This window comes from Achroia grisella, unplaced genomic scaffold (genome assembly GCF_030625045.1).
Source record: "Achroia grisella isolate CSIRO2021 unplaced genomic scaffold, CSIRO_AGI_Agris_v1 utg642, whole genome shotgun sequence".
Lineage (NCBI taxonomy): Eukaryota > Metazoa > Arthropoda > Insecta > Lepidoptera > Pyralidae > Achroia > Achroia grisella.
The window spans coordinates 3,808,432-3,880,520 of NW_026712979.1; the positions used below are offsets into that span (position 1 = coordinate 3,808,432).

The window sequence follows — 72,089 nt, forward strand, 5'->3', positions numbered from 1 at the left end:
GTCAGTTTAATGAAATTCATAATGAAATAGAAATTTATAAAATGATTTTAAGTATTAACAAATAAAATAACCCACTACAACTCATATATGCCAATTCACTAATGCACTAAACAAATAGAAAATATATAAATAAGAATATACCTTGTTGATATGTAATACTATGTAAACATCTTCGTTAATGAAATAAAATTATTATTATTATTATGATAAACACATTTTTTCTTTGTAAATAGAAAACAACTTGAACAATACAAACAATCATACTTATGATTGCAAATATATATATCATGAGAAGAATCGAATCTACGACAATTAGAATAAAGGTAAAAGTAAACTCTAAACCAAAGAGGGCGTCAAATAACTATAATACAGATACGGAACTCTACTTATATGTTGTACATGCCCTTATCTAGTATATATTGTATACGGACGTGACGTATCTATACGTATATAGTATAATCGTAAGCAGTACTAGAGTGTATAGAATACTATTACAAAAGATACTATGTTATACTACTATTATGTACTATTAGGCTACTTGTATGTTACGCATGATATAGAATTTTAATGTATTTTAAAATCAGTGTCTGATATTTATTTGGGCACCCTAGATGCAATGGTAGGTTTGTTATTCAGTGCGAATGAAGCTTAAAGATTAATTTCAAGGTCAACTGAGCCAAGGCCCTTTTTAAGTCATTATTTACTTATTTAGTGTATACACACTTCTAATAATTTGTTGTATGTACGAGTACATGTATATGACGAATATGTCTATCATTAGACTGATAAATAAAATATTATAGATGAACAATTGATATTATCATAGTCATAGTGTTATATTGGTTACCATAGTCCTACAACAATTTGGCCTGCATAATTATGTATTTTAGAACTATTTAAGAGAAGAATTCTAGCATAGATTTTTTAACTTTAACGTTTTATGCAGCACATGGCAAGATAGCTCTCACATTGAAGAATTTTTCACAACCTACACGTATTATTATACTGGCTGTGCCTTTCACCCGCATGAAATTACAGCCTATATATTATTCTGATAATCTGTTCAGTAGTTTTTGCGTGAAAGAGTAACAAACATCTATCCATACCCACAAACTTTCTCGTTAATAATATACGATAAGAATTTACCTATTTTATATAATAGTATATATACTTTTTAGCCCATGTTTTATTGTTATGTATAAGATACATTTAAAAAACTTTCGCTTTTAAAATATTAGTAGGATGTAATATTGAAGAACACCACTTTATCAAAAGTATTTCAATACCGCATACGTATAGGACTTTATAAGTACGAGTATATTAATAACGTATAAGTATTTTAAGATCATGGGATACGGCACCTTAATACTGCGATTTTCAGCGGTTCCGAGTTCCCACAACCTATTTATATTTGACTGTTTCTTTTCTACGCAGTCTATGTATTGTATGGTCTATGTATAAACCTATGTTATTATACATAAAAGTATAAAGCCTAAATATGACTGTCTCAAGACTGGATGCATGTATGAGGCAAGTTCAAATTATGAATATGGTAAAAATTGCGTGTAAGGACACATACTCGTCAAGAATCATGTAGCATACACGTTTCTTGAAGAATCTGGCATGAAGATAGTTAAATAGTACCTAAGTAGATAAGCACTACACGATTGGGAGCTAGATGGCGCTCTATGTAATGTCCAAAGGTACATATTGCGTTATCATCTAAAAAAAGCAACAACTAATCTCCATAATACTCAATAATTCCATAAATAAAAACCAATAGATTATAAAAAAGTACAAATTGTTAACAATCTTAGGAAAAAAATGTTACGATAGACATTCCAGTTCCAAAATAAAAATACATTCAATGACTGAATGGATGAATGAAACACTACATTGTTTCTCTCACAGAAAATACAGGTACATATACAATTATGTATAAAATTATAAAAAAAACACAATAAATAAGACATAGGTGACAAGGGGCGGCCTTATCGCTAAAAAGATGTCAGATAAAAAAAATAACCATTGAATTAATAGTTAAAACATTAATTAGAAAACATTCAATATGTCATATTGAATGTTTTTGGCAATTGGTTAATGGCAATAATCCCTTTTCATTTTATTATGTACTGTTTTTCACTAAATGGTTTTCTTACTATATTTTTAATATCGTTTTAATCAGATTATATTATTACATTTTTTTTAATGATTTCAAAGTTTCTTCAAGACGGCAGGAGGTAATGGGAGAAGAGGACAGTATTCACATACACCGTCTAAAGCTTAAAATATTCAATAATTATCATGATTAATTTATTTTATTTTATCAACTTCCACCCAACACGCCGATAAGGTATACGAATAAACAATTTTATTGTACAAGACGTCTACTTGGTTACTAACCATTTATATTTAATATAAATTTATATATTATTTCGTATCATAACATTACCATTTTGAAAATTTTTCATTATGATTTCAAAATTGATGTTAAATACCAATTAGCAGACTATCATATTGCTTGTCTCCATCCAATGATTTCCCGGTAGAGATCGCTTTTAGCGATAAGGATTTACATGCCCTCATTTCGTATGTAAAGCCTTATCGCAAGAAGTATGCATTCAGTTTTTTTTTAATACAACAAAACGAGGAGCGAACCTACCACCGTCATTTGGATAATTTGGTGATTTGTCATGAACATTTTCGTCGTCTAAGATTTAGTTATAAATATAACACACAAAGTCATTTCGTGTCGGCGAGATTTGAACTTATGTTGTCGACTTCTGTGTAAACTAGTATGGAATTATACGTATAATTAGTAAAAAATCACGGGATCTTACCACGCTTTATTTCTATTGAGTGCCCGATATTTATAAATGATATATAAAAAATTACCGAGTCAAATTTAAAACAGTATGACATTATCGTTATTTCAATATATTTAAATTTGAATGGGTAGATATTTAATATTATATATTGCACAAACTGGCAGTCTATCAATTTTCTTGTCTCTATCCAAAGGTTGACAGAGAGATCACTAAAAGTGATAAGACCACTCGCTTATACGGATTATCCTTTAGGCTTTTATAATATGTAAATGTATTATTAATAATATGTATTGTTACCATCATAATAAATATTTTGTACAGTATTATTACGATGGTAACAATACATATTATTAATAATACATTTACATATTATTAAAATACTATGATTTTCATATAATTCCATGTATCAAATATTACAAAACATGTATTACATTATAAATATATTATTGATGCTCATATTTTATAATTTTATTTTGTAAATACAATCTTTATAAAATAATTTTAAGTTGCAAAACAAATAATATCAATATTTTATTTAATGACAATAAAGTAGTTTAATTTTATATACGATATAAATTTTTATATAATTCAATGTATCAAATATTTATCAATATATTATCGTATTACATTATAAATATATTATTGATGCTCATACTTATTAAATGAAATTTTATTTTATTAAATACAATCTTTATACAATATAAGTGGCTGTATTATGTATAGTTGCAAAACCAAATAATATCAATATTTTATTTAATGAAATGTTTAGTGCAAATAAAGTAGTTTAATTTCTATAAAACGATATAAATGGAATACAAAATTAAATAGTTTTTGTTCCAGTAAATAGGAATTATATCAAATATATTATTATTATCGTATCTCAAAGTGCAAATATAGACTTGATAGACGGTATAAAAAACAACAAAACTGTATCACTTGGGTGTATTATAATTTATCATATCATAAAACAAAGATTTAATTATCACTTATCATAGCAAGTTACACAATAACAACGCCGCAACGAAACTAGTTAGTGCCCCCTCTGAAGCAAATTGATAAACGAAGAGAAACATACTAAAGTTCACGACCAACAGGGCATTGCATGACTATACCATGACTAGATAATAGATAAACGCTATTTAACTTTGGGACCAGAATGAAGATGTTTAGGAGCGAAAAAATCAAAGAATTCATTCGTTATTGTTTTGTGTTCTCTCAATATGACTATAAACCGGTTTGATAGTTGGACTTGCGGAATTAAGGTGGTTTATCGTGATGAAATTGGTTTATTATTTTTTGCCATTTACACCAACTGTCTTGCCTTCTGGACAAAATTGATGCTGAGGGTTTTCATCAGAAGAACATTTGTGATAGTACGTTGTTTCAAGCGAATCTGGATGGCGTCGAATTGCTAATCCGTAGAATTTTGTCATTCTTGGATAACTTTATCAGTAGTTTACCTGCTCCTTTTCCTCCTATTCCTTTATTGGTTTTATCCTTTTTAAGTCTGTAGAAACGTATCTAAACTTGTATAAACAAATATATTAATAAAAGGGAGGCCAGGTATAAAGCCGACGGTACACAATAGGCCCGGTCTCTAACTGCCAACTCACCGCTCCGAACCGCTCTTTCTTTTACCTGCTGTATCTTTAAAACGACGAATTTTCTAAAATGCTTTACTACCGTATTCTAGACATGTTAAGGGAAAGATGAAAAAAAAAATCGATTTTTTCAACCCATCACATTTAAAAAATAGATCAAGTTTCTCAATTTGACTATAGTTTATTGTGTTACCTAAGAAGTTTTTAATTTTTGAACCGATTTTGTTGACTTCTTTTTTTAAAGGTAATGTTTTAAATGTTATGTGTCATTCCTAATAATGCATTTCATATGCATTATTAGGAATGACTGATAACAGTATTTCCTGGCTTCGACAAGTTCTCTTTAAAATAGAGAGTACATTTATGTCAATGCTTTACCTATCTACCTAGGCCTAGCCTGACTCGAGATATTCTACGAACTTTGAAGTATTTCAGTTGTCAACCCACTAGCTTCATAAGCTGTATTTTGTCTAATGGGTGAGATATGGTAGTGAAATAAGAGAGACATAACACTTTATCTATGTCTCAGTTCAAGTATATAATTACCACTTTCAATAGATCATATATTAGATAATATATGATCTCACTGTTTTCTGCAAATAAAATACATATCATTTCATAAAAATATTCTCTTACTCAAAAAACCTATTAACATATCTAGGTTTCGTTAACATTCACTTTATATGAATGTCAATAAAGTATAAATAAACAAGACAAAAGCAAAAATCGCTCTAGGAAAGGTTTAGGATGCATTCTTGCGTGTGTTACAGCCCAAAATTAATTTAGGATGTAGTAATTTTCGAAAGTATCCCCTAAGGTGAGGCAATGGCAACCGGTATTTAAGCAATGCCATGATGACCACTGCTACCAGACGAATTTTAAGAGCAAAGAGTAGATGCACATCGAGGAGGCATATGTGTATATTTGACAGAATTTAATGAATAACATTTTTGCAGACTATATTTTTTTTTACTAATCTTCTGTATGAATTTGCTTCTTATTGTCTTTTATTAACCATACTTCTTTGGGTTTTTTAAGTGAATATATATATATAATATTCTATTCGCATTTTATTGAAGTAGTAAGGTTTAGTGTGTTGTTATAATCTGGAATAAGAAATAATAATCATCTTAAGATTTTCTTAACTATATATATATATTATATTTTTTAAGCTTTTTAATTTTAGCTTCTTAGTTGTAAAATTAAGTTATGTAAAGTAATATGTCCAAAATTGTATTTGGAATAATGAATTGGTAATATGTTGTATTTCAATATGAAAAATATTTTATATATCGAACTAAATATATATATTACTTAATTGAAAAATAATGTATGTAACTGTAAAGAAATAAAACAAAAATAATTTTTAAACATTTATATAGAGAATAGATTTGATATAAAATTGTATGTCAAATATATAACAAAAGCTGGATAGATTAAATACACTTATATGAACAGATTAAAAATTTATTATAATGTCTTTACTAGACATAAATAACAAAATATTTTTTATTATTATTTTACTTATTTTGTTATGAAATTTAAACAATGGAAGCCATTAACTATTTGCTGAAAATAAAATGTATCACATAAAATTATATTAAGCAGCAATAATATGTTAACGTCATTTAAAATAAATTCGTGGACATAAAATTATTTCAAGGACATACTGTGATTTTTCAATAATCTAAAGGTCTACATATTACCTAATTGTTAATCCATACGTACTGAGTATAATCTTATCTGAATATCTATGTACATTAATATTACAAAGAGGTTTGTTAGTATGGTTGTTCAGAGTAATCTATGTATATGACTACTAATTCGGTAATGAAAATAATTTTAGCATTGGATAGTGTATTTATATTATTAAGGAAAGCTATAGACTATATAACATCACGCTCTAGAATGGATCTATAATGAAAAATATTGCACAAATTAGGATAATATAAAGCAGTAGAAGTTGCTTGGTGCGTAAGTATAAAAATCTAAATGATATGTAATGTTATGTTGTATAGTTTTTATATAACAGTTAACTATTAGATTAACTATTTATTATATAACAATAATATTGATAATAACAATATTAATAAAAGTAAATCTGAATAATGATTAAAAATTACTCATAGTAGCATTAAACTGACGTCAAACGATAATATTGTTACTTATGATAAACTAACACGTACATTATCAAGATTTTATAATTTGATAAGAAAAATATCTGAAATGAAATCTAAAACCAATGCAGTATTAATATATACACATGTATAATAAAGACATGAAATATCTTTTTTCAAGTTTAATGATTTTTGTTTAAATATTTTGTACATGAAAACCCGGATGTAGGTACTTCAGATTTTTCGTGATTGAAAATTCAATACAATTTAAGACTCGGTTTAAAATGTTGCGTTGAAATATTACATATATTTTGTTTTATTACATTGTTTGTAATATACGACAAAAGTGAATAATTTTAACGAATATTCTTAACTGAAGCTGGTAAACAATAAAAAGTCAAAAGAGTGAATATATAAGTTTGAGGTGGATATTCGAATATACAAGGAAGTAACTCCAATTGTATTTTAAGTATTATAATTGGCCAAAACTTACTCAACTCATGACAAATATAAACTATATAATTATACCAACACCAACTCTACTTTATTCATCTCCGTGTTAAATGCAATCAGAATGAAAACGAAGAATTTCACATGCAAATTAAGTTGAATTGTGAATTAACAGTGTTTACGAAATCCAATTGTGGAAAGGGTAGTGATTTAGCTGTTTGTTAATGTGTTTCGATCGGCCAATCTGTTTTATAGGCCGATTCTAAGAAATTATTTAGATTTTTGATCTAACACTCTATGCTTATAATATCGGTCTTTGGTCTTTTATAGGAATTTTATTCGAAATGTAATTCGCTTATGTTGAGTTTTACTTTTATGATACTAAATATTTATTATATTTATGTGAAATATGGTTGGTTTGCATTGATAGTGGTTAGGAAGTTAAATGAAAAAAATGTGATTAAAATTATTAACTTTTATGCTCATCGCCCATTGCATGCTTATTGTACTTAGTTATTACCGTATAAAATAATTTCGAAATTTCTCAATTGACAGGGGTCATATGATGACCTAATTTAAAAGTCTTGTCTTAAGTTCTCCTTCTATTGCTCTGATATATTTTTATTTTGCTCCTCCAGTTTTCTCTTCGATATTCCTGAGATATCCTAATATCTCAGGAATCTCAAGTAAGGATTATAATTTAAAGACTTTCTATATTTGACAAACATTTATCAAAGTTTTTCTTATCATTTCCAGTTTAACGTAATATTTATTTAAAAATGTTACTACAGTACATTCGCTTCACAAATATGTGTTTTAAGTTTCTTATTCATAAACACAAATATTATAAAGAGAGTGTACGAAATTATATTGGTTTTAATAATTTAAATAATTTTTTTAGAGAGTCTTAAGTCTTGTGCTTGTGTACTTCTGTATTTGAAATTTCTGTAATCTATTTTCTAATAAATAAAGTTCTGTAATAATTTTACTATCACATCTCTTCAACAATACTTACAAAAGAAGTTGCTTCATTTGTAAGTATTGTTGAAGATATGTAATAATAAAATTATAGAAGAACTATGTAGTCAGATCTTAGTTCTCGGGAATGGTAATATATTTAGTTACTTTAATACCATTGCATAAGGATTAATTAGTATGGACTGGTATTTAATCAGGAGACGACATATCCGTGGTTGTTATTCACATTTAAGTCGACAGTTGCCATTTTTAATAATATTGTTGATTGTTATTGTAGTGGAATTATTTGAGCTGTAATGTTATTGACGAAAAATTCCACAAAAAAACATACACAATTATAATACTTGTGAGATATGAATGGAGGTTCTGTTATTAGTCAGTATAATTTTTGTATTATCGTTATTAGAAGTTTGTCACGTAAAACTGATTAAATTAATAATTATGTACAAGCACCTTTATCATACAGAATCTACAAATATGATTATAAATTTATTCATCTACATTATATGAATATCTTATACAGGGTTACATTTCTCAATATAAACTCTAGGTTTTTTTCATTAGTATATTAATGAAAAAAAAACTAGAGTTTATATTGAGAAACGAAATAAATAAAAGAAAAAATCCTAGGGGAAAACAAGGTTTAAAATTTTTTTTCTACTTCCTGATTGGTGAAAATTGTTATATTTTAGGAATAATGAGTGGTTTGCATACTATACCTCTGTCTGTTGTGTTACCTCATAATTTTATGTTTAATATTTAAATAGTTTTTATAACAATCACAATTATTTTTAGTCTGTCACTAAAAAGTCGTCCATTTTATCACTATTTGTTAAATGTGGATAGTATACACTTAATTATATAACTACATCGTATACAAAACTGAAGCACTCTGGTTTGAGACATTGAGCGAGAAGGACATCTTAGTAAAGCGAGTTACGTAATTATATGAAGTCGAATATTTGATATTGTTTTTAATATATTTTGTTAACTTTCTTGTGACGTCTACAGATATCTATCAGTAATTAATTGTTATAACTGATTAGAATTAGTCAATTTACAGTGACTAGAGTATATTAAAAGATAATTGTGCTAATTTATCAACTAGATTGATTTCATTGCAAGCCATATCTTCGTTAATTGCTTACTGTATTTTAAAGGAAGGTGTGCCCGATGTACCTGGGGAACCGAGTTCGTACTTTATTCCAATAATTTTTTTATTAAAAATTATTATTATCAAAATCAAAGTAGTGATAATTCACTACTTGAAATCTTATAGAATAACATAAATACATTTATGTTATAATATGAAATACTGAAAATATTAATAAGAATAAAATCTCACTTTTGAAATCAGGATAAACTTAAACATGAAATGAGAATTTTATGTTTTTTTAAGGTTTACTTACTTAATTACGACTGACATACAACAATACTTTGTAGATAGTTATTCAGAAAGATATACAAATATCGAATGATATTAAAAAAATACTAATAATATTTTACTATCAAAATTTCGGCATAAATTTTATAAGTATTTTATGGTCTATCGAATCTATGAGTATAAGCTTATGAATATACTATATAACTAATACTCCAATTGAATAACCATTCTGCCATGGGCATTTATTGAATGTTTCTGAATAAAATATTGACATAGGTACTTTCCGAAAGTATAGGAAGGTTGTAATATTAATCAGCAATATATTATATAAAATAGTACACTAATAATATTGTACTAAAACTAAAACTTTGTAACTTATTGTTAGAACACGTCACGCGGCTGGTAATATTATAAAAGTAGTAATAAATCAACTGAAATATAACATCACTAGGACAAACATTTGCAATTCACGTGTGCCATTCACACCAATATATTTAATATAATGGCGATTTAAGTCATTTTAATTTATAGATATCTACATTAGTATTATAAGTTTTTACACGTTTTTTTTACTGTAGTTATCAGTTATATTATCTATTATGAATAAATACATACTATATTTTCTACGTATATGATAGCTATATATACATTCCTAAATAGTTGCTTATTTTTTAATGAATGTATTCTTCACTTCAATAGCTTCCTATAATAATTCACAAATTAAATCCAATTTCAGTAATTCGCAGTAAATTTCGCAATCCTTAGGGTACGTACGAGTAGTTCAGCTACATATAAATGTGGTTGTTACGATTGGAAAATACTTATGTACCGGTGATAGGTATGTCTTAATGTCTTGTACTTCTACGGTCTTATTTCTAACGAAGGCCAATCAAGTAACTTCCAAATGCAGACAACATTAATTGGTCAAGTTATTTGCTAAAGAAAATGTCGCATTTTTGTTGTTTTTTTATTATCTGAATGATAACATTTTAATATTTTATGTTCAATTGGACTCATATACATAATTCCACAATTATTTTTAGTTTTTATTATTATAATAATAACAGATATGTAAAATAAATTAGTCATATGTAATCCGAATTATTGTTATCGGTATTAAAAGCTTATAAGTAAGGCCTCCTATCAAGACCCAATATACAATGTATAGAAGGTACTAGCCAAAATGAACAGAAAAACACTGTAAATATATATAAGTTTCTTATAATGATATTGTTTAATCTATATGGATAAAACAGATTTTGTTCTTTATTTCAGTTAACCAGTTTTAAATATCTATGGTATTATCAGATGTTTACATAAATATGGAATATATTCATAGTCTGGCCACAAACAGTGTTACAATTAAAAATAAACAATATATGTACAACTAAGAACCTAAAATTAAAAAGCTTAAAAAATATAATATAATAACTAAAATATACTGAATATTTTTTGTGACCTTTAGAAAATAAAGAAAAATTACAAAAAAATATGTACTTCTGTAAAATAAAATTCAACAAAATTGTTAAAAAAATAAAAACAATATGTTAACAAAACAAAATATATCAATTTATAAAGTATTGTGTTCTTGTATTTTCTTTAGGTATTATTAAGTAAATACATAAAGCCTTATTGCGTATTAGGTATTTGCAACAATGGATTGATGACTCACTGTCCAATGAACCTTTGCATCGTTATTTGCAATATAGATAAATATTTGTATTTGATAACAATGGTGTTGTAATAAAGAACGGATTCGTTTATCTTCGTCATAAATACACATAGAATTATAGTCATATTTTTAATTCTTAGGGAACAAGTAAAATTTATTACCTACGGTTAATGTGCCCGTGATTATATTTGTTTTGAAATATTTATTGATCATAATTAAAATATATTATAAAATATACCTACAGGCGGAAAGAATATTTGATGTAAATGAAAACAATAGTGATACTGATACCGTAACAGCATTAATACATTGTATTATATATGAAGTCAAAACATTGGAATTGATCTATGTTATGAGATGAACTAAGAAAGCGAATGAAGCTAAAGATGTACTTGTTGTGCATGTAAATATGTAATGATACTCATTACAAGAACCCTTGATTTTCTCGGTCTTTCTCGTAAGTGATGAAAATATATAAATATAATAGATTATTATTTATAGTAAATTAAGTTCATGTAAACTAAATATATTTATTACAATAAAGTAAGATATTATTTATAGTATAATTTGACTAATTCAACCTATTCGTTCAAAATAAAATTTAAAAAATCTGTTGTTTATTTTACATTGCATTATTTATTTACTTACATTCATTTATAGTTCGTCAAGGCATACAAAGAAGAAATTATTATATGTAGGGGTTTAATACGCACTTTCAATAAATATAGTGAAATACGAAAGTAAAATATGGATAATTGGTAAACTTACGTAAACTACACTACTACTTTTTGAACAATAAAAAACACCGAATATATAAATATCTTTCTAAATATAAAATTCTAGTTGCAATGTCTTCTACCTGGCCAGATATAAATTTAATAACAAAAGTTCCAATATTATTCATATATTATTACAATACATGTATTCAACAAGTCATTTAAATGTGGATTCTATAATCATATTTTATTGACAAACTATAAAGTATGTTTTTTCCGTTTAATATAATACATTTAAATGACTTGTTGAATACATCCATATATTTTCAAAGCCGATGAAAGCAATTACTGGATTATTCAAGCAATTGCAGAGATTACCGACAAAGTCTAAATACACTGTACTGTGCCTTATTAGTATATTTTATTATGATCATATGTTTTTTTTAATGGATGATAAGAGAATGGTGAATCCGCTTCCGCTAGCAGTATCTGGTGGTGAAGTATATGGACCTTGATAAGATGAACACGAGGTCAAATCAGTTAGTTCATTGTGACACATCAAATTAACCAGGAATTTACCACGATGATTTCCAGGAGACCACGTGGAAATTGAACTAGCAATATACCCTGTTTTGTTTAAAGATAGTTACTGAATAAAAAATATATAACATAAAAATATATTAGTTGAGTTTCTCGCTAGTTGAACTGTATGATAGTGATAAAATATTAAGACTTGCATATGTGGTCGAAAGTGTTCAATATATTTAAATCATTCCGTATCAAAATTTGAAAAAATAAATTAATTATATCCAAACAAAATATATCTCTTTTATAATTGCTAGGAAATCTCTGAATTCATTATTATTAATATGTTTGATGCATTTTCTTACGTTTCTTGCCTTAATAGATACTAAAGTAACATGAAACCGTAACGAAAATAAAATAATCTATTATAAACAAATATTTTACACTATAAAGATTATTGGTTACATATGGCTTCTCTATTGATATTTACTAGAAAATCACTACAGTGTTTACTAATTGCAGACTAAACATTCCTAAGAATGCCATTCACATACCGATTGATGCAGATTAATTATATGTATATATACAAGGTTGTAGGAAAAGATATTAATAATATAATTTAGAATAGATTGGTATAACAATCTATTCTAAATTATATTTTGTTTATATACAGATATTATTAACTGACTTAAAAAAAAATAGTAGTTCTATTTTTGATCGCTATGTATGCTCATTTATGTACATTCATTTATATCTTGATCAATTGTGGAGTGATTTACATTTTTTTTTATTCAAGGGTAGGTATTCTTATAAGTTGGTTCGATTGTCACAAGTAATGTCCGGTAAAGAGAAGCTAGGTCAATTAAGGGAAATTCTCATATATTATGGACGGATATTGTGGGTTGAATATTTTTAAGATTTTTAGGTCTTAGATCTTTGCATCTGAGAATTATTACTTGTCGATATAATTTGTAACAATTTGTTATATATATATATATATATATATAATTATTTATTACATATTGCTTTAATAAAATGCGGATATAAACTTATAACGATTGTCTTATAATCTTATTATCAACAGATCTGTATCTATTCCGAATTAGATATCTTGTATCATATGTACATATAAAGTATTGGTCATAGAAATGGTTTATTAGATAAATCATGATTATCAAAGTAATTTGATTATGACGCTTTTGTTGCTAATGCATTTATAATGTCTACAAAAAAAATATGTAAATTGAATGGTCACACTCTGACGTGCTACTTGATGATATGTGGTTACCGTCACCTATATACATGAAAAGCCTCACGGTCATCACGTTGTCACGTGACGCCTATGGTACCACTCATACGCCGCCATTGGGGTGAAATATCATCAACATAACAACATCTCTAACGGTAACATCTCTTTCACTTTTCTACAGTTTACAAAGTTAGCTACTTGGCAGCTGAATTTGGTGATAGACGGATGACCACATAAATTTCAGAGAAATTGTTAGTCTTATTATCCTGATCTTAACTAACTTCATAAACCTAAAAGTGAATTTTATATACATTCATATAAGGTCTTAATCTATCGTTATAAAATTAACAATGCACGTTGTATTTTAGATTGAGAATCATGTGTTAAATCTAAATTTACACAAGTAATGGCCAAAAAAAATATAGAAGTTAGTTCATACTAATTATATATATAATAGTCTTCTTTCATCCTTTGAATCCATTTTACTTATGGAACTCCGACTCAGGATATAAACTCATTCAATTATGGACTTAATTTCATGATAGAATTGCTCTTTAATAATGTTATAATTTCAGCAACTATGCTCTATTTTTTCATCGGTTTAACCAAATGTTAAAATATCTATTTCAGCAATATGGTATATTATATACCATTATGGTATAATATAATAATACATATTCAAATCATGGGAGAACTCAGGATGCTCTCGGCTTTTTGTGACTTATAAGGCGTTTGATTCGGCTAAAGAGTAATGAGATAATACAGTAACATTACAGGAAAAAAGTACAACATATTAGTGCTATGATAATGTGATATATTGTAATGTTCTTCAAATATATATATAGGCGATAGTTAACTCTGACCATCAGGAGGGCCTAACGACGGCCCTTCTGATGCCATTCCGAAAGTAGAAAAAAAATACTAACAAATAATTTTGTATAATATTTTGACAAAGTTTTTTCTTTACTGAACTGAAAATGCTTCAAAGTCTACCGACTAAAAATCAGCCATCGAATAGTCATCTTTAAAAGGCCCGGGCTGGCTACCTCTCTCGAGATAAGGCAGACAGTCCCAAAGAGATCCGCCTCAGATATATCTTGGCTAACAATTAACAATGAGACATTATACTCAGGAGTAATGCTGCCGATAATTACCTACAAAGTCGATTTGTTTGGTAAGCTTAAATTATGGCGTCCCGTTGTATAACATGTTTTAATTGACCATGCATACGAAAGTAGTTGTGTTCAATTATTATTAAAAGATTTCGCTACCAGTCGCTATCTAGAATTACATTATTACTATTTTTATTATATTCTTAAATAGATCCTATATCCTAGACTATTCGAGTCATATCCAGGTCTAGTTCCCTAACCGTTTAGCTCCCGAAAATCAAGCACAATATTTAAAAATAATAAATAAATGTAAATATTGAAAATAATATTTAAAAAAATAGAGCTATGTAAAAATTGACGTTACTATTTTGCAAATATTATTACTAATACTGCTGTAATAAATTTTTAATGATCATGTTTGTTTCAAAAAGTACTAAACTATTTCGAATTAAATTCGGTAGTTAGATACAATACAGATTAGTATATATTAATCACAGATTAATAATACTGCTTTATGATTTGGACATATTTTTATTGGAAGTAGAATTCCGTAATTATGTTAGAGTTTAAAAAATTCATAGCAGTTCAATTATACACTATGCCAGTAGTACATATATGCATATAAATTGAAATTTATAGGTAAACAAAAATAAGTAAAATTATGAAAAACTATATAGATACGATAAATATTTGTACTTACATGTAAACAAAAGTAGGCATACTACTGCATCAGACAATAAAGAGACAAAACAAACAAGATATCTAAAACAAAAACAAGACTTGGGTAGACTAATTTTCGTAGCGGTTCTTATACTGTTATTGACCGTCTCGAAATTATTGCACCTGTTTTGCTTAATCCCATACTATCCAAATATAAGAGTCCACTTGTAAGATACCAATTTCATATCAATAAATCCACATATTTAAACAACAACGTCATAAAAATTAAATCAATTAACGATTAGATTAGCAACATTACATTCATATCAAAATAAAGATTGTGTTTATGGCGATACCTGGATTTTGTTTACATTAATATTAAATAACTCGGCGATAGTACGTGTACTGAGGAGTTTGATTCAGTCACAAATGTATTAAAAATTGTGTAAATTGTTTCAAAATGGAATTTAAATTAGTTTTTATTATTATCTCAGTTTTTATTTTTAATGTTTACGGCTATGTTAACATGGTGTACGATCGCAACAAAATGTTTGATCCCCAAATGTACGAAGATGTGTTGGATCGTGAATTATGCAGTCAACAGATTAGACATATCTTGAGAAGAGATGTTACACTATTGGTGCGATGTAAGTTTTAATGAATATTTACTATTTATCTATGCAGTCTTTTATCTATATATAGATATATTTTTAAAACATCTCTTCATTTTGCACTAATATAATTAGGTATATTTAATGATTTTTCCATGTTCCATGCCCTCCCGATAATTATTTAGACTTCTTGTGTTGTGACGAAGGCGCCATGTTTAGTTTAAAAAAAATTACTTATGAACTCTAAACAATTACGTCTGAACAAATATGACATACGGATACCTATATAGTTCGATATCACCATTATTATATTTACATATACATTTTTATTATACAAAAATACTTATTAGGACGTACAGCGTGTAGCACTGTATTAAATTTCGATGGTTATTTCGATTTCTGGACAATAAAATTATATCAAACTGCTAGCGTGTATAACTGTATATTTATATCAAATTACTTATTTTCTATGTAATACATAAAAATAAACAAATTTTAATATACTCCTTAGTTGTCTAGTATTCATGTAATGTTTTGATTATGAAATAGTGAATACCTAAGATAAGGGTATTGTATTATGATATATGTGCTATCGGGGTACTAGTGGATGATGGTGAAGCCTGCTCTATCACCATCATTATTGATAGTGTGAGAGCAGGCTTCATTTCCAATTAAGCAGAGTCAATTTCACTAACAAGCATTATCTCCTATGTTCACAACTTAAAGCTGTATTTATTTGATTTTTACCATACTATATGGTATCTAATCTGTGAACACCATTGTCATTGATGTTGTCATATTTTTTGCTGCAATATGATTCTTGCTATATTACTATAATTAAAATTTTTATATAAAAGAACAAGTTATTACCAGACCCCATCACGATAGTTGTTTCATAATACTGTGTGGGCTTAAATGATAACTTCCACTTCGTCCATCATGTGAATCAGCTTCTTAGCCACTCTTATTACATAACTTTATTGCTTTTTGAAACAATATCATTTTTAATTGAACGTTAAGGTACATTACAATTATTTTTAATTTATCTCAAAGGCGTGATAATTCTACTGGTACTTATCAAAACCAAGAAGGAAGCATGATATATTACCTCCTACTTGATAAAAATTTAGTGCTATCAGTCAATATCTCCAACTCACTTAAGCAGAGATAGGATGTCTATTACAGAATTTATCAATAGATATCTAATCTCAATAATGAATGACAAAATTATTATAATTATACAATAAAACCTACAGAACATATTATAATATAATTAATTAATCCCACGCTTTCCCAATCCCACTTTTTCTGCTGCATATCAAAAATTTGTTAACCACATTCATTCATGCGGATGACAGTACTGGGGATGCATACTACACGGGCCATGTTAATATCCCTGTTTTCATTATGGAAACTTGTAAACGCTTGTATCTGTAATCGAAAGTGCTCTTACCAAAGTCTCCGATTGGGGTTGACCTGCCAAGACACAAGCCTGCACGTTCATCCCTAAGGTTCACCGCTGAATCAATCACACCAAAACTTCTTTTACGGATATTCGAATTATATTTTAATTCGAATTATTGATTCAAAATGTATGTATGCGACCTACATATCTTAATACTTTAATATAATTTGTGATCATGCATGTTGGGTTTACAATAACATAGTACATAGAAAATGTAAAATAATTATAAGTTTCCTAATTGTGAACCTGTTTTTGATACTAAATAAGTAAGTAAAAAAAAAATAATACAAATTTCTGAAACTAGACCTGGAAGTTGATTGAGTGATTAACTGTAGATTTTCTAAAATTTGTAATTTTTGAATTTATGTATATATTAATCTATACCATACAATTTGCAACCTATGTAAGTTTACAAAATATTTTCAATTGAACTTTCATCTAATTTACATATGTGACGAGATTTCAGAAAGAAATAATGTTTTAACTACACTAAAAATAGTATATAGATTGCAAAAAGATACTCAAGTTCATATAACTTTCTCCAATATATTATATATATATTTACATATCCAACACATAGATTTATCGAAACAAAAAGTAAACAATATTGTATACTCTCATACTATTAAACATTTTTACAATATAAGACAAGCCAATTAGTTAACAGTCTATCTTTGTTATTCCAAGCTATAATTAACTGTTATATTTATAACTAGCTACTCGCCCCGGCTTCGCACGGATATACATTTATTATATATATAAACCTTCCTCTTGAATCACACTATCTATTAAAAAAAAGTCGCTTCAAATCCGTTGCGTAGTTTTAATGATTTAAATATATATAAGGACGGACAGACAGCGATAGCGACTTTGTCTTATACTATGTAATGATGTATATAACATTCTTATATACTATCTATGTAAATGAATCTTAAAATATTTGTATTATATAGTTAAGTAAATAACATTTTGGGCTATAATCTGAGATCTCGTAACATATGTATTGCTAAAGTAATATTCAAAAACATGTAGACAAAAAGCCTAGAGCTATAGTCAATGGAAACCCACCTTCTTTACAAAATAGGCAATAGATAATAACATATTTATATTAGCTTAGATTAGATATCTATTGTTGAACTATCTACAATAGACATCATATCTCAGTTTAGTTAAGTTGGATATATTAACTGATAGCATTTATTTTTTATTGATTATCACTAGTCTACATGGTTTTTTACCCAAACATGAAACTAATGTGAATCGTTAGGCTAATAGACCCTATGTTAGATACTGAAGTGGAAAAAAAATAGGAAGTCAAGTTTTTTAAATATATATTTAAAATTTAAATATATATAATTTTCTATGTGTGACCTACAAAAAAATAAAAAATGATACAGATTACTTCTACTTTTATATTAATTAGTATCAGTTTTACTTAATATAGACCAGCAGTTATTACCAAGCATATTTTTTACCAAAAACCTTGATACCTCTCTTCATAAATCTTAAAATCTTGATGAAAACATTTACCATGTTCATTGCTTACGTTTCTCGGGCTCTCAGAGAAAGAATACAGGCGCGAATATAAAAAATGAATTTTTAATGACATATTCACCCCATCTTAAGATAATTCTTCAAATTAGAAACAAATTCTTCATAATCTTCTGAGTTATGGTTGGCCAAGAAATTACCAATCACTCGGGTATCATGATAAATTCCACTGCTGCAGTCGTGAATCAAGCAATTCAGATTTACTTTTTGAAAGCTACAAGTCTCTTATAAGATCATTCGATTCACTGTGAAAATAAATGTGGTTTACTATCTTAAGATTCTAATTCGGAAAGATCATCTGAATGATGGGCGTGGCTTAATGTAGACTCAACCATTTCAGTCTCCATGAACTCTGATTCATTTTTCTTACTTGAAGTACTGGGCAATGATGAGAAAGGCACTCCTTCAGAATTCAATGTAGGTTGTGTGACTGATGAAATGTCAGGGTATTTTAAATACTTCTTCTTGTTATTGTTTAAACCAGAAGTTTTGGTATGGCAAAAGTAACAGTCAGTAGCGTGATTTGTTCGTTCCCTCCACAACATTGGGACAACAAACTACAAATATTTTATTTTTCCTGCAGTCCAGATCAATAATATACTTAACTGTTATCATAACTATTACCATAACATACTTCGACAATTTTCACATACCACTCGAGGAATCCAATTTTTATCAAGACTTGTCACCTAGATTTGGAAATATTGGAAATAGGCTTCAGTAATATATCTCTTGTTTTTTGATGATATAATTTGACCACAAACAGCAAATCTTATCTGGATTTAATTTACACAGTCTTGAGGCCATTTTATAACCAATCATAATGTTTAATTCTAAGATTAACACAATAAAAGCGAATATTAACTCAGCACCAGTAACAAGTTAGTGAAATAACATAATGAGGATGTATTAAAAAAAACTTGACGTGATAAAAATATAAGACGACGTACTTATATTTTTGTAATAAGGGAGTAGGTAGAAATCACATTAAGTAATAACTGTGTTTAAGTAAAAGAAAAAAAAAATTGTAAAGTAGTGATTATATAATGCTTCTTCCTTAATACTGACGAGCACTATAATAACTCTATTCACTAATAAAAAGTTAACCGGAGTAGAATGGCAATAAAAATTATAATTGGTTCTTTTTTAATATAGTATTAAACAATGAATAATACAAAACAGAAAGTACAATGTTATGATTTTAATAAAAAAAAACGCAGCGCTCCTAATTACTAGGATAGACCTGTCCCTGAATACTTGGTCACAAATAGAGAAAATATAGGGGTGTAGGTTTAATTACTACTATTCCATCATAAATTATCTTATTATTCATAAAAATGCTAAATATGCGTCAACACTATAGTAGCTGAAAAGGTTTAGTTTTACTATAAATAAATAAGTCAACATATATATGACACATCAAACATAAACTATTAATATGAGTTGAGTGCAACTGTATATTCATGCAAAATCGTGTACACCTGTGGAAATTTCGGACTGACTGACTGAATATTTTATATGTATTGTAGCTATATAATATGTAACTATACTTTACCAATTGTAACTAACGGTATTGATTTATTTTTACAGTTTTGGATGCTGGGTTCAGGATACCACGTAGTATACAAAAAGGGAATTTATTCGATTTAGGCAGTTATTATGAATGTTTAGATATAGGGAAGCAAGTAGAAAATATGACTGTAGAAGGAAAATTCTGCATGATGAAGATACCATTAGATCAGGATGATGAATTAGAAAATCTTCAAATACGACCAGAATTTTCAGACGTATTATCACTGTCACATTTTGATACTGCAATGCTGGATATTGACAATATCCCACAAAAAGATCTGACATCGCAAATAAGAATAAAAGAGCAAGCTCAAAGATTGGCAGGAGCAACACCAGATCTTAAACCAAGGTAGATTATTAAATTATTATATATTCCTGGCCGTGATACTGATCCCGTAAACGTTGTTTTACCATATAACTTATTAAAATGGTTGATGATCTGAGTTTAGGGGTCATATGTACAAGTAAAGAGTGAAAGCTGATATGACAAAATGGAAAGGGAATCTGAGGACAGAGATGAATGAAAGAGAAAAATGTATAACGCTTAATATTACGCTGACTACAAATAAAAAAGCGAAATTATTAATTAATTTATCAAAAAATATCTCATTAATAATACAGCAGGTAAAATGAAATGAAGTAATGACTAAAATATTTGAAATGCGAATCTTTAAATTCTTATAATATTTCAGAAATGACCAAACAGCTCTCACCGAATTGAGTATAAATATGGCAGTGTGCCTTCCGAAGACATGTTCTTTGAAAAATGTTTTGGATACTGTTACAGTACTTCCACCAAGGGGAGTTAAATTTGAAGAAGCATTTTGTAGAATTCCTAATGACAAACCATGGACAACTGTAGATTGGGTTGCTTTGTAAGTATACTATCGTTATATTTTTTATATTTACAAATGTCAATAAAAACCTTATTGATTTATACTTTTATAATATACTAGCTATACCCACGACTTCGTCCGCAAGGAATTTAACTTTATTTTTCAAAAATTAAAGATATTTTCTAAAATAAAGTATCCTATTATTATTACATCAGCGACCTACCAATAAAAGTCCCGTTAAAATAGGTCCCACAATTTCAGAGATTAGCCGGAACAAAGAGACAGACAGACAAAAATTGTAAAAAATATTATTTTGGTGTACATACAATATTTATTTTCATATGCATGTAGTAAAAAACAGTTATATCAATATTACAAACGTACACTCCAATTTTATTTAAATGTATATAGATTATAATGTGTAATTAATTATTCCAAACTATTGTTACGATATGAGTTAGAATTGATATAACTGACCTGTATATTATTTGTTGCAGTGGTATTTTTACATTTATTGGTCTCCTTCTGGTATTGAGTACAGCTTACGATATAAACCACCAAGTAATCAACAAAAGAGGTAAGAAATTAATCTCATTTCCATGTGAAAGATATAGCACACATAATTAATTCATATTGCCCTTTGAAAACTAAAGAGCTGAACAGCAATTTATAATTTCTATTAGCTATTGTTATTTCTAGACACGCGGTAGCGTGTCAAAGCCTAGTTTCAAGTAAGAGAACTGGCGAGCAGCACGAACCATTTGGAGCCACTTTTGACCCCCTCATAACTCAAAAAGTCTTTCACATAAACCTGTCAAATTTGGTTCATATATTGATATAATATTACATCAAAGAGAGATGAATTTTAGTCCTATTTTGCATAGTGATCTACAGTGAAATTATTGGTTTTGGGCTAGACTTCGTAATTATTAGAATCGTTTGTCCAAGAGATGGTTCTGAGAGTCTTTATCTTATCGGAATGTAGCGTTCCAAAAGTAAGAAGAAGAAGTACTAAATAAGGCCCCCCTTATTTAGTACTTTTCTTACTTTTGGGGGTATTTCATGATCATACTGTTGATATTTACGTGTTAGTCAATATTAAAATTATTTTGAAACATCGCGTGGGTACTGCACTGTTTACATTTTCTATTTTGATCAAATTTTATTTATGACCCCTGGATAATTCGATAGTGTTATAAAAGTTCTTGTTACCCGTCATCTGATTCAATAATGTGTGTTTAGTGTCTTTATGTATTTATTTTAGATGTCAAAAAGGCGAATAAATTGTACCTGTCCTTTTCCGTTTATACCAATACAAATCGATTAGTGACTTATAAACCAGTGCCTGGAGCTCTAGAGTGTTTGGATGGCATTAGAGCAATTGCAATGATATGGGTCATCATCGGACATACATATGTAAATCAACTGACGTCAGCTGTAGTACATAATCCGCTGGATATTAAAGAGGTGAGTGAATCGTATTAATATTATAAATAAAATATCATTTAAAACGTCTATGAATACTATAAATATCGTATCACATTAATCATTTGTATGAAATGGTATTTCGGAACCAATACGATATTGAAACCTTCAAGACCAGAGCTTATTCCCTTTAAAAATGCTGACATGCATTTAATGAAAAAATATTTACATTAAAACTTACAAGGAATTAAGAAAATATAAACAACTACTGAATTGATTTTTAAATCTTTAGGATGATGGAATAAAATTTAAAATATTTTTAATAAAAGAGTTTCATACAAAAATAACAACTATGTGTATTATATACATAAATATAATTAAGTATTAGTCTAGACTAGACAAAGAATTAGTCTAGCTATTCAAAGAGGGAACGCTGCCAGTATCTTCGTCATCATATATATTATATTTTAGTCATCATATTATATTTTTTTAAGCTTTTTAATTTTAGGTTCTTATTTGTACAATTAGGTTATGTAAATACTAGTAATAAATATATTTTAAATATTATGTATTATGTATTTTTATTAATATGAATAATTTTATAATCAAATTATCTCGTAATAAACAATATTATCATTGAGTGTTTTCTACTAAGTAGATTAGTAACTTTATCCATCTATCTTATAATAATAATTGTTATATATTTAATATACTTATACATCTTCCACATATTTGGTACCTGGCGGTATATAAAATTATTATTAATATTATATACAATGAGAAATCTTTCCAGTTACTTTATATTTTAGTAACATCGTATTAAAAACATGATACAAACATAATACAATTTAAAAGTTACCGTATTTTTTAACGATGGAATTATATTTTTTGGTAGTAAAAATATGTATTTTTTATTTGCAGTTTTTAGAATCGTTTTGGTCATTGTGGATAACAGCTGGTCCAATTACCGTAGACACCTTCTTCGCGCTTAGCGGTCTCCTATTGATTTATAGTACAGCAGGCAAAATGACAGGAAGTAAGTAGATCTCAATAACTTATACTGCATTTATATCATTATAACACTGTATCATAATTTATATCATTATAACATTGTATAATTTCACATTTTAGTACTTCAGAGTGATAGAGAATGAGAAGTACCGCAGATGTTATATAATGAGATGATAACTGAATGGATGCATGTATAATGGTGGTCTAGCAGTTTACCATACTGCTTTACTTCCTATGGTCGCGGGTTCGATTCTAACCTTTACTCATATCTCATAATTTATTCACTCTCATACAAGCTCCTATTCCGAAGACTCATAACTCCACAAAACATACGACATATTCATATTAAATCGGTCTGGTCTCACATTTTGTTTCGATCTGTTTTGGTAATCTTAACATAAATATTGTTGTTTTCCAGTGAAACTCGTGAAAAATCTTCATCTGTTCTATTTAAATCGGTATCTTCGGCTATTTCCTGTACTGGCTGCCTGCGTTCTTCTACAAGCATCGCTATTCCATCGTGTATCAGACGGACCCGCTTGGGACGAAATTGGTAGACAAACTCACCATTGCAGAGAATATTGGTGGACAACATTACTGTACATGCAGAATTACTATAACCCCGGTTACATGGTTAGTTTATTCAACATAAATTCAACTTCTACCCATAAGTAATATGTACTATATGTTAATTAGGGAGATAGAAATGTGACGTAGTGATTTATTGCCATAATTAACACCTAATAATCGTTGAAAATTGGCTAACCCGAAATGACTCCTGACTGATTCTCCGGTATTGCAAATTCACGAAAAATTATAAGAAACCAAAATTTATTCTTTAATTCTACCAGAATTGCGAACGTTTCGTTGAGATAAATTTTGGTTGGTTTTTTTTTTTACATTGGATTCCAATCTACCAAGCAAAATGGACATTGCCTTTACTTTACTCATTTAAATTATTACTATAAAAGGTTTAATTAAATAATTATAAAAGGTTTGTCTTACATTTTAACATCCAGCGGCCGACTTATTTGTATTATTAGCTGTAAATAAATAGGTGCGCGTAAACTACCAATAAAATGCTCTAATTTTGCATTTTATAAGTTTTTAGTAGTGAGTGACTTTGTAGTCTCCTTAAACCTCTATCTGATATTGCTGTAAAAGTAAAAAGTATGAGTCCTATATAAAAAAACCGTAAATACCGTAAAAATAAAAAATACCGTATTTTCAATATAACATAGTTTTATGTCACATATCTAAACTTGAAGTGACACCAAAGTTCTGAATTTATTAGATATGCTTGTAGATAAAAATTAAAAACTTTAGAAGATAAATTTAATCAATATTGTAATGTAAAATAGACATTAACTATATTAACGTAAGATCTATTATAATTTCAGTGTCTTCCACATTCCTGGTATCTTGCGATAGATTTTCAACTCTTCTTGATATGTCCTCTTATTCTATTCTTTGTGGTCAGCGGCAAAAAACGTACAGCTTGGATTACATTAACCACCGCACTACTACTTTCACTCGCTGGAGGTACTACATTTAACTTCTTAATGGGATTCAAAGGTGGACCTGTGACACTGAGGTGAGTATTTAAACAAAATTTACCTGTTGTTTTATATGTCTGGAATGGTAAACATTTACCTAGGTAGGTTTTGTATTATTTATACCTCTATCTAATCGATTTCTATGCCATACCGTTAGCCTGGTAACATGTATTTTCGTATCAAAGGTGATATAGGCTAATGAAATTATTGAATAATGATCCATGACTTGTACTTAGGGATCTCCCTTTACGGTATACATTTTCTATCAAAGGAGCTATTTGACATTCAAGTTACATAAAAAAAATCAAGGGCTTAGGAAAGTATGTTTTAAGTTTCACAACGGAAAAAATAACCTTACACTGATTATATCATAGGCACCGTTGAATGTAGTTAGGTATATTTAATATATAGTAACATTTTTTTGTAGCCCACTGAAAGAAGGCCAGCCAGATTACTTCAGTTATTACTACGTGAACACGCTGCCAAGGTCACCGCCATTCTTTGTGGGGATGATATTTGGATATATTCTACATCTTTGCCGTGGAAAAAATATAGTTTTGCCAAAAGTAAGATATATTTCTTTTAATTTTTATATTTATATAGACATGGATCCCGGATAGATGTATTCCAAAACAATATTTTTTTTTTGTCGAGCTATTAAATACATGTATTATTATTAAATATAATTTGTTAAATAGTTACTGAGATCAGCGTGCTCAAATTAAAAATGTAACAAAATCAAAATAAAAAAAAAAGGAAATATATAATCTCGGTAATATATACAAGGTACATATATTGATTTTTAAAACATATATTAATAAGTAATGTGTTGCTATTCGGAAGAATTAAGATATTACACTCCCATATTCTCTAATTAGAAATATATCTTTTAAAACCGCTTGGCGGCTGAAATTATAGGTTATACTATACTATACTTACTATACATTTTTTATCTATTCCAGATACAAGTTGCCTTCTATTGGTTACTCGCTATAATTCTATCATCAGGAGCAATGATATGTAATTATTTTATTATTCAAGAAGACTTCGATAATCAAACTGTCAACGACTTAGTTAATTCTTTCATGAGACCAGTTTGGGCTTTGAGTATTTGCTGGATGATCTTCGCTTGTGTGCATGGATATGCAGGTTAGAATTTAGTCTTTTCTAGAAATGTACCGACCCGGTATCCCGGTAACTGCGTGGCTACAATAATTTTTAAGTTACTAGACTGGAAAACAAGCTCCTGGCTTATCTGCTCGGATGGTAAGTAGCAACTGCCGTCTTTAAATATGAACTCCACAAAATAACGTCATCATAAGATGCCCTAGTATAACTCACGCAATGCTACTCCATAAGACTGCAACATTCGTCAATCATCACCAATTTAACTTCCTTATCTCACCTTCCATATCTTACGATTGAAACTGCGTGACTACTAATATAGCCGACAGGTGATGATGATGCAAATGACTTTGTACGAGGTAGAAATATATTGTAAGAATCTCAGATAATATTTAAGATAACATTCAGTGAGTTTTGTCATATACATTTTAATTTTTCTGTTTTATGTTATACTACCTGACCTGTGCAACTTCATCTGCAACACACTTACATGACATTTATATTTCGCTCAATTTACATACTATCGTTTTAAATTATAGTCTATGTGTTATTCCTGTGTATAACCTACATTACTGTATAGTTTAATCAAAATCCGTTCAGTAGTTTTTGCGTGAAAGAGTAACAAACTTCCCTTCATACTCACAAACATTCGTGTAAATAATAATATAAAATTGTTTCAGTATAAACCACTTCTTTCTGTTTATATTTTGTCTTTTGTAGTATAAAAATAATTAAATAAAATACAATATTTTGTTTTAGGTCCCATTAACTGGGTGCTATCTCACGCCATGTGGAAGGTACTGGCAAGATTGTCCTATGCCATGTATCTTTTCCATTATCCACTTATAATCGTCGTGAATGCAACCACAATAAGTCCTATTTATTTCTCTGATGAAGTATCAGTAAGTATCAATCTGCATATAAATCATATATGACTCGCTTTACACTAAACTGCAGTAACTCAAAAATTAAAAGTTTGGTATAATTGCTTATATTTAATAGTTTTAAATACAAGCTATTTGTGAACGAAGGACTGTATATATATGGGGCTGGTAGATATAATTATGTAAACACGGGTTTTAAGAAGCAATAATATAATATTATGTACAAAAGTATAATAATTAGCAGAACAAGAATGACAATGTCATATATATTTTTCTATATAAAATAATAGACAAAATACATAAATAATAAACAAAGAGGTGCGTCGTGCACACTATTTAAATTTAAGATTGATTTACTTATATAACTTTTTTACCCTAAATTAGACATTTTGTGTAATATAATGTATGGATATATTTTAGAAAATCAGGTGTTATTTTGCAGCGAATTGCACAAATATTGTATAATTTGATTATTTTAAAACAAAAGTATATATGTACTTATACCATATACTTCAGTTGCAAGTATATATAGTTCCATATGAATTTCATCTAATGTAATATGTGTTAGACCAAAAATCGAAGGAAACTTGTATTGTCTGGTAAGTAATGTTATATAATTTTTGTCTATTTTATTTTCAGATAAAAAGGTTTATGACTGATTTTACAATAGCTGTCTTGGCTGCATTTACAATCACGTTGTTCGTAGACTCGCCGTTCTCTGTTTTGATTAAGCATTTCATGGGAGGTCAGTAGAGAAACATATTATTTTATAAATAAATATATAATAAATGACGGCCCCGGTGGTCTAGCAGTTAAGCATCGTCTTACTTCCTATAGTGGCGGGATCAAGTCTTCGCTCAATACAAACATGAGTCTGAATGTTTGTATTAAAAATTTTGTCTTTGATCAATAATTTGTTCTATGCATAATATGGTTGTATGTACAAAAACAATGTATTTTAGTTTTTCAATCCTAGTACCTGAAATATAAGCTGTACTTAACTGGAGACTTAATGAGCCTGTGTGAAATGTAACCCAGAATAATATTATTATCTCTTAAAACTGACGAAAGCGTTAAGAGGTTTTGTGGATTTTTTTAATTACAAGATCATTGATAACCCTTAAACATTGCCAAATATTCTTCTACAAGGCAAAATAAGTCGAAGAATAGCACTGGTACAAAACTTCGTCTAATATCGTATTGATGATTACCTCTCTTACACTTCAGCCACCAATGTGATGTTTTAGTCCTCCTAACAGCGTAATCAATTGAGCCTCGCCGATCGATCCCCCGTTCTATTTAAACATGTAGTTAAAAAGTGTTTGCTGGTTTTCAAATAAATTTAGCTTCAAAATATGCATAACTTCTAATTTTTAGGTAATTTAGGAATATTTTAAATTCTTACTATTTATTTTTTGCGTACAGGAGGAGGCAAAAGATCAGCACCTGCAAAACCAGTGGAGGGCGCTGCTCCATCAGCAGCGAACCACGTGGAATCACCAGCTGATAATATTGATAAAACTCAGTTATAGGTTATATAATAAAGCTTAAATTGTTTTTTATCTGAACTACATTTTATATGTAGTAGAATTTATCAAAACAAGGAAAACTCCTCTGATAACTTTAACTTACAACGAGGTACAGGATCTAGTCATAAAAAGTCAAATACCTTGATCACAGAGAGTTTTACACAAAGATATCGTAACTATTACAAATAAAATTAATTCTACAATTTTAATTAATTTTATGTATTGACATAAAATAATAAAAAATACTTGAATAAGACCAACATATTAATTTAACCCCACAATTAGTTACAAAAACAATCGTTAAAATGTTTGTTGATATTTCCAAAGATATTCTATAATATATTTTATGTATATCTATAATATATTGTGAAAACATGTTGGAGACGTAAAGATTTATAAATTTAAATGTAAAAAAAAAACATTACGATGGTAGTGGATACTTAGAGAAAATAGCAGTATTTCAGTTTGGATTTCATACGTTAAATTCAATTGCATTTTTAAATATGATGCAAACTTATGGATACAAAATAATTGAGAGAGAACACACGAAATAAGTTTAGTGTTTTATAAGTGTGTGATTTTGGAAATTGATTATATATTAATGTTTAATATGGTAAAGAAACGGACATGTAGAATGGAACCAATAGAGGTAAATAATTTCATAAAAGTTATATATAGTATAGTTATTCTCATCAACAAAGAATTTTGAATACAAAATAAGATGATGAAATGGTACCTTAGAAATTTGAGTTAGTTTATTCACAATAGCAAGTCCGTATTATCATGGTGAAGTGGGTAAATGTATGTATAGATGAGGGAGTGTATTTATTTTTTTGAGCATGGGTTTCCGATTTCACTTTTATTGTACGTGTTCTCTTTTGACTTTAGTGTATCATTGTTGCAAAGTAACATTATTAACTCTAAAATATATAAATCTACAGTTTATTGGCTAATCCTGTATTATCTCCAGCAAAAGCTTTATTTTCCTTATACGGTAGATGATAAGATTAGAATTAAGATAGGACCTGACCTTATCATTTTGTAATGAAAGTCCATATATAATATTAAGGAAAGAAATAAAAAAAATATCAATCTAATTGTATTTTTTTCTAAAAACATTCTATGCTTTTCCCCGTTTTAAATCCTAGTAATTGCTTTGATTACTAATATGAAAATAAATACCTGCCTGTACGTAGATTATTCTAACATAGTACGTAATAATTATCTATAACAAAAAATTGTGCGAGGTCATCATACGAGCAAATGGGAATTATTAAAGTCGGTTAAAATAGAACTATATAGAAATATATCGTTCTATTTTCTTCTTCACATAAGCAGCAAGTATCAAGCTCCTTAGTTTGTTCTACTAAATATAGAAAGAGACTAAATATATTCTGCGATTATTATTCAGATTTTATAACCTAAGTGATGGTGAACAGTAAATTTTTAGAAAACTATTCTCACGCGCACACTCTGCATGTGAAATTTCTCTCGAAAATACCTCTATTCTCTTTTACTCGAGGTATTTTCTAGAGTTTACAAGATACGGTTTTTTAAGAAGGGTAAATTGAGGTTACTTTTAAATTTACAAAGCAGATGTCACACTTCTGGTATTTTAGAGTCTTTAGTTGTCCATTTACCATAAGATGAACTGACATATTTCAAAAGTAAGTAAAAGCATAGGACAGGGCACATAGCTCCAAGGACAAGCAGTCGTTCATGTAGTTAAGTTCTCGAGTGGCAACCGCGAAGTGGAAGACGCAGCGTGGGAAGGCCTCCGACATGGTGGACCGATGTTGATCGACCGATCTGGTCAAGATCGCTGGAAAGCATTGGTTGCAAGGTCTTTGTTCAACAGTGGACATCTTCCGGAATGAAATGATACTGATTAACCAAAAGTAATGGCAATTGGAAATGTTTAATATAGTCAAAATATCACTGAAAGATGCAATAAATAATTACCTACAAACTATTTACTTGTTTATCGAACGGATTTTTGTGATGGCTATCCGTAGAAAATCTTTATGTATGTATATACATATATGAAGATATTCTACAGACACACTACATTTCTACAGTTAGCTCTTTCCATCGCCTATAGCTGTCGCCCACTCCTGTGTAAACAAAATATTTTCTTCGGATCTTATATGCCCTATTCCCAAGAGATGAAAATCAAGGTATACAAATATAATTAAATTTATGACATTGTTAATTATTTATAACAATTTTTGTTAAATTATTATTTGCACAATTTGACCCACACAACGCTTCCTATGCCACGCTCCATAGGGTTGACTGGAAGAGATCTCTTTTAGAGATTTCCTCCTTTGTTAACATTATATTATGTATAATTAACATACCAAAAAATGTATTTGTTTTCTATTTTTTGCCCCTTTTTGTATAAAATCTCAGAAGTTAGAATTTATTTTATTATTTCATTATTATTAAAATTTTTGAATTGTATCGTGGCTTACTGACTACCTTGACTGATAAACATCAAAGGTTATGAGATCAAATATGATTAAGTAATACTGGTTACATAGCAAATTAAACAGAGAGAGGGGTCTTTCCCTGCTGGTTTAGATTTAAATATTATCGAAATATCAGGTGATATATTAATCTCTGACTGCCACATAATAATTAGAGAGATATATATATGAATGTGCTTAAGTACATGTACCTATCTCTGTATAATTATCAAGTCAGATATTTTAATTATCTTCAATATACAAATTAAAATAGTAATTCGTGTATACAATAACATACACATAATATACGTGTAATCTCGTAAATAGATCTAACGAATTGAACAAAAATTTGTACTTTGATAACGTTTTGCTTTTTATCTATAGATATGTAATATAGATGTCTTCCTACAAAATGCGATATTAAAACACGCTACATAATTAGGGACCTTGATTGATAAAAAGGTTAAACAAACAATTGTCAAAGTCAAAACCATTTATTCATATTTGAATGAACACTTTTGACTTGGATTAATAAGTAATGGTATATCTACCTCCATTGACGGTATACGCTCGCAAAGCACCAATAGAGACTTATAGGATGAGAACATACATAATGATATCCATAAGATTTATTATTCGATCATGGCGTATTCATCAGAGATTAACTATAATAGTTTTCAGGGTAGTCACGTGGAGGTCGACCTGATACATTACACCTAGAAATACCAAGACATGCCTTTTATTAATAATTCCATCCATACGACAAGCGACTTACATGTTTTTAATTACGTGCATATAGTTATCAATGACGCTATATACGGTCCAGTTCTCCCAGCTACATTAGCGAAGAAGATTTGACAGATAGACAGACTTTATAGTTGTTAGTACTCTAGTATTAACATCGCACATACTGCCATGATGCGCTCGCCATCCTACAGCTGCACGCTGTGCAATATTATGAATCTGTGGCGCGTTGCGTTTGCGCGGGAAATACTATCTACAAAAATTACTTCTTCTACAGACATTCTTCAACTATTGTACTTCTGATCACTATTTTTTTATACCCTTTCTATACAACTATATATGTTCGAAATTTACTTTTATTTTAATAAACTTATATACAACCAAAACATATAAATAAAGCCCCTACTCATACCGCTAACAATAGTTATAAAATAAAGTTTTAAAATATTAGATGCCTTGCGGGATATAGTGAAAATAATATAATAAGTACCTACATACTTTATTATATTATTTTTTTCTTTAAAAGAAAGCGGTAAAATGAATATCATATATGAATAACACAAAACATTGGTTTTTTTTAAATTCTAAAACGATAATTATTCCAATGTTCACTATATTAATGATACAATCATAACGATAGCTATCACGGAATACGTTAGATTTATATAATATTTATTTAATAATTTCTTTTTAATTTTATTACCCCGAATATATATGAAGTATAGTATTCATTATTTCAAAAAGCTTATGACAAAAGTTGTACTCTAATACTTTATTATAATATGTTACATGCTTCTACATATATTGTCACTAATATAACTATAATGATAATTATCTTGTATATTCGTAATTATATAAATATAGCTTGGGTGCAATAATAATATAATAGGTATAAATAAAGATTCCACAACATCGACAAGATAGGTGTGTTGCCACACAAAGTTAATAGTTATGAATGAATATACATATATGAATGAGATCAATGTATGGACAGCAGTCAATATAGAATGACTTGCTAGAGATATAAATGTTGTCCGTCACAGTGTTTAGTTTTTTTAATGTAAAAAGATTAAACAAAATAACAACTATAATTTCGCATCCACTCTATCCTACATACATATCAATGTATTAGCATACATACATATGTATGTACTTAACTGCCTTTGAATATCGATGTGGTTCCAAAAGGATAGGTGAGACAAAGATATCTATGCAGACGACTAGAAGCATAGGTCTGTAAACTATTTTTTGTATATAATTGGAATGAAAAATAAGCTGATGACCTACTAAATACTAAGTGGTAACCTATATACATGAACATAACTACATACATCAATTTATCACGCGACCGTCGATAATATCTAGGTGAGACTAACATAAGATGTCATGACAACCTCAACCAAAACACAGCCTTCGAAGTAAGCTGTTTGGCGACGGAAATAAGACAGACTGAGATACTTATGCAGCCGATTTTATATAAAGTGTACCTCGGTTGATATAATACCTACTAGTACTATTCATGACAAACTACTTCTACTATTCATGACAAAGTTCACCTGCACTAATAAGGTTATTTGAAAACTAGAAAGTAATGATGACTTTTATTGATGAGGTATTGCTGATTGTATCATTCCAAATTTACTTCAGTTATAATCGTCATTATAATTTAAAATAAACAACAGATAATTAAGCGTAAAATATCAGCTATCAATCAATTGCGATACCTACTAATGTATCTATCTACACGTACCATCTCTACTGTAATTATAACGTCTAAAAGTCTGTAATATATAAAACATATCCGCTGTATATCCGAATTCAACATATACTAGTATTATATGTATGATCTGCTTTGATTGTTGTAGATAGATAATCTTACTGTAAAATTATGGGATGCAACATTTGCATGCTTAAATAAATAAATAAATTAGTGAAGAATACTATAATTACTTCTTTGATTTAATTTGTTGATATCAAGAACTAGATATTGGTAAGAATTGATTTTTTTTTCAGTCCTGGATCTTTCAGTCCTATTTTTGGAGCAAGGCTATTTAATATGATACTACAACTAATAGGAGCGGAACATCAATAGAAAATGTGACGTGGGTGAACTAGTTTAATAATTCCTACACCTTCTGAAAATTATATTCCGATTGCCAAATGTATATAAATAAATTATCACTCATTTCACATTAAATTTTAAGTAATAATAAAATATCAGTAGAAATTGTGATAATAATGCAATTTTATTTGGCAATCACCTTATAATAATCATGAATAGTTAACCACAATAAAATATATTAAAACCTAGTTACAGTATCTGTCCATAGTCCTTTTATTATATCTATATAATAAAGGTGGCAATTAAGCATATGGCACATTCGATGGTAAACTGTTATCGTAGCCTATGGACGTCTGAAACATCAGACGTGTCACGTGCGCGTTCCCGATCCTTAAGAAACTTTAATATACCCTTCAAAAAAACCCCGTCTCTATGGAAAACCTCGGCAGATAATTCATTCACGCAAAATAGCCTCTGAAACCGCACTGTCCGAGATCGCTTTGGTTTCATGGTATGGAGACGAATTTCCTGACATTGGCAAGCGGTACGATGGTAAAAGCCGTAGGTATGTCGAACAATTTTTCAGAACACATTTTGTTGTATATACGGTAGAATACATAAAGCGATATAATTTCAATAGTTCTCTCTCTCTTTAGGTATAGTTTGATTTTATCATAATATTAATAGCACGTCCTAACTTCATTTGGGTGCTCAGCTTTTAGAATTTTCTATATATTAACATAATAATCTATCTCACTCTGGAAAAAGTTACTTTTAAACAGTGAAAGAATTTTTCAAATTGAAGCAATGGTTCATAATAAGAAAATAAGCTCTCTCTCTTCATAATATAAGTATAGATACAACCCACACAAGAGTCAATTCTTATCACGATACAACACAGTCCTGGCTTAGGTTTCAACATCACGTTTATTTTTTCTTATACGTAGTCAGTAGCGAGTCGGTATAGTTATCAGATGTTATTCCACATAATGGTATTGGATCGGCCCCTGCTCAAAGTATATACAGCATTAATGTGTATTAATTAGACTATATCTATACATCGACATATTTATACAGCACCATCATAAAAATCAATTGTTGATTAGATTAATCAATATTATATTTGTATAAAAATATTTTAAGATTGCGTATAATACGATATTTGGATTTCACTTGACATTTGTGCGTGTTCCGAGGAACTTAATTTTAGCAATAAAATTAAGTAACATGGAATTTAAATTAGTTTTTATACATGTCTTAATTTTTTTAATTACTGTAAATGGGTACGGTGATTTAATATATAATCGTACTGAACTTTTTGATGATGAGTTATTTAAAGAAGTGTTAGATCGTCGGGAGTGTGCCGCGCAGGTTGCATATATTAGGCTAAGAGATCCCGCCCTATTGGGTCGATGTGAGTTTGAACCTATTATTTTATAAAACATCATCATCATCCATAAATTATACTCATAATTATTATTATTAAAATAAATAAGTTTTAAAATTATAATTAATAATTTAAACAAAATATTGGGTATGATAAATTTGGCAGCCCTATTACTTATATTTATTTTCAACTGCCAACCCTTTTTTTTTAACGTGTTGAAAATCTTCAAAAGACCGTCACCTTGCCGGAGGGAGGGCGGGGCGGTGTGTGAGATTTGTACTCACCAAAAACCACACGGTGTACCTACGAGCGCCTATGCCGGAGCCAGGGGATTCGCATGTGAACCCTAATACAACATAACATACCAACTTATTATAACACTACTACTACAGTAGATCTTATAAATTCCTACAATTATTGACTTTTATTTCATCCACGACCAAATACAATTTTGGGTCAAAACTTTGCTGAAGGACGTCTGTTTAGGAACGGTGATGAATAAATTCCATAAAAATTAAGAATCGTAGAATGTAAAATTCAATCATTATTTATTATCCATAGCAGTATAGATTTCGAGAGAGTCCTGATAATGTATGTTGTCCTACCGGTAATACTATGCCATTTCTAAATGGTTTGCGAGCAGTGTATAAGTCTAATTAATTTTGAACATTATTCTAACGAATTAAGGCCTTTTTATTAAATGGTTCAAAAGAATTTAAATTATTTATAATATCTATAAAATAGTAGGTATCTGCAAAAATTTTTATTTCTGAGGCAATGAAAATTTTTGGGATTTTGTTTCTTAATCGTTTTTAAACTATTATCAAAGCTTATACAAGATTTTGCTTCAATACAAAGAAATTTCGAAGGAATTAGTTCCGTTTGAGACTTATAATAATCAAACGTAAATAAATAAAAAATAAACTAGGCGTTTATACAACGTTATTATTCTATTATATGAATTAATATTAGTAAATATATGCCATATATTTAACAAAAAAAAAATTACCCCCTTAATAATAGTATTATTCGATGTATAAGCTATATTATTGCAAAGTTTCATCAAAATCAGTTCGGTAGTTTTTGCTTGAAAGAGTAAATAATCATCCATCTTTACTAACAAACTGTCGCGTTTATAATAATAGTAAGATAATATCATTATTATTTACTGGTAGTATGTAATTAAACATGAAAATAAATTTCATAAATATTTGAGTTAATCCTAATTAATCCTCTAACTCCAATTCATAGAAATCGATAATATTAGCTGCATTACAATACGGCTCAATTTCCTTTGATTATACTCGTAATTTTATTATTATCACATAATCCCTTTAAATTAATAGCTGTTATTTTTCAAAGCTGTTAAACAATTTTCCCCAAATATCATCTATGGAAACTAAAGGAAAATTGGCAAATAATTTCTAAACTGGCAATCTCAGTTTAGAAATTATAGGAGTATGATATATACTTCTTACATGGCATCGTAATCCTCTGGAATGGGATGAATAAAAAAAAACGCTTTTAATAAAAAATAAAATCATAGTAGGCATTTTCGTCTTTTTTTCGTATAAATTTTCTATGGTTGTCAGTTGTTAAGCCAGGCCATTATCATAATTATACAAGTAGGTATCAAATAGATATATAACTAGCTACTCGCCCCGGCTTCGCCCGAGTGTACATTTATTATATATATAAACCTTCCTTTTGTCTATTAAATTACTCTATCTATTAAAACAACTGCTTCAAAATCCGTTGCGTAGTTTTAAAGATATATATATATATATATACCATGCATCCATGCATGCATACTCATGTCTGTCCACGGTCAACGATCGTCTTTATTATAACTATTTCATTAATATATAATATTTGTTAATTCTATCGACAAGTGGTACAAAGGAAGAGGCGCACAAAGATGGTGACTATTTCAAATCAAATGAGGAACCACGTAAAATTAGGGGCAATTTTTAAAATGGAGTTTGACTGCAAGATCACCCAGTGGGCCTATCATTTTGTAATAAGGCCGTCCTGTTCCGTATTTCAACATCGACCACAGCAATGTACCTATCCCGCCTATACAGCACCACCAAGGGGAGGACATTGTGGACTATATACGGACCAGAAGTAACCTGACACATAGGCACAAACAGCGGTAGCGACTTTTTTATACTATGTAATAATGTTATATACATATAATTTCCTATAACAAACGACCTTCATTGAAATGGCCAGTTTGACCCCCCGGTGACGAAAATAGAATGTCCGTATCAACCAATACGTCAATTCCCTTTATCAATATTGATATAATAGTGATTGAAATGTATCTATCGTGATAAATAGCAATTTTAAAATTGCACATGCGATGTTATCTATATTTATATCATTAATAGTTTTTTCGCGCGAGTTCTGATTGAACAAAAAAATAAGCCTATGGCATTAAGCATTCCAAGTACTACCTGAAAAAAAAAACCTGACCACGTACTGTTTTTAAATATACGTACATTCATAATCGCTCGAGATATATACATACTTTACGGCTAGGTTGTGAATTGCCTAGGTTCGAATAATAATTAAGTAAGAAACAAAGACGTCTTCATGTTAGAATAAGTATAATAATAATAATCTCAAGACAATTCACACAGCGCCATCTAGACCCAAGTTAAGCTAGGTAAAGCTTGTATTATGGGTACTAGACAACTGATACATATACATAGATATTTTTTTTTGTAAATACATACATATTATACATAGAAAACACCCAGACCGATACAAACAATCATACTCATGAATACAAATGTTGTGAAATACAAAATAATGCCGTGCGAGGAATTGAACCCGCGACCATCGGTCGTAAAGCGGTGTGCTAGACCGCTAGACCACCGAGGTCGTCAAAGTAATCTCTTTATGTTTTATTTGATAAATTTATGTTATGATATCTATCTGAATTGTTATTTAAAGTAATGTTATATTAGATTTACTCTACTTTACTGTTAATTCTTTTGAAATTATGTAATGTAGGCTATATCAAATATTATTAGATGACGAATAAACGTGCTTTAATGTAGAAAATTAAAATGTAATGCAATTCTCAAGTATTTTGGTCACATTAGCCGAAACGAAAATGGTAGGAGCGACTAATTACGACTAACCAACGCGTTGGACTGACGTTTAATAGTAAACTTTACTAATTTAGTAATAAACGTTTTTTTTTGTTCGCAGTCAAAGATGCGGGCTACAGATTTCCGCGAAGTTTACAAAAAGGGAATGTAGTAGATATAGGCAGCTACTACGAATGTTTAGGTATAGAGAAGAGTGTACGAAATATGACTATTGAAGGGAAATTTTGTATGGTAAGGATACCATTTCTCCAATTTGTTAGTCTGCTCCCGGTAGAGATTCCAGGAATACCATTGTCACAATTAAGTTCAAGTATTGATAATAACACATATAATGATCTGATGATGCTAAAGAGCTTGGAGAGTCAAATACAACGTTTTTCAGGAATGACATCGGATATCCAGGAAGGGTAGGTATCATCATCTAAAACCTTTTGCTATATAACTAAAATAGGAAATCTGATAGCCCACTTGATAGAAACTGACAACCGTCGCCTATATAATGAAAGATACCACGAATATCACGTTACATCATAGGATGATGTCTGTAGTAATATTTGTTTAATAAAATTGTTAATTCAATTTTAATTTTTTTTTTAATTTTGTGTCATTTTGACACTAATATTTTTAGAACTAAGTAGAGTAAATTTGTATACTTACTATGAATTTAAGTCGATATATTCGATATACTGTCGATATATAGCTACAATGTCTTTCCACGGTGCAAGAAGACATACAATGAATATTAATTAGCAATACATATTTGTATAAATTATTGTCTATTTTATGAGGCTTGAGTCGCAATAGAGAGAAATGAATAAAAACGTAAAGCAATAGCAAAAGCTGCATAACATTTGCCGGGACTGTTGAACAACAAACCTACTTTAGTTTAGTAGTAATACTTTATTCTAGTTTATTAAATACATATGATGTTAAACTTGATCGAATATTATGTGAGGATTTTTAAAATACCAGTTAACTAGTTAATAAGATTTTACATACAGAAATATATATTTGGTCTTTTAGTCCTTTGTTTGGTCAATTAAAGCTTTATAATATTTCTGATCAATTCATGTCTTTTTAGCTGGCCTTTGAAATTTCCTCAGGGCTCGGGATATATGAAATAGAAATGGAACCCTCATTAATAATATACATTGCATTTCAGAACTGAAGAAGTAAATCCAACTTTTGATGCCAGTATACGATTTGCAGTGTGTATTCCAAAACCTTGTTCTTTAGAGAATGCACTGGATTTCTTATTAAAATTCCAACCAACAAATTTGCAAGTGGAAGAAGGTTATTGTAGACTTCCTAATGACAAACCCTGGGCTTCTGCAGATTACGTTACTGTGTGAGTAAATGAACAAATAATTATAAATAATTTAATAATAAAAAATATTAGTAGTTAATATTTTGATCACTAAATAAGTAATTATTTAAATAACAATGAAATTATTAAAGAGTTTTATAATGATTCAATATTATTAAATCATTTTAAAAAAGAAGTTACATAATTCCGAAAGTATGCTCATATAAAAAAAATCCATATTCTACACAAAGGTTGCCAAGCCCAAGTCTAAAAGTTTCCTTATTATATCAGCTACCTGCCAAAAAAAGTCCCGTCAAAATCGACCCAGCCATTTCAGACATTAGTCAGAACAAACAGACAGACAGACAAAAATTGTGAAAAATGTTATGTTGTTGTATGTACCGCATTTATATTCATGTGCATGTAGTAAAAAACGTTTATTTCAATGTTACAAACAGACACTCCAATTTTATTTATATGTATAGATTGCACTACGGACATCGTGCGACCATGTGATGCCTGTGATATTAATTATGTATTAACATTCGAGAGGTATAAGATGTCATGTACATCTTTTATTCTATCTCATCAAGACGATGATTATAATAAATAAAATCTCATTTCGTTTTTATATATTACGATATTTCATTTATAAAACTATATAATTATTTAAACATTCATTTGCAATTTCAGTTGAAAGAAATATGTTCTTATCCTTTTAATAATTTAAATGAAAGAAGGTAAGAAAATCATGTATATTATATTAATTAAATAAACATTATTTGTTGCAGATCTTTATTTTCATTTCTTGGTTTACTTCTGCTATTAAGCACTTCTTACGATATTCATCAACAAATATTCTTAAAAAAAGGTGAGTTGCTCTATAAAGATCTACATGCTTCTGTGTAAATTTACATTTTTTATTTGCATTTATTCTCTGCACGTAATAATGTGTTAATATTATTAGAGACTATATATTTACATTAAAATATACAGTATAGTTTACAGTCGATTGACTTGCCTCACTAGAGCTATCAAAATCAATAAAATAATTTTTAGCTTTACCGAAAGATCGTTATTTCAAGAGTTCAAGAAATTTTAGGCTATGAGACTAAAGTGATAATTGGTCTTCAGTAGCAACATAAATTCTTCCACTCATGTAGATTGCCTACTGCACTTGACCCAATAAGCTATTCCGTCTGGTGGAGCTAGACCAGCTACTTATTCATTCATTCATTCGAAGGAAATAAATCATTCAAAGCAAGCTACTTCTTTTCAGATCCAAAAAAGATGAACAAGCTTCTTCAATCTTTTTCCGTTTATACTAACACTCGAAGGTTGATGACTTACACACCTGTAGCTGGATCTCTTGAATGTTTGGATGGTGTTAGAGCATGTGCAATGATTTGGGTCGTCATAGGACACGCATATATCACTCATATAATATCAGCACCAATGCATAATCCATTGAAAATAGCAGAAGTAAGTAAATAGATACCTATATATAGACATACATAAACCATTTCACATATACATGTGTACAATAAACTATACAGTTTAAAGTACTGTTTATAATTCCAATAAATAAAGAAGTAATCTGGTGAAATAGGATGGAAGTCTGTGCAGAAGAAGTCGCAAGTAACGGCTAGTGTTATAAAGGTGAAAGTGTCTACTTCTCCGTCTGTTTGTTATCATTTCAACAAAAAATGAAGAATAGGATACAGACTGAGAATACGTATATGACTCTTTTTTAGCTACAATAGCAGATGAAATCTGAGTAAATTTATTGATAAATAACAATTTATTGATTGGATACAAATCATACTATATAAAAAGTGTAAATTAATCTATGAATGTTGCTACACATACATGAACACTGTAACGAGTTATTTCCCCGTGAATATATTTTGTAATATTAAATAATCAAATATTAAATTATTCTTAAGTATTATTAACACTTTGTAAATTTAAACGTTCTGTTTATTGTTTTTTTGTATTCTTACAGTTTATACAATCATTCTGGTCATTATGGATAACAGCAGCCCCCATTACGGTGGACACCTTCTTCGTGATCAGTGGCATCCTACTGGTATATAGTACAGTAGGCAAAGTCACAGGAGGTAAGTTGGTCAATTAGTGTCTAGTAAATATCTCTAGTCTCCTTGGAAATATGTAATCCACATAGTTATGATTTTATGTGATACTTTATTTGAAGAACGCAATAATATTATCATTTTATTTAGTTGAAAATCAAAATATTATACTTTTACGTGTTTGAAAATATATAATTTGACTCAGTAACAACAATAATATTAGGTAAATATCTTATGAAATTAATTGAAACAATTATTTTAAATGAATATTCTAAATTTTGTAGTACTGCGCCATCTATCGTACAAGTCGTACAACAATAGTCGCGCTTACATCCTACAACTTATGCTAACTTAAGCACACGTTGAATTTCAAATATAATTTATTTTTCTATTTGGAATATAGATGGCGCACTTTAAGAAAACATTTGAAATACAAATGTATAATAATATGTCAAGAAACAACTTAATTTAAAAGTGATATCTTTTTTTACGTGTATTAGATTTAAAACTTTGAGTTGTACAATATCATATGGTAGGAGTTACATGAATCCAAATTATGTAAATAGGTACCTAATCGTGCAGTTTTAAGTTTATATCTCTAATTATTCAAAGGGATTGGGGGTATTAGTAATGTGGAATAGGGGTATATTTTACCCTATAGTTAATAATGGTTATAATAATTACTTATGGTCAAACTCCACGCGATACTTCTGGGAGTCATAGTCACTTATTCCTGGTAAATGGACTAACTGGCGTTTTGACATTAGCCAGGTGGGGTACGTATTCTATTCTCGTAAAAAATCATAAAATGTATGGACAAGTAAGTAACAATATTCACACTGGTGGTGTATTTAGTGGTCTCACGTATTGGTACTAGTATTGCAATTGCAAACAAGAGGACGTCCATGTATGGAAATCGACCTGTATGAGTATATTGGTGACGATGGGGGACTAGTCCTCATTACGAACAATACAACCCTCCTTCATACATGTACATGATTAACATTATTGAACATTATATAATTTCAATCAACTATCACTGAGCGCTTACAATAAATATCATAAGTGATTAAAATGCTTATTTCTTTTATGTTCCAGCAAAGCTCATGAAAAACCTCCACTTGTTCTATTTAAGTCGATTTCTTCGACTGTTCCCTGTTCTGGCTACCTGTGTACTCCTTCAAGCTTCACTCTTCCATCGTGTATCAGACGGACCTGCATGGGAGGCAGTAGCACAGCAAACGCTGCATTGTAGAAAATCATGGTGGCCTACTTTATTGTACATACAGAATTATTATAGTCCCTTATACATGGTTAGTATTAAATTCTGATAGGTACATTTGTCTTATCATCATCTTGAGCTCCTTCACCACCGTCGGCAGTCCCTAGGACAAATTCACTAATCACGGCATCTTTTCCAGGATCAAATAGAGGTACTAAACGTAACCTGCTGGTAGTTTTGTCTGTAGAATTTTTCAGATGGCTATATCTGAAAGGCTTTAACTTATACTTAACTCATATTTAAAAATATTAGCTATACAACATAAAAATGTTAGCAAATGTTAGCTATTGCAGAATGCTGGCAGATATAAAACTAAATTTAATATAACTTTTTTTGTTTATTATCCGTAATGTATAAACTGGGGAGAGACTTACTGAGTTAACATTATTTATAACAGTTGTAATGTCCTTTTATTGTGTTTATTTTCTTTAATTTATTGAGAGACAAAAGATAGCAAAAGTTAAAACAACTACACACTGAACCAATTTCACTATGAAAGTTACAGTGTACCTACATTGTACATGCAAAAACTAAATTTAAAATTTCTTACACTAAATTAATGACTTGATCTCTCAGTTTACATGAAGATTTTAAAAGTCATGTGTACTATCATTGGCTTTCTTCTTATATCCCTTAAAGTTGAAACCGTATACATCCGATATAGTGAGTAAGAATTTTTTTTTGGTATTATTTCAGTGTCTACCACATTCTTGGTATCTGGCGATAGATTTTCAACTCTTCATAATATCTCCTTTCGTTCTATACTTTGTGGTCAGCAGTAACAAGAAAACAGCTTGGATTACATTAAGCACTTGTCTAATTGGTACTCTTATAGGAGCCACAATATATAACTTTATTATGGGATTTAAAGCTGGACCTTTTACTCTTAGGTAAGTAATAAATTAAAACTTACTTTAAAAATAGAACATAGTTTTTGTAACCAAGATGTCAAATAAGCTGCCGGGTATCCTAATCATATGTGGTAACCGTGGTCTACATACATGAACCACGGATATCATGTAACGACCATAGTTTTACTCACCCGTTTCCATTCTCGAGGACAATGATGTCATTCTTCCGCATCTTGTACATTTACTGTACTTTACTGTATCTTTCTTTTTTTATTAATAATGGGATTGCGCTTGGTCTTACCTCATCTGATGGTAAATGATGGCAAGACCTAGGATGTAGCGCGTTTACCAAGAAGATATCTATTCACCATCTCGCTATCTCGAAAAAGTATACAATTGAGATCGTCGTAGTTTAAGGTTTACTACCATGACTTATACCCAAGAGGGCGACAGTTAAATCTATCCCAGACAAAAAAATATATATATTTCTGGCTGTTACCCTCTAACTCGTCGCTGGAAACAAAATCATCAAATAAACAATATAACAATTTTGAATAGTAATATTGTTTTATTCTACTACTGATTCAGAGTGCAAACTATCACAAGAAGAATGATCTAGAACCTTAAATGACACTCTTTTAAAAAAAATCCATGATATGTTTGCTACTACATCACGTTGGTTTCGGCTATCAAATCTAGGAAAACAGTTATGACTATATATTTGCTGCTATTAAACAATAATAGCTTTTATTGTAATCTTATACATTAGCATACTTCTTCTTCCTTTTAGCACTGTCCCACTTTATGCGGGGTCGGGTCTCCTAATTTTGCGGCGCTAGGACAATCTGTTGTCAATTATATAAAAAATCAATCTTGTACTATACTTGTACTGTATTCTATTTCAGCCCAATTAAGGAAGGTCAACCAGATTACTTTACTTATTATTATATAAACCCGCTCACAAGGTCGCCGCCGTTTTTCGTGGGAATGATATTTGGATATATTCTGCATACTTATCGTGGAAAGAAGATATATATCCCAAAAGTAAGACATATTTTTAACTAGCTGTACACGCGACTTCATCCTCGTGGAATTTAACTTTATTTTTAGCTGTAGCTTAAGTTACTCCTTATTACATCTGCTACCTGCCAATAAAAGTTCGATTAAAATCGGTCCAGCCATTTCAGAGATTAGCCGGAAGAAACAGACAGACAGACAAAAAATGTTATTTTGGTGTATATATCGTAGTAGTAAAAACGGTTATTTCAATATTACAAACAGGCACTCTAATGTTATTTATATATAGATTAAAATTAGGCTGAGTTTTGAACACATTTTGCAGTGAAAGTGCAGCCATAATATCTAAGGTCACCTAAACTGACCAAGTATGAAGGTGCTACATGATGTAGTTGTTTATATATGTAGACCACTTTTTTGCCATTTCAATAACATAAAAAAATATTTTACTTTAGGTATCAATTTTTTGAACGATGTGAAATTTCTCATCATGCCTATAGACTACGCTCTGAAGTAATGGATTATTTTTTAATTAAAAATAATAATGTATAGTACTATTATAGTATAATACTAATATCATTGAATTTTTTTGTTTATTTGGAATTATTATATCAAAAAATTCTTCTTCGATTTTAGAAATTCTTTCAACTGTGAAAAAATGTATTATGAGCAAGTAACAGAACTATATATTCCATTCAGGCATTGAGATAATATCTCTTCTTCTTTTTCAGTTACAAGTTGCTCTCCTATGGTTCCTGGCATTAATTGTCTCATCTGGAATACTTTGTGCTAACTACCCTGCTTTACAAAGGGACTGGGACAATCAGACGGTTGATAATATACTCAATTCATTCATGAGGCCACTTTGGGGTTTGTGTGTTTGCTGGATGGTGTTTGCCTGTGTGCATGGATATGGAGGTATTTTTTTTTTATTAACCCGCAATGTGAAATGGTTTTGCACATGTTCCAAATCTGATCCTAAATTTATATAGTCTTGTCAGTTTAAAATGTTAAATTTTTTTTATTTTTTAACCTACGAAAAGTCTTCAACCTGACGGATGTGTGTGACATTTTTACGCACTTAAACCATATGAAGTAGGCCTGTACCTTAAACGAAAACCTTTTACCTTACTTTTCGTTGGTTGCGGGTTCGATCCTCGCGATCCAAATACTGTATTAATGTGTACATCTTGTTGCACTTATTTTGGTATTTTCTATTGGTGTTGGTGTTTTCTATTGTTTTCTATTGGTATTACAACAAAAAAAAAGTATACCTAAGTTGTCTTGTACTTATAACACAAGCTCGACATAATTTGGACTTAACAATAGACGACGCTGTTTGTACCAATCGATGTAGGTATAAGTCTGATTTACATCTCTATTTTATTTCAGGTCCTGTTAACTGGGTGTTGTGTCTTCCTATGTGGAAGGTGTTGGCGAGATTATCTTATGCTATGTACATTTTTCATTATCCACTTATGATTCTGGTTAATGGTACCTCAGTAACTCCTGTATACATGTCAGATGAAACTGCTGTAAGTACTGATTTAAGTACAAACTCATTTCAATAGATAAATATTAAAAACTTATGTACTCATAAGAGAAATAGTAAAATTAAACCTTCATAACTTATCTTAGTTAGAATAATCAGAGGACATTGTCAACTGTCGACGTCGTGGTGAATGTATATGTTGAGTATTTCGCTGAGTATAATTGAATTTTGATCCAACTTATGAGGGTGTACCAGTATCTCTCGGATTAATTTGGTTTAGAACTGATTATTGTAGTTAGAAATACAAATAGACGTATAAAGTTTTCCTTCTCAATTCAACTCAACTATATAATAAACCACTGTATAATAAACAGGTCATGATGCACTCGACATTTTCTATTCAATACTTGAATATTTGAAAACTTTTAAGTATATTAATAGGACACTTCAATATATCAATTTTATAGAAATATTAAGTTCTCATGTAAATCTATGTTTTCGTAAACGAAAATAGTATCTTATTCAAGATCCATATAATCATAATAATTATTCACTGCAAAAATAAAAATAAAACTAGTTTGAAGGTAGCGCAGTGATATGAATTTTGTGATTTCCTAGATTTAGAATTTACTACTTTGAAAATTAATGTAAGGCGCGAGACTAGTTAATAGTCTAATTAAAAGAAATCGGTCTCTTATTAATTACTAAACAAAGAATTTAATTATACTTTCTAACCATCACGATCAGAATTTTGTATGTAATTCCATTTATAAATGAAGTATTATTAATTATAATTAAAATTCAATTTTAAATTTTATTATATCGTTGATTTATTAAAATCGGTCTCTTTTTCATTAATTGCTGAACAAACAAATTAATTCTAAATATATTTTTTTTCAGATTCGCAAGTTTATGTCAGATATCATAATTGCATTTTTGACTGCATACATAGTTACAATGTTTGTAGATGCACCCTGCTCTGTGCTGATAAAGTATTTTATGGGAGGTTAGTACTATAACAATTATTTTGAGCCTTGGTTTTAGAATAAAAAATATGTTTTACTGACTAAGACTTTGTAAAAGGTTGTCTGCGGGTTAATTTGTTTACTTATAACAGTCTCCAAGTAGCTTGTTTTGTAAGCTGTGTTTTATTGGACCACTTGATAAATAAGGTAGTGAAATTACATGATAAAACGCAAGAGATCTTAGTTTTCCTGTATGGCTAACGTATGAAGGATATTATAATATCGTGATGTATATTTCTGTTTATGTACGTATATAGGCGAAGGTTATCGCTTACCATTAGGTGGGCCATCGACTTGTTTGCCATTCGTTCTTCTTCTTTTTCTTCTTAGCGCGGTCCTATTTTATGTGGGGTCGGTGCTTCTAATTTTGCGGCGCCAGGACAATCTATCTTGGGTTGTCCCGTCGGGATTTTTTTTTTATGATTCTTGTTTGCCTTTACAATTACAAAGAAATGTCACATATTGTCCATAATATCTTTTTATATGTTAATAAGGATTAGTTTACTATGAAAATAACAATTTAGTGTACCATAAAAATAACAATCAAATTATTTATCAACTGTTCATTTATTTTTGTGTAAATATTGGTGAAGGTCCACCTGATGAAAATCAACTAAAACAGACAAAAAATAGTACAGACAACATCGTCACGTATTATTCGTGATTACCCTTCATACGTTAATATCTCTACTGTCTAAGATGTCATGCCTCCGTAGCATAAAAATTCCCTTATCAGACATTAGATAAATTTGCATATATAATCATTATTATTTACTTATCTAATTAAATGAATCAAGTACATATTGAAAGGTATTTCAATACATACATTGGCGATCTTATAAGGCATATTTTTTTATATGACATTTTTAATGACTGAACATGCTGATAGTTCACATAATAATAAGCTACGTAACTGTCGCTATACACATGAGCACTACTACGTATATCACAATATTACATTATTAGCCACCCGTGACATCACACAAGCATTGTCATTACTAAGATGTCATGCCTCTTAGCATGTAATTTCACTTCGTAGCCTAATCACATCGTATCTCATCATCATCATCATCATCATCGCAGCAGCAGGAAGACGTCCACTGCTCGACAAAGGCCTCTTCCAAAAATTTCCACGACGATCGGTCCTGCGCTGCTCGCATCCAATGCCTTCCAGCGATCTTGACCAGATCGTCGGTCCACCTTTCTGGAGGCCTTCCCACGCTGCGTCTTCCGGTCCGTGGTCGCCACTCGAGGACTTTACTGCCCCAACGGCCATCTGTCCTACGAGCTATGTGCCCTGCCCATTGCCACTTTAGAGTCGCAATTCTTCGGGCTATGTCGGTCACTCTGGTTCTTCTGCGGATCTCCTCATTTCTGATTCGATCACGCAGAGTAACTCCGAGCATAGCCCTCTCCATTGCCCTCTGCCCTCTGAGTGACTCTGAGCTTGTTGATGGGGCCCATAGTTAGCGACCACGTCTCTGTTCCGTAAGTCATCACTGGCAACACACATTGGTCGTAAACCTCCGTCTTATCATCATCTTGGAATGATGCGGATATATTTGGACGAAAAGATATATCGGAGCTTCCCGAACGCTGCCCATCTGAGTTGGATTCGACGGTTGACCTCTTTCTCGAGATTGGATCTACCTAGCTGGATAGTTTGCCCTAAGTATACGTAGTGATCGACAATTTCGAGTGTAGAATCACCGATTTTTACGGGAGAGGTACAACATGGGCGTTTGACATGATTTCCGTCTTGTACATGTTCATTTTAAGACCTACTCCTTGTGAGACTCTACTGAGGTCTTCAAGTATTTTGCTAAGGTCTTCCAGGGTCTCAGCCATGACCACGATATAGTCGGCAAATCGGAGGTGATTGATGTACTCGCCGTTAATGTTGATGCCCAGCCCGCTCCAGTCCAGAAGCTTGAAGACATCTTCCAACGCAGCGGTAAACAGCTTTGGCGATATGACATCGCCTTGTCTGACACCTCGCTGCAGTTGGATAGGCTTCGAATTCTGGTCGTGGAGGCGAACTGACATAGTGGCGTTTTCATACAAACATTTCAACGCTTCGATATATCGATAGTCAATTTGGCACCGCTGGAGAGACTGTAGCACAGCCCACGTCTCAATCGAATCAAAGGCTTTTTCATAGTCCACAAACGCCAAGCAAAGTGGCAGGTTGTATTCTTCGGTCTTCTGAATTACCTGCCGCAGCGTATGAATGTGGTCTATGGTACTGAAGCCTTTTCGGAACCCGGCTTGTTCGGGAGGCTGGAAGTCGTCAAACCTGCGCGCGAGACGATTCGTGATGACTCTCGAAAACAACTTATAAACATGGCTCAGCAGTGTTATGGGTCTGAAATTCTTCAGAAGCGATTTGTATCCCTTCTTGAAGAACAGAACCATCACACCCTTTTGCCATGCTTGAGGCGTTTTGCCCTCGAGGATGACGGAGTTGAATAGCTTCTGGAGGATTCGTAGAACAGGTCTACTTCCAGCCCTCAGAAGCTCAGCAGTAACTCCATCATCGCCCGGCGCCTTGTTGTTTTTAAGTTGTTTAAGAGCCATACCAATCTCGTACAGGCTGACGTCCGGGATATCTTCGGTATATAATTTGGCTCTAGGGTCTTTCGCCGTGTTGTTAACAGGTGCCCGTGTTGTCGTGTATATATTTTTTTTTTTTTTATTGGGTTGTTTGGGCTATTGTCAGATGTGTAGCACCTGTAGCACTGCGACCTACAAAGATCTATTGTGCTCGCCCTTTTCATAGTTCGCTACCTAGACCCGTCAGGGACAAGAATTGAAGGATATTCTTAGGAGCGATCGTTTTTATCTCCTCGGGAAGGAGTGTAAACTTTCCAAAGGAGATATTTCGTTTATGCATGAGTGGGCTACAACCACATAGGATGTGAAGCGGCGTTTCCTCTTCAGTTTGGCAGAATCTGCAGATACTAGTCGTGCATACTAGCTTAGATTATATATGCTTGTTCAATTTGCAGTGTCCTGTGAGGGCCCTAGTCATCATGCATATGTTGTTTTTACTCAATAGCAGTAATCGATTGGAGTATTTGGTCGAGAATATATAAGGTCTTTTGAATGTATTAATCCTGGCATTTCTTGCCAGTGATTCAGTGCTTCTCGTTTGGTTATTAATTTGAGATGTCCCAGTTTTAGGCAACGAGGCACACCACAGAAGGGTTCGGGGCCCAGTTGGACGGTTTTTGCCCCTAACTTTGCCAGATGGTCGGCATTCTCATTGCCTTCAATATTTGAATGCCCGGGGACCCATCTCAGAATAATATTATTTCTGCTTCCTACTTCATTTAGTAGCAGGATACAGTTTCTAATAAGTTTAGAACGGATTTCGTACGAGTTAAGTGCTAGTAGAGCAGCTTGACTGTCCGAATAAATGTATATGTTCTGATTGATGTAGTTGAGGCTTAGGATTACTTCCAGACATCTAATTAAGGCGTAAGTCTCTGCCTGAAAGATTGAGGCGTATTTTCCTAAGCCTATATAGTTGCAGATTTTGGGTTTTACACCACATATTCCACATCCTACATCATCTCCTATTTTGGACCCGTCTGTAAACCAGACTAGGTCATGCTCTGAGTGAGACGGTGTATGGTTATTTTGCCATTCGTCTCTTCCAGATATTTCGATTTTGTAATATTGTACAAAGTTACACTCTGGTGCCATGTTGTCTTCAGGCATTCCCAGAATAGGATCACTCATAATCGAGTCTTGTATAGTTTTTATGGCCAGGGAATGCCAAGATATCCTCCTTTGGGAACTTATTCTGAGCATATTGGCTTTCGCCTTTTCCTGTATGAATAAAGGAAGGGGCGTCAAGTCCAATAATGCGTCTAGAGCTGCTCCCGGCGTGGTGCTCATGGCTCCTGTAATAATCAGACAAGCAATTCTCTGTAGGCTGTTTAGCTTGGTGGCGGCTGTGGATTGGAGGGTTTTCCTCCACCAGATAGCGCAGGCATAGGTGGTAAGCGGTCTCACCACTGCTGTGTAAAGCCATAGGGCAATTTTGGGGTTGATTCCCCATCTGGGCCATGTATCCGTCGGCTTATACCTAGGGATGTTTTCGTGTTTTGAGTTATGTTGTCTATGTGTGTGTTCCATGTCAGTTTTTGGTCGAAGGTTACGCCCAGGTACTTGACTTCTTTGGAGCACTCTAATATTCTTCCATTTACTTTAGGCATGACAAGTTTGTCAAGTTTCTTCCAGTTTTTGTAAACGGAACAATTACTGTTTTATCAGGATTTACTGATAATTCATTTTCCTTACACCATTTAACTATGATGTCTAGTGCTCTTTGGATGCGGTCTGATATTGTTGTTACAGAACCCTCTGACCATGATTTTTAAATCGTCTGCGTAGCCTTGTACCTCAAATTGGTTTTTGGTCATAACATCTAAGAGCTGGTCTACCGTTAGTAGCCACAGCAGTGGCGATAAAACGCCTCCTTGAGGGCATCCTTTGGTAGGTTGGAATTCTAACGTACTATTGTGAAGAGTAGTTTTAATGGTTCGATTTGAGAGCATTGCTTTGATCCATTGAGTGGTGGTTTCATCCACTTTCTTGCGGATGAGTCCCTGTGAGATGGTCTCTATGGGCGTGTTATCAAAAGCACCCTCAATATCGAGAAATGCACATAGAGCTATTTGTTTGTCCTAAATGGCTTCTCGACCTTGTCGGTGAAATCGAGCAAGGCGGTCTCTGTGGAATGTCCCTTGCGGTAGGCATATTGATTCCTGTGCAGGGGAGCATTTTCGAGGATTGTAGCTCTAATGTGTTGGTCCAGAACCTTTTCCATGGTTTTTATTATGAAAGAGGTTAGGCTTATAGGTCTGTGAGACTTTGGCTGCGAGTAGTCTCGTCGACCGGTTTTCGGTACGTAGGTAACTTTGACCTTCGTTAATGGTTCTGGTATAAAACCCCAGGCAAAGCTGGCTCTAAATATTCTTACCAGATAGGGAGATAGGATGTCAAGCCCTTGTTGTAACAGGGCCGGGAAAATTCCATCTTCTCCCGATGATTTATATGGCTTGAAAGATTTTATAGCCCATATAATTTGTTTTGGTCGAAAAATCCTCGCAGCTCTGTTCCACGCCTCATGGTTGGGCTTTTGTAGATGTGAGCTTGGAGGATTCTCCTTATCTCTTGAGATATGAACCGAACCAGGGAAGTGGGTTGTAGATAGCAGCTGTAGAGTTTCTTCCTCTGATGTCGTATAGGTACCATTGGGCCTTTTCATAAGTCCAATTTGGTTATTTGGCGCCTTGGCAAGCATTTTGTGTAATCTGGATCCTTGGGGAGTCTGAGTTATCTCCTCGCGGAAAGCACGCCATGATGCTCTTTTGGCTTTCCTAATTTCGCAGTAGTATTCCGTTTGGGCTTTACTATATTGGGCCCATTCGAAAGGTTTTTTAGCCCTGTTGGATAATTTGCGAGTTTTCTTCCTCAGCTTTTCTAGACTCTTATTCCACCAGGGTGTTTTACATTTGGCGGTTTTGGTTTTGATGGGACAGTTGTTCTGGTAGGCACTTATTATGCCACTTAGAAGTATGTCCACAGCGAGTTCTAGTTCTAGAGGAGATTTGATACTCTTCGGAAGGTCCGCAATTAGGCTTGTAAGACTGTCTCTGTATTTAGGCCAATCTGTAGCCTTTGGGTTTCTGTAGAGTATGGGGTTTGAGTCTGTTGCAGCCTCAATTGTGAATCTGATGTGCTTGTGATCAGACATGGAGTTCTCATTGCTGACATGCCAATGAGTGATATATTCGGCCAGTTTGTCGGTCGCGAGTGTTATATCTAGTACCTCTTGTCTTGTGGCAGTGACGAACGTCGGTGTGCACCCTGTATTTAGGATTTGAAGACAGTTGGTTAGTATAAAATATATCAAGTGACTTACCTCTGGTGTTGATGTCAGAGCTTCCCCAGTTTGTGTGATGGGCGTTTGCATCGCAGCCCACGAGGAGTTCGGCCTTGTGCTTACGGGCGTATTCCACCACAGGCTGTAGGCCGGTTGTCGGGTCTTTGATGATTTTGTTGTTTACATCATGTCCAGGTAGGTATGCAGAGCAGACCAGTACTTTTGACCCTGTGCATCCAGGGAAATTGACGAAGGCTGTCACTAGGTCATCTGTACATAGTTCTGGAACAGTCAGAAAATCTAGTTTCTTATTAAAAAGAATGCATGCTCTAGGTTTAGTGCCAGTGGTATTAAAAAGAATATTACCTGAGGCATTGAGGCCTAAAGGCGTGGCTTTGTTGAGCCATGGCTCTTGTATCAGAGCAAGGTCTATATATATATTATATATATATATGGAAGAGGTTTTCTATGACCGCTGTTGCTGCCATAGCATATATATAAGTTGACCTGGACAATGTTGGCTCTGATACATTTCTTGCGTGTGGGCGTGTTAGCAGCTTCCTTTCGCCTTCCCTGTGGGACGTGGGCGTCCCTTTGGGTTGCGATTGGAAGCTGTGGCGCTCCTGCCGCGATCTTTCCGTCCCGTCTTGAAACTGGGGATCCTCGTCTGCGAGGTCCCCTTTGGCTGGGGAAAGCTGCCTCTGGCGGGTTTGGCGTTGGTGTCTACGCCCTTCGCCGCTTCGGATGGTGTGGGTATTTCTATGGCAGATCTTCCATTACCGTCCGAAGTAGGCTGTCGTGTATAACTGTCCATAGAACTTCTCAATTTCCCTCAAAAATTCGGGTTTGGACGATACGATCCCAATTTTGACGGCATTGATCACAGAGACATCAATGAAAATCTGTCTTCTCGTTGACAAGATGAAATCTATCTCGTTTTTTGTGGCACCATCGGGACTAATCCACGTCCATTTCCGGTGTTCCGGCTTCCTGAAGAAGGAGTTCATCATAAAGAGGTTCTCCTTCTCCATGAAGTCGGCCAGCATTTGACCTCGGAAGTTCCGATCACCGACACCAAATTGCCCCACTCTCAGCTCATCACCGCTTCGTTTGCCCAATTTTGCGTTTGAGAATCGGCTACTATCTATTTTTCATACTCCTAAGTGATAAGGGTTTGGACAACCCTAACATTTTACACATACAACCAACCTACATGATACATACAACCCTAATTTTCACCCTTCTATCACCAACCCCTATTTTTATATAGCGTTATTAATTTATATGGCAAAACAACGTTTGCCGGGACAGCTAGTAACTTATAAAGCAAGCTGTTTAGCGACTGAAATTGGTGAGACTAAGCCCACGCTGATGACTATTTATAATTTACCCTAACAGAATAGCTGCTACCAATAACGCCGTCTTTTTGTGTGATAAAAGATAACCTATGATGGATATCCTTATGTTCATAAACAGTCATATGTACTTTTGCATTTTATTATTAAATATAATATAAAATACTATGAAATATGGGTTAAATTTATATTTATTTGTAGGTCCAAAGAAGGTGGCACAAGTCAAACCAGCCACCGCTGATGGTCCGAAGCAGGGACAGGATTAGCGACACCAAATCACCTCATGATTAGATACTAGAGTTATTTTGGAATATGTTTTTATATAAGCAGTACCTCCTTGATGATTTTGGATTGGCTCATCAAATGCTTATTTATTAAAATTTAAATTAAATTCAATTTATAGGTATGTTAAGTCTACTACAAAGTAATAAGTAGATAGTATTAAATAAAGCATATTGCTATCTCTGTAATTTTATAAATATTTATTTTATATATTTTTCTGTTATCACATGAACTCGTTTAAAAATTAGAGAGAGAGAACTTGTTGTATGTTCTGTGATACTAATATAAATTACTTTAGATTATCCGTAGATACTTCCGTTGTATTACTTTCAAGTCTCCTATATATATTTATCGTTATTATAATATTTCAAATCCTTTCGTAAAAGCCAATTCGCCGATACTAATATTATGTGAAGACTTCATTAATTCATTAATTCATCATTCTTCATCAATGTTTACTGTGAAGTAAAATGCAATATTACAAATGTTTTTTTAAATAAGCAAAATGTTATAAAATTCTGCCTTTATCACCATCTCATTACCAGGCACCGAGAATTAAAATGACAAACTAATTGTAATTCACTTTCGTTAGAACAAACATGTAAATAAACTCATAAAAATATGTACGAGTAACATTTTTAGTTACTTTTATTTATTTAACATATATGTTTTTGTAACTAAATATTAGTATAGTTTTAGGTAAATCTATATTTAATAAATATGTGATAAATGCTTATATAAACGATTTTTTCCCATTTCACTTAGATTAATTTTCTTATCTAAATACACTGGAAAAATGCTGCACACCCACTCGTGTTTACTACAACAGCACGAAGAACCTCGTAATCATACGACGTCCACGACAACATTTCTACGATTTAATTATAAGGTGTCTTCGTCTGTAGTCATTTCAATATTCAAGTAAAATAGAGCATATAAATCAATCTGCTTTATGATGGATGAAACACATGGGCGACATAGAGATGCCCATGTAGACGACTTTAGACTAGGTTTGCCCTGGTAAAAATATTATTATACTATAAATAATTACCTACTTCGTAAGAAGTCTCTACCTAATATAACACATTACTTTGTTTTACAAATTATATATTTGGCTACTTCAGAAGAATATCATACGGGAGCTACGATGGATATATAAATTATGAGTTTTCAATCAGTGCATTACACAACCATTCCGCACTTTCTACGTAACATATTTAGTTACGTAGAAAGTCTTCTCTATAAGAAATAAAATCTCCTTCTTCCTATATATCCTATAATATTAACAAAAAGTATAGATTTTGACTAAGCGTCGTAGTTTAATAGTAAAATATCATCATTATGTCTATATATAATTCATAAAAAATCGCATTAACTATAATTATGAATACGTAATTATAGGTAATAAGATTTTTTGTAATTCTCTCCGGAAGTCTAAATTGAATATTCAATTTCACTCTAACACACAAAAATTACTAAACGGATTTTAATGGAACTTTACGACAATAATGGAATTTAATGCGGGTGAAACTACGTGCACAGCTAGTGATATATAACTATTGAATAGAAGAATGATACTCGTAGATTATATATATAATCCTCAAGTACCATACGTAGGACACGTGATGAAACCCAGATTGCTTTTATTTTTGTCTTGAAAAAAAAAATGTATTACGTTTTATCAATATATATATTATCTTCATATCTAAAGTAGATGTAGATTATGATTTGACTACCTGGTTCATTACCCTTGGGCTGATTAGACTTAATTATGTACCTGAATCAATAATTACATCCCCGATGTGTACAACCGTTGAATTAAGATCAATTTAAAGTAAATAATAACAATTATGACCCTGCTATAAATCTAAAATATAGCAGTACAATATGTAATAGCAATACAAATCAACGATATGTTATTATTTTTCCAATTGAAATATTATATATCAAATAGATATGAACTATACATTACACTGAACTAGTTTTTAGAAATTTATATTATTTTTAGATACGAGTTTTTATTTTAGAGCAATGGGCTACGCTCGTCGTTTCTCTGCGTGCACTTATCAGAAATGAAGATATCCTCAGAAGAACTAAAGTGACCGACCGATAGCCCGAAGAATTGCGAAAGTGAAGTAGCTCGTAAGACAGATGACCGTTGGGGCAGTAAAGACTTTGAGTACCGACCGCAGACCGGAGACGCAGCGTGAGAAGGCCTCCGACATGGTAGACCGACGATCTGGTGAAGATCGCTGGAAGTCGTTGGATGCAAGCAGCCGAGCACCGAACAGGCGGGCTAATATGATGATGATGGTCATCGTCATCATCGCAGCCCGGAAGACGTCCACTGCTGGACATAGGCCTCCCCCAAAGATCTCTACGACGATCAGTCCTGCGCTGCTCGCATGGTGGTCATATTGCAAATAACTTACCTATGATCAAAACACGTGTTTAATTAAAAAAGTAGAACTTGAGATTCTTTATCAAGTAATCAACCACAACGCCAGGCATAGTAATTTAATATGAGATCGATAAATTACAAATTGGCAATATTATAGATAAGATTACCTGTTATATATATATAAATATAACGTTTAGATTAGAACGCTTAAATATATTTTTAATCATAAAACACTGACGCGTATGATATTAGTGGTTAATAACTTAATTGTTTGGAATAATAAATAACTATGTTGTTCAAATTAATTTTAATAATTATAGCTTTAATTGCTGTAACTGTAAATAGCCATGTTCAAATGGTTGTACCAGATAACAAAAATGTGTTTGATCTCAATTTGTACGAAGAAGTATTAGATGCAGAACAATGTGTGGAACAAATAAGATACATTTTAAATGATAATATTCTTCTAAGCCAATGTAAGTATGGACCAACAATTATATTGTATATTAATTTGTTCTTACAGTTTGTTGTAAACGAAATAATGAATGCAACATTACTTCAATAGTACAAACTTTGAAGAAATGGTAATAATACATTCCGATAATGCTTTTTACAAAGAGTTTCGGTTAGCTCTTCTCTGATAGTAAATTCTTCTCACTTTTTTTTAAAAAAAAAAATAGTGATATTGTATTTAATAACGTCCTGACAGTGTTAATTGTGTTTTCTATATTCAAATTAATTATGCTTTTTTATGAACATCAACTACATGTTTCTAGTTTTGACCTCGGGACCAAGAACTCCTCGAGGTATATTAAAGGGAAATTTAGTTGATATGGGCAGTTACTATGAATGTTTGGAAATACAAGAAAAAGTGGAAGATATGAGTATTGAAGGCAAATATTGCATGGTAAATGTTCCATTAAATCAAAATTTTAATATAATGAACGTACCTGAGGAATCAAAGTTGAAAGACATATCGTGGCCAGATCTTCCATGGCCAGAGTTAAATTCAAATACAACACGTATAAAAAAGAAAACATACGACGCTTTAATAAAATATAAATGGCTAAAATCGGAATTTAATAAAATACTAGGTTTAACAATGGAAAATACATTGAGGTAAGTTATGTAATATAGAATTTTACATTGTTTATTTTCTTGTATTTTTATTTTTTATTACAATTCGCCCGAAAACATTTATAATGAATAGAAAAGATAGACCAATATTGTTAACGACATCTGCACAATTGTATTTTATATATGTTTAAATATACGTTGAACAGATTAGACACTGTTTCGACTTAGTTACTCATAATATAAAGACTATTGTTTTTTGTTTAAATTTTATTTTTATAATAAATATAATATTTATGAATCCATTTAATGTATAATAAATTTTCAGAAATGATATCTCAAATAATCAGTTACCTAATTTGGCATTCAATCTGGCCGTTTGTATTCCAAAACCTTGTTCTGTGAACATAACAATAAATAATCTGTTGGGCAATTTTGGTGGAGAAAGATTGGAGATCAGAGAGCGATATTGCAGACTTCCAAATGACAAACCTTGGATAGCTGTGGATTATGTGGCTATGTATGTAAATTGCTAAATATATTAATATATATTATTTTTATTCATTAACTGTATTCACTATCTGTAATTATTATTATCTGTGCATGTAATAATTATTCATAGTGATTCTCCTATAGCGATGAACATGAATTTTCTTAAATTTGTAACTATTTAATAATTTGAAAATATTAAATATTGTATCATTATTATTTATATCTCTTTTTGTTGGTTTATATAAATACAATTATATTAGAAAAGTTTATCTTATTTTAGAGCCATATTCTCCACTATTGGTCTATTAACTCTCTTGAGTACATCTTACGACATTCGTCACGTGATAATTCTGAAAAAAGGTATGTGTTAACCTATACAAAGAATATTTTAAATATAATTTTTTTAAACTAATATTTACCATTGTTTGGTTTTTTTATTCATGTTAAAAGATGTAAATACACATCTTTTGTTGCATAAAATTAATATAATACTCTTATTTCTCTAGATCCAAAAACTATGAACAAATTATATCAGTCCTTCTCAATATACACAAATACACGACGATTAGTAACCTATAAAGCCGTTCCTGGAGCTGTGGAATGTTTGGATGGAATCAGGGCATTTGCAATGATGTGGGTTATAATTGGTCATACGTTTGCCAACCAATTGGTAGGAGCTACAATGTGGAACCCACTGGATGCTTTCTACGTAAGTGAGAAAAGTTAGCAACAAGAATTGCAGAAAATTAGTAATTAAATAACATGAGCCTTTACCATTTAAATGTCACAGAAACTGATAACCCATGTAGTAGAATATGGCAATCAATACCATATTTCAACCTGAAAATCTGGAATACAACTAGCTTTTAGACCGAAATTTAAAATATTTTGCAGAATTACTTTTATTTCTTTTAAATTACATTAGAACATAATTATTTATATATATGTATTTTGCAGTGGATATCCTCCTTTTGGTCTCTTTGGATTACAACAGCTCCTATTACAGTTGATACCTTCTTTACGATAACTGGTATTTTATTAGTTTATACAACAGCGGGAAAAATGACAAGATGTAAGTTATTTTGCAATAGTTTATTCAATTAATATTTAAAATTATTAAGAAAAGTAATAATATGATAATAATATGAACGGATGGCTAATCTAGTGATACGGATTTTTCTAAAAACATCTTTGTCTATTCAATTTAGATTATTATTAAGTATATTACTAACTTTTGTATTAAAACATAGACAATCTGAGCATGTTAAGTATTGCGTACACCAGGGGTAACAATTGTGATGGTATGTCGTCACTGTATCCGCCACGTTTCGTGTTGAAGCCTCAAACCATTGTGTTCGGATCAACAACCTCTATATATATATATATATATATATCGAATGTATGTCGCAAAATATGATACAATAAATTATTATCCGTTAGTATATAGGTAATGAGTAGTAGTATATATATACAGAATTAGCAAACTTGAGGTATTTATTTTAAATATTATATTAATACAATAGTAATGGATGCATGTTTTGATAATTGCGTTGTTGACATTAATACTCTGTCTTATATATTTGTTTTCAGCAAAATTTGTGAAGAATATTCACCTTTTCTACCTGAATCGTTATCTACGTCTTTTCCCTATTCTGGCTGCTACTATTCTCCTACAAGCATCTTTTTTTAATCAAGTTACTGATGGGCCAGCTTGGGGTACCGTTGCTCAACAAACTCACCAATGCAGAGTGCATTGGTGGCCAACGTTATTATATATACAGAACTTCTATAGCCCTGGATTTACGGTTAGTTTTATTTTTAATTTGTTGTTAGTAAATCAGAAAGATCTTATGTCTATAATAACAAAATGAATATTTTTCCGATTATATTTGTCACAACAAATTTTTAAATTTAACCAGCGCTTAGTTCGTAAATTCATTACAGTTAACATAAACTGCAAAATTTCATTATCATCTACTAGATAATCTTTTTTTATTTTTGTATTATATCTAAGAGCCGTTTCGGTCATGTCAGATTTCAAACAAAAATTTATTATAATCGGTTATTCTTTTAAGAGCTACGATACTACAGATATGTAAAAGTTATATCACCTATATATGTAGTCGTTGTTAAAAATAATATTATCTACTCGATAATTGTGACTAGACTTAAATTTATACGTGGATACAATAATATAATACTGTTACTGGTTAGTCGAATAAAGTCCTAAGTATCAGACGAATAAATTAACACACGTATTATCTAAGCATTAAAATTTAATTTTATGTACCTGTAAACCTATAAAAATGAAACTCAATTAATTTTATCAACCATTTACTTTTGTAATCTCCTCATAGAATCAATATTTTATATGCACGTAGAAGGAAAATAAAAGTGATTATAACAAACAGATAAATATAGAGAACAATTATATAATTACAGCTATTCGGTTTTTATTAAGTTGTATAAATATATAACACACTTTCTTGTTCTATTTTTGTTTCAAAGACGATAAGATCGAGATATTCTTAGCTAATTACAATAAGTTCTAAACTCCTTTTTTACTTGACAAAGTGATATACTATCACTAGGAATATTTCTGTGTCATAAGCACAGACTTTTAGAGACTTCTAAATTTAAGTTTAATTAAATGAAACAAATGCGTTAATTTAAATTTCATAATTTTCCAATCTTTATCAATCAGAATATTTCTCATTGACATAAAATACACCGTTACTGTTACCATTACTGTCATCGCTGCTGGAGCAGTCAACATTGTTTTAACTGTCGATGTTACGATGAACTTGACATGCCTACAACCGCTCGGTATATTTTAATCAGGTATCAGGGGGCGAACCTACCGTTTCTTGGATTATTTTAAATTGGTGATTTCTTCACTAGATACTTAGTCAGAAATATATGTAAATTGACACAAAAATATTTATTTGAACTCATGACCTCTTGGGTACAATTCAAAGTACTAAGCCTAAAGCTCTTTTTAAACTTGTGTATACGTAATATGCTCTTATTTTTTAGTGTCTGCCTCATACCTGGTACTTGGCGATTGATTTCCAGCTTTTCGTATTATCACCTCTCATTCTCTTTTGGGTAGTTAGCGGAAGAAAGCGAACTGCTTGGGTAGCATTGGTTTCTGGTTTATTAATATCACTAAGTGCCGCTACTACATTTAATTTCATAATGGGATTTCGTTCTGCCTCGATAACAGTTAGGTAAATAAGTGCTTCTTTTTTATTAGAATTTTGTTAAAATATACTTAAAGCTTTTGTTTATTAAAATGTCAACTATCTAATAATCTTATTATTTTTTTTTTATATAAAGAATGTCGCAATATCTTTAAATAGTTAAAATCTGTTTGTAGAATGTATTACTTTTTATGAGTACTTTAATAATTTTGATCAGAGATATCTGCTACAAAATACACTTAAATAAATGGATTGAAAATTTTGTGGATATATATATTTATATGTATGTTGAATTCCTCTAGTCAAATATTTTATTTTGTAGGTAAGACTATTTTATTGTATATCGTATTATTGCTTTAAAATATATATTATTTATTGTAGTGAACCAAAGGAGGGCCAACCTAATTACGATACTGGATTTTATGTAAACACCCTGACAAGAGCTCCCCCATTTTTTGTGGGAATGATTATTGGCTATGTGCTACATCTCTGTAAAGGAAAAAAAATCATGATACCGAAGGTATTTTTTTTTTTTTTAAACATATATTATATTTTGAATCGTATTTGTTCTTTTAATAATAGTTTTTTTTTGTAATAGATCAAACTGACTAATTTTATCAGATTTTTGAGAAAGTATCAATTAACCAAAACATGAGCCATTAACTTACCTATTATTATAATTATAAGACAAAAAAATATTATGCATAAACATGGCAAACAAGCACTTCGAAACAACTAATCAGCTTTAGATAATAAATATTTAGGGCAAATTTATTAATTGTCGTATGCTATACAATTATTAATATACTAAAAATTATGAATATACCTTACAGTATTTTATCAACTATATCTATTTGACCTTCAAAGTGATCCGATAGCATTATTCTTTATCAATTCTCTAATGACACAGAAAAAATAAATAAGTTCGTTGATCCTATAATCGTTACTAACATCGTTGTACCTTGTCAAAATAACATTAATAGTCTAATTGTTCACAAACGTTAGAAGCTGGCAAAAATGTTACAATGACAAAGTGCCAAATTGTATAGATGATCTGTACTACATATATGAGTATTGTTTTTTTTGTAACCGAAACGGGAGTCTGCCTAATGGAAATTGTCAACCGTCAGTCCTATATGAACAGCACCAGGAACATCGTTATTATGTACCCGCACTATTATTCTTGCATTGCCATTCTGAAGGATTAAGATATCTCTTATCCTGTAATTTCATTGCCTAATTCTATTATATTCGCACCCTACAACAGAAATACAGCTTACAAAGTAATCAACTTCGGGACTGTAATAGGTAATATTGCCATACAGACACACAATCGCCCTTCTTTGTCTAAATAGTAGTATTAATATTTTATAGCCAAATTACCCTATTATGGAATTGACAATTTAAAGAAAATTCATTGACTTTACTGTTATGTTATGTAACTCAGTAGGTATATATTTTTATAGAACATACAATAAGTCCAATGAACTTTCTTGCAATTTTATGTTATTCAACTTTAGGTTAGGTATAATATTATATTTATATAGAACATACTATAAGTTCAATGAACTTGCTTCCAATATCCTTTCAACGTTCAAGGTAATCAAAAGATATACTTTATCAGCTAAATAATAATGCTAATTTTCAATAAAGTATTTATGTTACTATGTATACTAAGTGGCATTACTGACAATTCCTATTTTATTTACATTTTTAATCCTAATATGACAGGGTTCAAATGTGTTTGCAAAAGTAACAATTATAGGAGTAACGGAACTACCAATATCTTTACTATAATGGACACTCAAATTAATTGACCTATTTTAAAAAATCTTTAACTTATACAAAACTACATTATTCGGAACCAATATATGAGCTTCCGTATATATATAGTATAGTATATATAATATAGTATAAATAGCAAAAACTAGATCTTTAATTGCTTCTGTTATTACAGATTCAAGTGGTTTCTTTATGGCTGATAGCAATAATATTATCTTCAGCTGTAATATTCTGCAACTATCCTCTTTTGCAACCGGATTGGGACAATCAAACTGCGGATAACTTTATCAATTCTTTCCAACGATCCACATGGGCTTTGTGTATTGGTTGGTTGATATTTTCCTGTGCACACGGATATGGAGGTATATTTTTATTACTCTATTAATTTATATTTTAAGTACTAAAGATATGAAAATTGTTATTACATAGTAAAGTTATTCAAATATGCATGTATTATAAATGTATTTCGATGATTGTAATTTCAGAGACAGTATTGACTGTCGACATTGTAGTGAACTTAATATTTGACATTTTTGTGAAGGGTATGGAATATTAACGTAGCAGTGTGTGAATCTACAGCAAGTTAAAATTATACAAAAAGTTTTTTTGTTAGCTAGATACAATTTCACGATGTTTGACATATATTAATAAAATAATATATTAATAATTAATATTAATAGATGTATAAATGCTTTATTTATCAATTACAAACACATAGCATGCATGAGCTACAGAAATATAAATTTTACAAATAAAAAATTGGTGGTGGCTTTATGTGTCGCAATGATGAAAAGGAAAACTTTGAACTCAACTATTAGAGCGAGCAGCCAATATAGCCAGTATAAATAAAGAACTCTAATTTCAAGACTGATGGTACTATAGAGTAGATGTACATTAAATACATCTTCCAATACCTTTTTGTCAACCCCCAAAAAGCTCTACATAGTTATGTAACAGTAATAGGTTGGATTTTTATTACTAATAATAGCTAAAATGAATGTTTTATGTAAAAAAAGTGGTCTGATATCAATTTCTGAAATATTTGATTAGTAGAGTTCGTCATTGTAACGAAACTGTTTTATTACTTTTATGGCATATAAATGATATAACATATGTACAATCATAGACATTTGTTTTAGGTCCTATAAACTGGGTACTTTCTCTTCGTATGTGGAAGATATTAGGAAGGCTTTCTTATGCAATGTACATCCTTCACTATCAACTTAATTTTGTCGTCAACGGTACTCTTCTGGCACCTGTGTATTTTAATGTCGAATTTACTGTAAGTACCTTTAAAACTACATCGCATAGTATATTTCTTAGTAATATAAATATGCGAACGCTGTGTGAATTGTTCAGGGTTTTTATTATTATCAAATCTCTTTTACCGAGATAGAATTTTTACAATTTGGTTAGTCTAGGGTACCTCTCTATCTACGATCTCTACCGTTAAGCAGCTTGCTTTGTAAGTTATATTCCGGGTTGAAAATAAGATGTGACAGTGGAATTATAGGGTATGGATGTTTGACTTTAGTTCACAGGAATAGTAAAACATAATGCGTACGACATGTCGCCTTATGTTTTACTATTCTATTCTATATTTACGATGCATGCATCATGTAACGATTTGATGTATGTGGTGTTATTTACGTATTTAGTCAAAGATTGTCACTTTGGATCAGGTAGACTTCTAGCTTGATGCCTAAATAAGTTACTTAAACAATCTACGTATCACAACGGGTAGTATGGATTAATAATATTTGTTGTGTTTTTCAGATTCACCGGTTTATCATTGATTTTTCAATATCTCTGCTCGCCGCTTTTGTTATCACTATATTTGTTGATTCACCGTGTTCTGTGCTGATTAAATATTTCCTCGGAGGTTAATTTACAATATATTTTTTTTATTGTTTATGATTAATTTGTCGTACACATTAAAATACATTGCAATAAAATTAAACGTTGCTAATTATCGCTAATAAACTGTAAACCTACATTTAACTTTGCAGTAGATTTCCTATGACATTTATTATTAACATGCGAAAGGAATGTAGATATTTCTTTAAACTTATTAATGAATTTATATAATTTCTAAATATAATTTTATTTTTGTCTTTCTATTGTAAAGTTATTTTTTATAAATTTCTAATCATTTATATATATATTTTTAAATTATTGTAGTGTTAATGTTGTAACTATATGGACATTACTAATTCACAGGATCAAGAAGAATAGAACAAAGGCCAACAACGGTAGATTTATCTATTGAAAACAAGAAAGATAATGTTGAATCTCCATAATATTTTATATGTATAATTGATTATGTAATACAAATAGCTTTAATCTTTTTTTACTGTGAACTATACTTTTGTATAAAATTATAATAATTATTAAATTGTTTAATAAAAATTGGTGGATAATGAATAAACAATATAAATATGTGTACTAAGTTATTTCAAAAAAGGAGCGGGTATCTAACGGATTTAGTACGAAATAAAGTTAGTAATACCTTTGACTTAATTGTGGTCTTTCAAGTAATACTAACTAGTAGTGTAAGTCTCTAGCAAACTATTTATATTATATTTTATTAATGTCCTTAAGAGATTTTAGATCACGCTTACCAATATTTTTTTAATATGCACTGTTTTATATTAAAAAACGCCATCTAAGTTAAAGTTATTCCAATATTTAATATCATTACTACTACTGATATTAGTACATGTAAGATTGCTTTAACGAACACAATTTGAATGCACGCGTTTTAGTTCTAAAATAATTTTACAGATGGCAGTATTTCGAAAAATGCTTTCGCAAAAAAATGCTTTGCTGAGTGGGCGACTAGACATTTGTCTCAATCTAACTATTCATAACTTGGTGATATCTTTGTAACAAGAAAATAGGTATGGTTGAAACTATTACGATGGTATCCACAATATACTGTTATAATAATTCCTATATATTATACACTAACTAAATAACCACAATTTTGCCCACTTAATTTTTTTTATAAATGTGTAATTTCAAATATTCTGAAGGCCTGATGGTAAGTGGTAACCATCGTCTATAGTACTATATACTTGACCAGCAGCACGACAACATGTGAGACTCACGTTACCCTTCACACGTTGCTATTCTGGAGGGCTAAGCTGTTATCCATTAGTATTAATTTAGTCTATTAGGTTTATATTTCACCATTCAACTAAAATACAGCATACCAAAAAAGCTTCTCGACGGTTGAAATAGTATACCCACCAATTAAATTCGGTGCTAGTTTATTTGTTACCTCAGTTGTATTGCTGTTTAGCACATCGCCTTACTAAGATAGCAGCGGGTTCAGTTCCATCCACGATGTAAAGATTTGTAGTCATGAGTATGATTGTTTTTATTAGTCTGGCTGTTTTCAATATATAATATGTATGTATTTATAAAAAAATATATTTAAGTATTTATAAGTTATCTAGAACCCATAATACAATGTGTATTCTTCTTAGGACTAGATAGCGCTGTGTGAATTGTCCAGAGTTTTTATTTGTTTATCTGTGCATTTACATAGTTTCATACTTTAAAGATTAGTAAAGACAATACATAATAAAAACGAAACTTCATTGCGAACGGTAAGAAAAAGTAGCTTAGCAAACAGCAATCTTATCGCTTAAAGCAATTTCATACAAATCACATATACCTACTTGTATGAATTATTTGAGACGATAGAGGAAGAGTTTTTATATATAGTGAGTATAAGACGAAGTCGCTGCTCTAGTAAAAATTTGTTTATTATAACGTTCAGAAGCATATTGAAATTTAAAAAAACTGTTTTATATGTAAACGAGTTACGATCTTAACGATCTTAACGTTCGCTCCATACCTTTTCAAGTTTTGTAAATTACCATTAAACGTATATTAGATAGTACTATAAGTGTAAACACATCATTAATAGGACAACCAAATGTGCTTTTCAAACTATGATATAATTTTAACAAAAAGTCAAGATTTTTTTGATTTTTTATCCATTACAACCATACAAAAAATCAAATGATTTCCCTTTATAATATTGGTATTACAAAAAAACCCTTTAAACATAGTATGAATAGTTACGTCATGAAGTAACTAAAGTTACAAGGAACGGGAAGGAATAGAAATAAAACTATAACATTATACGATGCATTAGGTGTATCGTATATCGTTGTATAATGACCAGAGTCCATGAAGCCTTTCATAGCTTTATGGAACGATTACCATTTTCCACCAATAAATATAAAGTATAGGTTCACTGCGGTATGGACGAACAGCAATAAAAATAAATTCCCTGGATTATTTAATCTGATAAACCTAACTAAAACGGCAACGGTTGTTAGTAACTATGTATAACAAAAAACTTAAACATTTGAGAGTCATTATTATATATTGTGACATCTAACGCTATTTGGTGTACCGTAGACAATTAGAAAAACCACTAATTTTATCGGAATACTTTCTTTACGGTACAAAATAAGGGCATGATAATACTAATTCTATATATATATAATACTAATACTAATAATGATAGTTAATCGAGTTTTAAGACGAATAATTTTGTAATAAATAAAGGTTTTCTTTCAACTTTCATGTTAAACCCCGTTTAACTATATTAAAAAGTGTACTAAATGCGTTAATATTAAAAATAAGTAGGTAATAAATAGTTACATAAAAGCGGTTCTGTAATGTTAGATACTGTGAATTCGCTAAACATTACCTCATCCATACAAGTGTTTATAGAGATCAAATCGAATATTTTAAAACTAAATTGAAATGTTATGTAGCCTATGAAGATATAGAACAGTAATATCACAAACGTTAATTGCACTTGCCCGCTTTTTCTCAACCATTAAATCCTGCCTCATTCACATACAAAAGGCAAATGCATTACCCTTTGTGACATTTCAAAGCAGAAAACATCTCTTGTTTGCTCGTTCATATTTTGCGGAAAGTTTGTTCCAACCGGCGACCGCTTCTTGGGTTTTTTGTCCATTAGCTAACTGCTTTGCAAGCTGAGACGCATATTTTTTTTATTCAATAACGAAATAACCTTCTTAAGATTATGTAGATTAGGTTGAAAGTAGCTTTTATTTGTATAAAATATTTACACATTGCTCTTATGTCAGGGAGGTAAAAAAATATTATTTCGAATTTTTTGTCTTTTTGTTTAATCATCATCATCATCATCAGCCCACTGCAGTCCACTGCTGGACATAAGCCTCTCCCAAGGCACGCCACTGGGCACGATCTTCAGCCCTTCTCATCCAGTTTTGTTTAATATCACCCATTATTAATATAGTTAATCGGGTCTTAAAACGACGGTTATGTACGTTAACTTAGGTTACATTAAATTTTCAATGAGTGTAAATATATGGTAAAGATTTAGTAACCATTTTCCATAATACACTAATATTGAATAACGCCTGAAAAAATGGAGATTATTAGGATTAACATATAAGTTCTATTAAAATACAACGTTTCTTTTTTTAGATAATTCATGATATCGTATATATGAACGTCAAATCTCATCATTGTCTAATCAGCGCTTAGTACTAAATAGATAACGAATCAGATCGCCAGACATATTTTCGCATTTATAATATTACGACGTAAATATACATATATATATTTATAAGTAAATTTCACCAATATTCGTTTATTGATATTTGACGATTTAAATGCCACTATTTGCCTTGGATAGGATATCGCCTTGGGGGCACGAAAGTAAAGATTTTGGACTTGGGTGTCAAAAATCTTTACCCCGTGAGCCTCAAGGGATATCTACTTTGAATAGAAAATAAGTACAGCTAGCCAAAGGGAAAACGTTACCTACTGGCTACAGTGTGTCACATCGGAGCAAGATTCTGAAGACATATCTTAAAACACGGACTAAATAATGATGAGAATATCTCGAGACAATTCACACAGCATAATCTAGATGCAAACTAGGTGTAAAGCTTCTGTTGTGGGTAATAAACAACTAATACATATGTATATAGATACATTTGTATATTTAAATTTCATGTATGCAGTTAGAAAAATAATGTATATACATACATAGATACATTTTTTTCTAACTACATATATAGTATACATAAAAAAACACTTGCTAGTATCAGTCTGAGTGTTTTGTATATATATTACATAGAAAATCCCCACACAAATACAAACATTCATACTTATAAATACAAATGTTTGTTCTGTGCGAGGAATTGAACCCGTCATTATCGAAAAACTAAACTACCGAGGCCGTCAGATTGCTACACATTGGTATAAAAATTGATTTAACTCTTTCTAGACATATTCGATAACAATTCGTATTCGTGAATAACGATATATGTATACACAGTAGGCATAGATTAAAGTTTAACTGTATTGTATATATTACGAAATTAGGTATGCATTAAAAATATTACATATTTAGAACCCAGAATGTTAGTAAAAGCCTAAACTAATAAAAAAACCAAACCGAAACGTTCCACTCGTTAAAGCAAACATTTACAATAAAAATTAAAATAGACGTATTTTTAATGAAATTAGGTTGCTTGAAATATATATATTTATATAGAAATGTATATTATATGTACGTATATGTGCTCTTAAATACTCCAATCTTGTGATATGTATAGGCAATATTTCAAGTAGTTAATTAATTCAACGTGGCCTAATAATTACAGTTTTGATCTATGTAACTTAATAGGGATATAGGCATTACTTAGTGTTATTACAAATGCCAACTAGTTTACCCAATTTTATGAATACACTAGCTGATCCAGCGAACTCCATTTCGCCTCAAAATTAAATATGTCAAAGACTTTTTGAAGTTTAGTTACGCAATACATTATGAACGCACACTGTTTGTCAGACATCAGCAGTTTGTATGGAAACATAAAATTGTTGATTTTACTATTATACATGCAATTTCTTAATATTTTATCATCCTTTAAACCTTCCCTGGACGTCCACAAATATTTTAAGACTAAAATTAGGCAAATCGGTTTAACCGTTCTCGAGTTTTAGGGAGATTAACGAACAGCAGTTAATTTTTATTTTATACAAATACATAAACAGCTGTTACACGTGACATCATCTGCTTTTTTGGGATAATAACTATTTATTATGTCTGTCTATGTCTATGTCTGTCTCCGATACCATCTATCTTCTTATCAAATTTCAGAGATTATTACAGGAATAAGGCAACAAATAAACTGTTACAGTATGGATAATATCTAAAGTAATATCGTTCTCGGTGATCTAGCGATTTATACCACTTTACCTCAGATTGATTGCGGGTTCGATTCCTCGCAGAGTACAAGTATTTGTATTCATGAGTATGATGTGAATTGTTCTGAGTTATTATTATTATTATAAAGTGTAATATTTAATTTCATGTTTTTAATATTAAAAATATTTGACTGCTTTTAAAACCCTATACAATATCATATATATTATAATTCATTCACATGGACGTATCACGGTATAAGTATGGACTTCAACAAGTGTATGAGAAGTTGTGAAGACATGAATACAAAATATATATTACTTTTATTAAAATATATATTAATTTTATGGCAAATTTTTTTCTGGCAAATTGACTACAGACTCTGGGAGTTTAGAGTCTGTAGTCAATTTGCCAGAAAAAAATTCAAATGTGTCATAAAATATTTTCTTTGTAAAAATAATATAATATAATAATTTATAAATGATAATAATGTTTTTGTAGAAAATATATAACTTAAAATTCACAGCACTGACAATATTATCTGATTGAACAGCAAATCAATAAAATCACTAATTTATCCTGTATTTCTAAAAGCAAGAATCGGCTAACTTCTACTCAGTTCAAAAATTGTGGTGTTAATATAAATAATAATGTTAATATT

The 72,089-nt window shown here is 30.7% G+C and overlaps 4 protein-coding genes across 4 annotated transcripts; 3 read left to right on the forward strand and 1 right to left on the reverse strand.

Moving 5' to 3' along the window:
* The first annotated feature begins 15,693 nt into the window (after positions 1-15,693).
* On the forward strand, positions 15,694-29,058 carry LOC131849438 (O-acyltransferase like protein-like). Its single transcript, XM_059199516.1, has 13 exons — positions 15,694-15,939; positions 20,510-20,840; positions 21,184-21,366; positions 21,825-21,904; positions 22,592-22,794; positions 23,674-23,788; positions 24,182-24,396; positions 25,164-25,357; positions 25,747-25,885; positions 26,282-26,468; positions 27,204-27,346; positions 27,968-28,073; positions 28,754-29,058. Exons 1-13 carry the CDS (start codon positions 15,753-15,755, stop codon positions 28,858-28,860), a joined length of 2,190 nt encoding a protein of 729 aa, XP_059055499.1. The 5' UTR covers positions 15,694-15,752; the 3' UTR covers positions 28,861-29,058.
* A 6,300-nt stretch (positions 29,059-35,358) lies between these two features.
* On the forward strand, positions 35,359-47,692 carry LOC131849488 (O-acyltransferase like protein-like). Its single transcript, XM_059199569.1, has 12 exons — positions 35,359-35,545; positions 38,741-39,047; positions 39,803-39,988; positions 40,738-40,817; positions 41,226-41,428; positions 41,952-42,066; positions 43,138-43,352; positions 44,018-44,211; positions 45,078-45,216; positions 45,921-46,107; positions 46,582-46,724; positions 47,582-47,692. Exons 1-12 carry the CDS (start codon positions 35,359-35,361, stop codon positions 47,690-47,692), a joined length of 2,067 nt encoding a protein of 688 aa, XP_059055552.1.
* A 4,695-nt stretch (positions 47,693-52,387) lies between these two features.
* On the reverse strand, positions 52,388-57,557 carry LOC131849537 (uncharacterized). Its single transcript, XM_059199624.1, has 3 exons — positions 57,347-57,557; positions 53,642-53,884; positions 52,388-53,586 (listed from the first exon to the last, which is right to left on the reverse strand). The coding sequence occupies exons 1-3, from the start codon at positions 57,555-57,557 to the stop codon at positions 52,388-52,390; spliced, it is 1,653 nt and encodes a 550-aa protein (XP_059055607.1).
* Positions 57,558-57,929: 372 nt separating this feature from the next.
* Positions 57,930-66,491, forward strand: LOC131849478 (O-acyltransferase like protein-like). The gene is made up of 13 exons (XM_059199560.1): positions 57,930-58,116; positions 58,417-58,759; positions 59,043-59,234; positions 59,487-59,566; positions 59,713-59,915; positions 60,164-60,278; positions 60,797-61,011; positions 62,243-62,436; positions 62,791-62,929; positions 64,367-64,553; positions 65,331-65,473; positions 65,968-66,073; positions 66,412-66,491. Exons 1-13 carry the CDS (start codon positions 57,930-57,932, stop codon positions 66,489-66,491), a joined length of 2,184 nt encoding a protein of 727 aa, XP_059055543.1.
* Positions 66,492-72,089: the final 5,598 nt, after the last annotated feature.

Excerpts from the sequence above, each read along its gene's own strand:
- LOC131849488 (XM_059199569.1), top strand. The coding sequence starts at position 35,359 with ATGGAATTTAAATTAGTTTTTATACATGTCTTAATTTTTTTAATTACT. Across the intron at positions 35,546-38,740 it reads TCCCGCCCTATTGGGTCGAT|TCAAAGATGCGGGCTACAGA; the intron begins GTGAGTTTGAAC and ends TTTTGTTCGCAG. Across the intron at positions 46,725-47,581 it reads ACATGTCAGATGAAACTGCT|ATTCGCAAGTTTATGTCAGA; the intron begins GTAAGTACTGAT and ends ATTTTTTTTCAG.
- LOC131849438 (XM_059199516.1), top strand. The coding sequence starts at position 15,753 with ATGGAATTTAAATTAGTTTTTATTATTATCTCAGTTTTTATTTTTAAT. Across the intron at positions 24,397-25,163 it reads ACTATAACCCCGGTTACATG|TGTCTTCCACATTCCTGGTA; the intron begins GTTAGTTTATTC and ends TTATAATTTCAG. Across the intron at positions 28,074-28,753 it reads GATTAAGCATTTCATGGGAG|GAGGAGGCAAAAGATCAGCA; the intron begins GTCAGTAGAGAA and ends TTTTGCGTACAG.
- LOC131849478 (XM_059199560.1), top strand. The coding sequence starts at position 57,930 with ATGTTGTTCAAATTAATTTTAATAATTATAGCTTTAATTGCTGTAACT. Across the intron at positions 62,437-62,790 it reads TCTGCCTCGATAACAGTTAG|TGAACCAAAGGAGGGCCAAC; the intron begins GTAAATAAGTGC and ends TATTTATTGTAG. Across the intron at positions 66,074-66,411 it reads GATTAAATATTTCCTCGGAG|GATCAAGAAGAATAGAACAA; the intron begins GTTAATTTACAA and ends ACTAATTCACAG.
- LOC131849537 (XM_059199624.1), bottom strand. The coding sequence starts at position 57,557 with ATGACCATCATCATCATATTAGCCCGCCTGTTCGGTGCTCGGCTGCTT. Across the intron at positions 53,885-57,346 it reads CGCAATTCTTCGGGCTATCG|AACTATGTACAGATGACCTA; the intron begins GTCGGTCACTTT and ends TGACTGTTCCAG. Across the intron at positions 53,587-53,641 it reads CTCTGACATCAACACCAGAG|GGTGCACACCGACGTTCGTC; the intron begins GTAAGTCACTTG and ends TCCTAAATACAG.